Source organism: the organism of the source record quoted next, unplaced genomic scaffold (assembly GCF_019419815.1).
Source record: "Pyrus x bretschneideri cultivar Hongxiangsu unplaced genomic scaffold, Pyrus_bretschneideri_v1 Contig66, whole genome shotgun sequence".
Classification (NCBI taxonomy): Eukaryota; Viridiplantae; Streptophyta; class Magnoliopsida; order Rosales; family Rosaceae; genus Pyrus; species Pyrus x bretschneideri.
In genome coordinates, this window is record NW_025999805.1 from 1271005 (window position 1) to 1331952 (window position 60948).

The 60948-nt window shown below is 37.9% G+C and overlaps 3 protein-coding genes and 1 pseudogene across 5 annotated transcripts; all 4 read left to right on the forward strand.

The window, feature by feature from the left end:
- Nucleotides 1–4012, forward strand: part of LOC103968076 — a 4149-nt pseudogene extending 137 nt beyond the window's left edge.
- Nucleotides 4013–30798: 26786 nt separating this feature from the next.
- LOC103951389 (probable WRKY transcription factor 31) lies at nucleotides 30799–33917 on the forward strand. Its single transcript, XM_048573290.1, has 6 exons — nucleotides 30799–31299; nucleotides 31443–31547; nucleotides 31709–31879; nucleotides 31989–32396; nucleotides 32826–32939; nucleotides 33061–33917. Exons 1-6 carry the CDS (start codon nucleotides 31081–31083, stop codon nucleotides 33658–33660), a joined length of 1617 nt encoding a protein of 538 aa, XP_048429247.1. The 5' UTR covers nucleotides 30799–31080; the 3' UTR covers nucleotides 33661–33917.
- A 14145-nt stretch (nucleotides 33918–48062) lies between these two features.
- LOC125467817 (aspartic proteinase A1-like) lies at nucleotides 48063–52583 on the forward strand. Of its 3 annotated transcripts, none has more exons than XM_048573335.1 (14): nucleotides 48063–48217; nucleotides 48921–49298; nucleotides 49411–49471; nucleotides 49596–49690; nucleotides 49768–49880; nucleotides 50026–50194; nucleotides 50281–50320; nucleotides 50426–50490; nucleotides 50968–51081; nucleotides 51211–51275; nucleotides 51459–51612; nucleotides 51692–51811; nucleotides 51972–52060; nucleotides 52256–52583. In XM_048573335.1, the coding sequence occupies exons 2-14, from the start codon at nucleotides 48927–48929 to the stop codon at nucleotides 52338–52340; spliced, it is 1542 nt and encodes a 513-aa protein (XP_048429292.1). In that variant the 5' UTR covers nucleotides 48063–48217; nucleotides 48921–48926; the 3' UTR covers nucleotides 52341–52583. The 3 variants fall into 3 exon arrangements, with proteins under 3 accessions (XP_048429292.1, XP_048429293.1, XP_048429294.1); XM_048573336.1 differs by having other exon boundaries at nucleotides 48177–48235; XM_048573337.1 differs by lacking the exon at nucleotides 48063–48217 and having other exon boundaries at nucleotides 48902–49298.
- Nucleotides 52584–56383: 3800 nt separating this feature from the next.
- On the forward strand, nucleotides 56384–57832 carry LOC103951455 (mitogen-activated protein kinase kinase kinase 18). The gene has a single exon (XM_009362823.3). The coding sequence runs from the start codon at nucleotides 56420–56422 to the stop codon at nucleotides 57815–57817; it is 1398 nt and encodes a 465-aa protein (XP_009361098.2). The 5' UTR covers nucleotides 56384–56419; the 3' UTR covers nucleotides 57818–57832.
- Nucleotides 57833–60948: the final 3116 nt, after the last annotated feature.

A 60948-nucleotide genomic window follows, 5' to 3' on the forward strand; every position in this document is an offset into this window, starting at 1 on the left:
ACTAGCCAATGTCAACACGTTTGACACTGTCCCCGCGTTGGTCCCTGCTGCAATTCAGCAGCAACCCTTCCATCCACATACATCTCCCTTACCAGCTGGTAGCGTGACACCCATTTTGCCTGCAACATCGTGATTGTAACTCAAAATCTGGAACTACCTACTGTCAACACATTTGCAACTGTCTTTACATCAATTCCTACTACAACTCAGCAACACCAATCACATCCACATGCATCTCAGTTGTCAGCTAGTAGCGTGGTTTATGCTTCTTCCTCAGGACCTCACACACGGTCCAAGTCTGGAATTTTCAAACCCAAAACCAAGGCCTACTTTGCTAGTTGTCATCATATTCCCTCTACGATGACTGCCTTTGTTGAATCTGTTGCGGAGCCCACTTGTTTTACACAAGCCTTACGGTCTCCTAAGTGGTGCTAGGTTATGTTGGTGAGTTCAATGCCTTGATCAAACAAGGTATATGAACTTTAATTCCTTATGTTCCTTATGCTAACACTGTCGGATGTAAATGGGTGCTCAAAATAAAGCATCATTCTGATGGATCGATAGAGCGTTACAAGGCGCATCTTGTCGCTAAAGGTTTTCATCAACAGCTTGGGGTTGATTACATAGAGACCTTTAGTCCCGTTGTGAAGCCTAACATGATTCAAATTGTGCTTAACATTGTCGTGGCCTTTGGTTAGCCAATAGATAAACTTGACGTGAAGAATGCATTTCTCCATGGTTCACTTATGGAAGAGGTTTATATGACCTAACCACCTGGATTGTTGATCCCAATCGTCCCAATTATGTTTGTAAGCTTTGAAAAGCCATCTACAGTCTTAAACAAGCTCCGCGAGCTTGGTTTCAACGTCTAAACATTTTTCTCATTCAGGTAGGCTTTGTTCAAAGTCAGGCCGATAGTTCGATGTTTACATATCATCATGGCTCCATTGTCCTTGGTTTTCTTCTATATATGGATGACATTGTTTTGATGGGTAGTTTCTCTCCTTGATTTAATATTTTATCCAAACTTTGAGCACTGAGTTTGAACTAAAGGATCTTGGTAAGCTACAGTATTTCCTTAGCATAGAGGTATCTTATTTATCCAATGGCATTCACTTGTGTCATAACAAATATACTTTGGAGTTATTACAACGTGGTGATTTATTAGAGTGTAAACCTTGTTCCATACCTATAGCAGCCAAGACTCAACTTTCTGCACACACTGGTGCTTAAGCGAATATTGAGTTATCTTAAGGGCAACTTGGGTATAGGACTTCGCTTAACTCCGTCTTCATAACCGTTTCGTCTCATTGCTTATTCTGATACCAACTAGGCAGGGTGCCCTGACACACGTCGTTCCATTATTGGCTTTTGTATTTTTCTTGGTGACAATTTGATTTCTTGGTGTCCTATGAAACAACGGACGGTTTCTCGATCTAACGCCAAAGCATAGTATCGGGCTCTTGCTTTTGTATGTGCTGATTCTATTTGGATAATGGGTCTTTTGAGTGAGCTTCGTGTACCAGTTTTTTAGCCAATACTGATGCATTGTGACAATTTGTATGCCACATATATGGCTGCTAATCCGGTCTTTCATGCTCGCACGAAACTCATTTCATCCGGGAACATGTTGCTTCAGGAACTTATCATGTTCACTTTTTTCCTTCCGTTTCGCAACTAGTTGATCTTTTTACGAAAGGCTTGTCAAAGATGCGTTTTCAGTCCTTGTGTTCCAAACTTGTCTTCTTTCTAGCGTCAAGTTTGCGGGGGAATGTAGACAAGGGCAGTTAGGATGAGCTATTATCATTTAAATGTAATTTGTATTTAATTGTATTGTATAACTGCTGCAGGACCCCTATATTCTGTAAACCTCTTGGTGTATAAAGCCTTGTAAAGTTTACCTAAAGTTTAATGAAAATCTGAAACTTCACAAGTATAACTGCAACAAAAGTTCCATCCACTAACTTTACACTCAGATCAAACAAAAGTTGCCACTTCATAATTTCCAATTTCAATTCCTTACCTGCCACTGTGGGCATTTCACCAACTTCAATCTCTTCTTGAGTTTCTAATAGGCTCTGATCGGCTACTTCATCATCTAATAGAAAGAAACTTAGAATAATTAAGTTAACAGAAGGAAAGGATTCTATTGTCGACACTTCAAAAACACCCAAGCACTTTCATACAACTTAAGTAAAAGACGATTACCACAGATGATAACGAATTCCAGCTGCACCACAAAAGGAACATGATCTTCCTCTCAACTTGTATTTGCAGTTGTTACTGTAACATCTGCAGATAGCATACATAAGCACTTATTCGATAATTCTCCACACACAAAAAAACACTTACTCGATAATGCGCCAAATCTTCCCAGGGTCTACAAGTAAATACTATGCATATACACATGAATACAGATTCTTCCAATTGCTAGTGTAAATGTTTGAAGTCAAATTTTTATTTATATAAAGGTTGAATCTACATTGTGAAATTTTGAGTCCTTGTAGTCTCTGGTTGAATGATACTCCAATGTTTCACATTATTGATATTTATGCATGTCCTTCCACTGTAGTCCAAGTAATCTAGCAATGGCTTGGTTTTTGAGAAGCACGAGTCAGTAGGGCATGTAATGGACAAGAAAACTGCTAAGGAAGGTGATAATGTCTCCTCAAAATCTGCTGGTTATGATTTATTTTTTGATAATGGCAAGAAGAAAATTTTAAGATGGTAATTGGCACATCAAAGAAGGATAGAAATGATCCACCTATCAAAGATAACGAAGCTTAGTCTAGAGTCAGCCTAGATGCAGTTGCAGCTATTCTTTAAGTAGCCATAATAAGCACTAAGAATCCAGGTTTAAAGATGTTCCCAAAATCATTGAGTGGTATAGATCAAGCTCCTAGTAATGAGGGTGGGCAAAATTTGAGCTCAGGGAGAGTACATACATCTCAACTTCACATTTCTATCCAAAAGGCAAATTGTTCTGGAGAGCCTCACGTTCATGTCCCTGTTGCCAAGGTTATTGCTGAGACGGTTGCCCTTGCAGCTGCAAATAAGCCAGACTCCTCAGAAGCATCCTTGACTAGATAGCAAAAGTTGAAGGCAGAGAGATTGAAATGAGCAATGATGTTTGCAGCTATGATCAAAAGTGAACCTGCTCTTTTGAAAAGTGAATCATTGCTCGGCTTATCGGCTAAACCACCAGAGTCAGGGATTTCCTCATAAAGTAATGAATTATAAATCATTTAGCTAAAGAAAGAGAAAACAGTTTAGCTCCCTTACAAGTTGATATTTTAGATAAGGTTGAGAAGTTATAGAAGAAATTTCTGCTAATGAATGTAATGAGCTGTGTTCAAAGAGGAGCTACCATTCTAAAAGGTATAAAGGAGAAGAAGTTGACAATGATTTGCAACAAGAGGAGAAGGAAGAAAATAAAAAGGTTCACAAGCACTCGAGGAAGAAGCATCAGTCTCATCATTCTTCAGAAAGCGGTAGGGACATACATAAGCATAAAAGACATTCATTTTCTAAGGATAGAGACTCTCGGCGCCGTCACAAGCATGACAACTCTAATGACAAGAAGCATCGGCACTCACAGGGTAGGCATAAGAGCAATAACTTTGATGATGAACATCAGCCTAAAAAAAGGCACAAGCACAAATGCTCTGATGATGCACATCAAAATTCTCGACGTAGAGATAAGCATAGTGACTCTTCTGATGATGAGCACCAGCATTATAAGTGTTGGCACAGGCACATCAACTCCTTTGAAAATGAGCATGAGCACCGTAGCAGATCTGTGAAGCATAGGAAACCCGCGTCTCAAAAAGGAGCAGAACTAGAAGAATGGAAGATCTATACAAAGTCAAATCAATCAAGAGCAAGTGTGGGTGATCATTCTAGTAGGGAAGCTTCCATTGATATTTTGAACTCGCATAAAAATGAAAGAGTTTCATCTCAGACTTCTCAATCAACAGTGGTTTCCAATGATCTTAGAGCTAAAATCCATTGATTGCAACCTTGTAGAAATGGCACCATTGCAGTTTTCCTTTTGTCATAAAAAACAGCTAATTTAATTCCAAAGTTCCAACTCCAGAGTTTTTTGCTTCACGTTTTCTTTTCATAGTTGTATATTAATAAACTTTCTTGGGCTTAGGAATCTAACTTAACAAGTGGAGAAAAAATTATATGGTAAATTGGAGCAATGCTTCATATTTTCATTAGCCTTAAGAAACAATGCTCTGCATCTTTCAAAATCTAGATACCAAATCTCTGATAATTTTAACTAAGAGACACAAACTCCAATTTCATCCAAATTAAGAGGCTCCACTGGTTTAGGGAAATAACTTCCCAAAGTAATGACATTCTAACATATTGTTTTTGGAGCTATATTATAAAAGAAGAAAAACAAAGATTTGAACTTGGGGGCATAAGGGGACACATTGCCTCGACAACTCGATTAACTTTACATCTTAAAAATTAGTTCTAAGAATGGGTGTTTTGCTTTGTGTCATTTTGTCCTTCTGTCGAATCTTACTCAACTATAGATTTTACTTTTTCTCTGCACTTATATAAAGATACAGTAATATGAGGTAGCGAATGAGACAACAAATAGATGGAATTTCTCCACTTAATGGCTGCCGCTTCTAGCTCTTGCATGGTTCGATCCACTAGCAGACAAAGAATTATGTAAGAAAGAGAGGCATCATTTATCGTGCAGTCTCCTAGCATCAATTGCAAGTGATATGTGTGTGCCCCCTGTTGTTTAAGTCTCTTGCCGATATTGTGATGCGAGAATTATACGCACACAAATTAAACCCTCTTTTTGTCAATTGTAGTAAGTATGTAAGTAGGGATCGTTCTGGACCGGGGATTAGGAGGGATTGTTAATCACTTGGATTTGACTTCAAAAACGTAAAAACAAGTTTAAAACACTATTTGATGCGAAGAATGCAAAACTAAAAATAAGAAAGATTAAGACTAAGACTTAAACAGAATATGGGGGGGGGGGTTTAGGTTTGGACGAGATTAAACTAAAATGGATAGATTGCAAAGAAAACAAATTGTAAATACGAAATTGACAGAAATGAATGGATGGGAAGCTAGCTAAGGGGTTTATCTCCACACATGTTATACTTGCATACAAAACGATTTCTAATTGCTTTTCAATAAACCATGAATTCTCAACACCCCGGGTTAATTAGGTCCGCTTAAATTAACCGTCAAGTTTTCCTTAAGTTAATGAATTGGATGATTGCATACGACAACCCAAAGCATTCCCCACAAGTTCCCTACATGAATTGCATAATAGAGATACAAGCAAGAATCATTAAGTTCTTTGAAAACTATAAGTGTTGACGAGGCATTCGTTACTATGATTGCATGAAACTTATGCCAAGAATTTATTTAACGCGATTGTTTATAAGCAACCTCCACTACTTGTGAATATAAGTTCATAACTATTACGTGAAACTCACTTATATTCTAGCATCATATTCATGCATGAAAATTAAGCGTGCACTCTCAATAAACATACATAAATAGGTTATCAATCAAATAGTTAAACAAATTGAATTCACAACTTATGAAACGCAATTAGAAGTAATCAAATCATATTGCAAGCATAAACATGTATTTCGAATCCCCCCTAGCCAAGGGGGGTTTAGTTCCTCATACGTACAAGGCAAAGAGAATTGAAATTAAACATTGGAATCGAGGAAAAGCAACACCTAAAAATTCCAACAACTCAAACTTGAATTGTATGAACGTTTAGGCATTCTTCTCCTCCTCTTCGTTGTAGCATAAGGTCTAAGGGATGTTGTTGGTTTGGTGTTTGTATGGAGGAATGATTGGGAAGTGTTTTGGAGGGATGGGGAGTGGTGGAAATGGAAGGAGGACTCACGGCACAAGGGGAAGTGTTTGTGTTGTGTTGTGGTAATGAGAATGGAGAGTGAATTGAATTACAAATGAATGAGAATGCAAGGGTTTTTATAGGAGGAATGGAGGTGTATATGGCTGTTTGTTTAGGATGCAAGTGGCTAATTAATGATGGAAAAACAGCTAGGAAAGCATGTGAAAGCTGGAATTGCATGTGAAGGTGTTAGCATGTGCTGGAATGGTGTGTGAAGGCACGGCAAGGGTGTTTTCTTGCTTATTTTCTGGCTACATGATGAAAGGTTAATGAATAATGCATGTAGGTGGCTGCAATGATGAAAAGTGAGAGCTGGAAAGGCAATGGGATGCACGGCACAAGGGAGAATGAAAGCTGGAATTGCATGTGAAGACCATGGCAAGGATGTTTTCTTGCTGGAAATGCAAAAAGGAGCTGGAAAGGCAATGGGAGTGCACGGCATTGAGTTGTTGTTGGTGTGTTGATGCATGTGTTGAATGATTAAAGTGCATGTGGGTGAATATGTGGCTGAAATGATGAAGTAGGAAGGTGGAAATGCATGTGAAATGCTGGAAAGGGATTGGGAATGCATGGCACAAAGGTGGAAGGGTTTAGGGTTTAGGTTATGCACGGCAAAGGGTGAATGTTTGGTGCTTGAAATGCATGTGAATGGATGTGAGTGCATGTGTGTGTGAATGATGGTAGCTAGGGTGAATTATGATGAATGCATGTGGAATTGCAAGGAGGAAAGGTGCAGAAAATGGAAGGGGATGCACGGCACAAGGGATAGAAAATGGGTGAATGGCTGCATGTGTTGAATTGGTGGGAGTGCATGTGGATTAAAGGGGTAAGGTATGGTTATGGTTATGATAAGTGATAAGTGAATGGTTATGATAAGTGATAAGTGAATGGTTTGGTCTTCAATTTCGTCCATCTACTTGGCTTTAAGCATATGCAATCCATTCCAATCTCTAATTTGCTCCAAAAGGCTCCAAAATGCATCCTTTTGCATACTTTGCCTTTAGAACCTGAAAACACACAAAAGAAGCATAAATGACTAAAATAACTAAAGAAACATAACGTAAATGCACGAGAACTAGCCATTTAAGTAGCATGAATATGCTCCTATCAAATTCCCCCACATTTAGCTTTTGCTAGTCCTCTAGCAAAACAGAAAAACAAAACAAAACCTAAACCTTCCAACAATGGTCTCAGGGATTTCCAATGCACATGACAAGTTAAAAATCATTATTCCCACAGAATTTAGCCATCTTTACACTTAAGTACATTCTTAATCATAGTCACCACATACTAGTTCACAATTAAGCATTTAAAACCATGTTTTGAATGTAGTAACATGCCTTAGAGAATTTCCTCAATTCCTCACTAGAATGCACTCTATTTTCACACAGATTTTCTAACTTCACACCTTACACTAGGTATATGTGAGAAGATTGATGTAAATATGAATTCTAACACTCACATATGTTATATCAAAGAAAGCATTTCTGGATTTACGACAATGACATGAATATGATCTCATGAATGGAATGCTACTACTTAGAACGAGAACCAGTGATTCCATAAGCTCATACCAAGTTCAAACTCCACAAATTGAAACACATAACACTCAAGATAGAAGTCACGGGTTGTAATGGGGCTTGGGATGTGTGGATAACAAAGAAGGGATATGGAAAACAAAGGTTCTTAAAGAAATAGTGAGCAAAGCACCTGAATCAACTTAGAATTCACTTTTGAATGAAAACTCAACTTTTGAACAAAAAGGGAGAACAAGCTTTTTTTTTTTTCTTTCTTTCTTTTCTTTTCTGTTTTTCTTTTTTTCATATGTTTTTCACAATTTTTTTTTTTCTTTTCTTTTGACTCTCAAAACATACATAAACACTTAAGAACAAAACATTCTCTCCCCCACACTCATTTTCTTGTATAATGTAACTCAAAAGGAATTCATTTAAGTCATGCTCACTATACTTCAAGAACAAAGGTACGAATGGTCCTAGTCTAGGCTAGGTGAGGATGATATGGGTTAACAAAGAACATGGGCTAAACAAGGCTCAACGGGGTTAAAACTTACAACATATACAAAATATGGGAGGTAAGGCTATTTAGCTATGGTGGCAACTACACAACTTCGTCTTGATATATGTTATGCAATTCAATGTCATGCTTTGAATGAAATGGATATAAGTTCTAGCATTTAGTTCTATCATGATACAATTGCATTCTAAGTAGCAACCAAGCAAGGAATAATGAGATCATGCAACAACTTTAGAAAACAAAGAATCACAGATTAAAACTCTCCAAAGAAAGTAATGGCTCGAGTCTCACAGGGTTGTAGCGTTTGTTTGAGTTCCTTCCTTCAAGCATGTTACAAAAACGAATTTTTCTTTTATGATTGCATGTGAAGTCATACATTATAACCATAACCAAGCATATACCAAGAGTAAATCAAACTTTTCTCTATGTTTATAACTCTTTTTAACAGTCATGCAATTACAAACCAAATCCTTATCATTGTGTTGGAAGGTGACCTACGACACAAACACACAAAAACGACTCAAAACACTCTTTTTAGGCTTTTCAAAACATGTTTTTCAAATTTTTATGTGATTTTCGGAGTTATAAAAACAAAACATACTAAAACACTCTAAAACATCTTACAAACACCTTAAAACAACAAAGAACAACATTTGAAGTTATGGGTGATAAAATCCCACGAATTTGCATCAAATATACTTAATTACCCCCCCCCCCCCACACTTAAATCAAACATTGTCCTCAATGTTTCAAGCATAGACTCACACAAATAACAAACAAACAAACAAAACAACATCTAACAACCTAAGATGGCATAAACAAAATCAACAACAAAGAGAAGAGTTTAGGAACGCAAATCTGGAATTGGAGTGCTTTCTCGGCCTTCCTTTGTTGAATGCATGGGCATGATCTTGGTGATTCCATAGGCTTACTCTTGAACTGGGCTGAAGATTCTTTTGGTTTCCTCCAATCGTTGATTTTCCTTTGTGCTACTCTTGAACTGGGCAGCAGGATTCTTTTGGTCTCCCCCGAAGGTCTGAGCTTACTCCTTTTATCTGTTTCTTTGTTCAATCTCTCCAATTCGTATTGAAGAGGGTTAGAGGATAGCTCAGCATATGCAGTTGTTGCTTGTCTCCACATGCTTCAATGTATCATTTTCACTTGCCTTACTTGCTCCCTTTGCAGAAGTGGTCCCTTCTCTGGAAGTGTATCAACCGTTGAAGATGACTACTCGAGAGCAACGCTAGGTAAGCAACCAGGGAATAGAGTCCAGGTAGACTCCAAGTGCCGGCTGATTGCTTCTTTCACTTTGCCATGCAAGTAATATCAAGGACAAAGGAAAAGACATGGAAAGAGCATGATATGAGATACTTTTGCTTTTGACCTTGATGATATGAGATACCTTTGCTTTTGAAGAAGCGGTGAATGAATCAACACATGTATTTGTTGTGCTTGTCTCTATATGCTTCAATCTACCATTTCCTCCTGGCTCAGCTGTGCTCCAGGCATCTGGTACCTTTTTTGGGGGATACATCCATGGTTGAAAATGTGTTCTCAAGAGAAGAAGAAAACTGAATATGTTTGAGAGGGTTGGTTGCAGTTACATTCTCGGCCGAGAAGGGAAGTCATGCGTTTTTGGGTGTATGCCTTGCCATGAATGTTGATGTATATAGGAATTGTAATGGCAAGTGGCAGTGCGAATGCGGCAATGTCCTCCACGCGTCTTCAGCTTTGTCAGAGAGCTTTTGACAAAATGGCACTCGTTTTCTGAAAAGCCGGGAGCTTTTGACAAAGTTGTACTCGTTTTTTGAAAAGCCGGGAGCTTTCGGCTTTGTCACCCACGCTTGTCGGCAAAAGTGTGCAGCTGCTTTCTCGCCTTCCACGCGTCTTCTGAAAAGCCGGGAGCTTTTGACAAAGTTACACGCTTTATCTGAAAAGTCGGGATTGCGTCTGAAGAGCTGGCGATCTTTACGCCGGAAAATCCGGCTTCGAAGAGTGGTGTCTCTTCAATTCTGAATTGGTGATTGTGTCGCCTCTCCTTTAATAGAGGTGATCGATCACCTCTATCATGAACACTTTGAAGATTGCCCAAAAATCGTCTCCGGCCCGTCGAGATTTTACTCCATCCAACCCTTCTCTTTTAACTTCTTGAAAAATGGCTAGCTCATCTAACCCATCGAACATTTGCTTAGATTTGAGTCTAAGCAATGATCCGGTTGCGCCGCGTCAGGATAAGGTATGGTGCCCGTCTTTCTTATCTTCTCATGGCCCTCTTACAGGTGAGGACTCTGTGATGACGGATGCAACAACAGCTACGATAGTAGCTCGGAAACTCCTCACTCCCAAAGACAGTCAGCTGCTTTCAGGACGGTCCGATGAGTTGGCCGTTCAAGAATCCCTGGCTCTCAGTGTTCAGTGCGCTGGCTCTGTGTCCAACATGGGCCAACGCCTACTTGCTCGCTCCCGTCAGGTTGAATCATTGATGGCGGAGGTGGAGAGTCTTAAGCAAGAGATCAAACAGCTTAAGTACGAGAATCGAAGTTTGCACGTGCTTGCCAACAATTATTCGACAGGCATGAAGAGGAAGCTTGATGAGCTGCAAGAATCTGAAGGTCGAATTCAAAATGACCGTCAAAGGCTTGCGGCTTTCTTCCAGAGGCACCTCTTTCCTGCATCATCTAGCGTTCCACCAAGGATTGGGGCCTTGAATGATCTATCTTCGGTGCCTCCCGCTCCTATGCCTTTGGCTCCGATGCCTTCTGCTCCGATGCCTCCCGCTCCGATGCCTCCCGCTCCGATGCCTTCTGCTCCGAGAGTGTTGCCACGTAGTGGGGCTTCACGTACACAACTTTTGTGAAGGCTCCATCTTTCTGCCATGTTTTTTTTTTTTTTTTTTTTTTTTTTGTAATCTCTCGGAAATCAATGAACAAGCTTTGTTTTATTCACTGTATTGGGTTGCCTCCCAAGTAGCGCTTTCTTTTACGTCTTGCAGCCGGACGAGACCTTCTTAGGCTCAATTGGAACCCATGGCATGGAATTGATCGGGTACCTGCACCAAAGAATCAAGAATATCAATAGAGAAACATGAGTGATTATCATTAGGAAATTTCATAGTTTCAGAAATATTGAAATCAATCACTTCCCCATCGAATTCCATCGTTAAAGTGCCTTTAAACACATCTATCTTTGTTCGGGCTGTCTTCATGAATGGCCTCCCAAGAAGAATCGGTAAGGGTGGAGCATGGGTGGTTTCCTCCATTTCAAGGACATAGAAATCCACCGGGAAAATCAAATTATTCACCTGTACTAAGACATCTTCCAATACGCCCTTTGGATAGGCATTAGATCTATCGGCCAACTGAATAATCACACCATCATTTTTCAATTCACCAAGGTTCATTGAAGCATAAATAGAGTATGGCATGACGTTAATTGAAGCACCTAGATCTAACATGCATTGTTCAAACTTAGTATTACCAATAACGCACGGAATTGTAAAACTACCCGGATCTTTGCATTTAGGGGGTAATTTCCTTTGTAACACAGCAGAGACATTTTCACTTACTTGAACCACCCCTTTGTTCGAGATCCTTCTCCTTGTTGTACAAAGTTCTTTTAAAAACTTAGCATACCTCGGGACTTGCTTAATCGCATCAAGGAGCGGGATATTGACTTGAACTTTCCGAAAGGTCTCTAGAATGTCCTTCTCGGCTTCTTCCTTCTTTGATTGCCTAAACCTGCCAGGAAAGGGAACGTTTAGTGGAATAGAACTAGAAAAAGTTGAATTGGGACTTACCTTGGTGGTTTGGGATGGTTTAGGAGGACTAGATGAATTCGGCAAGGTTTGGTCATCCTTGGCCGTGGGCTTTGCTCCCTGTGCTTCTTCTTGCAACAACTTGTCCTCCTCGTCTTGACTTGATTTTGGTGGTTGTGAGGTGGTTCCAACTTCCTTGCCACTTCTTAAGGTGATTGCATTGGCGGTTTCAAAGCCACCCTTTGGATTGACAATTGTTGAGCTTGGAAGCTTGCCTTGATCTCGGAATTGTCCCACAAACTCCGCAATCTGCCCTATTTGCTTCTCTAATTGGTCCACCCTTTGGTCTTGGTTTTGCATCGCCTTGTTTTGATTTTCTTGTCCCTGAGACAAGCTAGTAAGTAACTTAAGAATTATAGCATTATCTAAAGACGTACCTTGATGGTTTTGGCTGGATTGTGGTTGGTTTTGGTCTTGGCTGTGGGTTCTGGTGTAAAACCCCGGGGGTTGTTGTCTAAAGCCTCCTTATTGTTGAGGTTGTTGGGGCTCCCTCCACTTGAAGTTTGGATGGTCTCTCCAACCTGGATTGTACGTGTTGGAATATGGATCATTCCTTGGTTGATTGTGGCTTGGAAATCCAATGGCATTTGCACTCTCCCATCCCCCATTCTCAATCAATTGTGGACACGTGTCTGTAGGGTGTCCTTGCATGGAACATACGCCACAAGGAGCTACGGTTTTGACTTTTGGACCTTCCACCACCTGAGAAAGCAACGTAGTAAGGTTAGCCATTTGATTTTGAAGTTCGGTTATGGCACTTACCTCGTTGACTTGGTGTTGCCGTGGGGGGTCTCTTTGTCCAACACCTTCGTATTGTTGTGCATTATGTGCTCGGTTGGCAATTAGAACTTTTGCAGCCCATGGAGTTTTATCCACCAACGCACCTCCCGCCGAGGCATCAAGCATTTGGCGTTCCATTGGAAGGAGTCCTTCGTAGAAGTATTGAATGAGCAGCTCCTCCTTCATTTGATGCTGTGGACAAGAAGCAACAAGTGATTTAAAACGTTCATAATAAGACGGAAACGATTCACCTTGATTTTGTTGGATACCACTAATCCGTTTCCTCAAGAGAATGATTCTTGAAGTTGGGAAAAACTTCTCCAAGAAAGCTCTTTTCATACTATCCCAAGATGTAACCGTTCCGGGTGCTAATTCGAAAAGCCAATCCTTCGCTTTTTCCAAAAGTGAGAATGGAAAAGCCTTCATCATCAGAATGTTCCCGTCGACATTTATGGGTGTCATGCTCGAACAAACAACCTCGAACTCCTTGAGATGCTTGTTGGGATCTTCCATGGAAAGCCCATGGTATTTCGGAATGTGGTGCAACAAGCTTGACTTCAACTCAAATTCATCGGTCTTGCCTTGGGCAGCCGCGGGGTATTGAATGCATAATGGTGCGGCATTGGCCAATCCCGAAGCAGAAAGCTCCTTGATTGTTCGGTTGTCTGCTGCCATGTCTTCTTCACCCACTGTTGTCTTGGGTTCTTCTTCAGATTCAGAAACGGACTCGGAGCTTTCACTTGATTCGCTAGGTTCTGAGTTCTTTCTCTTTCGTCTCAATTCTCGCTCGAAATCGGCGTTAAAGCTCGAGATATGTTCACGAATCGGATGAGAACTCCGAGTCATAAACTAGTACCTAAAACAAGAAACAAAACAAGATTAAGAATCTGGAATAAAATAAAAACAAAAGAAAATAAAACAATCCAAGAGATTAGCAAAGTTGCTAATCCCCGGCAACGGCGCCAAAATTTGATGCGAGAATTATACGCACACAAATTAAACCCTCTTTTTGTCAATTGTAGTAAGTATGTAAGTAGGGATCGTTCTGGACCGGGGATTAGGAGGGATTGTTAATCACTTGGATTTGACTTCAAAAACGTAAAAACAAGTTTAAAACACTATTTGATGCGAAGAATGCAAAACTAAAAATAAGAAAGATTAAGACTAAGACTTAAACAGAATATGGGGGGGGTTTAGGTTTGGACGAGATTAAACTAAAATGGATAGATTGCAAAGAAAACAAATTGTAAATACGAAATTGACGGAAATGAATGGATGGGAAGCTAGCTAAGGGGTTTATCTCCACACATGTTATACTTGCATACAAAACGATTTCTAATTGCTTTTCAATAAACCATGAATTCTCAACACCCCGGGTTAATTAGGTCCGCTTAAATTAACCGTCAAGTTTTCCTTAAGTTAATGAATTGGATGATTGCATACGACAACCCAAAGCATTCCCCACAAGTTCCCTACATGACTTGCATAATAGAGATACAAGCAAGAATCATTAAGTTCTTTGAAAACTATAAGTGTTGACGAGGCATTCGTTACTATGATTGCATGAAACTTATGCCAAGAATTTATTTAACGCGATTGTTTATAAGCAACCTCCACTACTTGTGAATATAAGTTCATAACTATTACGTGAAACTCACTTATATTCTAGCGTCATATTCATGCATGAAAATTAAGCGTGCACTCTCAATAAACATACATAAATAGGTTATCAATCAAATAGTTAAACAAATTGAATTCATAACTTATGAAACGCAATTAGAAGTAATCAAATCATATTGCAAGCATAAACATGTATTTCGAATCCCCCCCTAGCCAAGGGGGGTTTAGTTCCTCATACGTACAAGGCAAAGAGAATTGAAATTAAACATTGGAATCGAGGAAAAGCAACACCTAAAAATTCCAACAACTCAAACTTGAATTGTATGAACGTTTAGGCACTCTTCTCCTCCTCTTCGTTGTAGCATAAGGTCTAAGGGATGTTGTTGGTTTGGTGTTTGTATGGAGGAATGATTGGGAAGTGTTTTGGAGGGATGGGGAGTGGTGGAAATGGAAAGAGGACTCACGGCACAAGGGGGAGTGTTTGTGTTGTGTTGTGGTAATGAGAATGGAGAGTGAATTGAATTACAAATGAATGAGAATGCAAGGGTTTTTATAGGAGGAATGGAGGTGTATATGGCTGTTTGTTTAGGATGCAAGTGGCTAATTAATGATGGAAAAACAGCTAGGAAAGCATGTGAAAGCTGGAATTGCATGTGAAGGTGTTAGCATGTGCTGGAATGGTGTGTGAAGGCACGGCAAGGGTGTTTTCTTGCTTATTTTCTGGCTACATGATGAAAGGTTAATGAATAATGCATGTAGGTGGCTGCAATGATGAAAAGTGAGAGCTGGAAAGGCAATGGGATGCACGGCACAAGGGAGAATGAAAGCTGGAATTGCATGTGAAGACCATGGCAAGGATGTTTTCTTGCTGGAAATGCAAAAGGGAGCTGGAAAGGCAATGGGAGTGCACGGCATTGAGTTGTTGTTGGTGTGTTGATGCATGTGTTGAATGATTAAAGTGCATGTGGGTGAATATGTGGCTGAAATGATGAAGTAGGAAGGTGGAAATGCATGTGAAATGCTGGAAAGGGATTGGGAATGCACGGCACAAAGGTGGAAGGGTTTAGGGTTTAGGTTATGCACGGCAAAGGGTGAATGTTTGGTGCTTGAAATGCATGTGAATGCATGTGAGTGCATGTGTGTGTGAATGGTGGTAGCTAGGGTGAATTATGATGAATGCATGTGGAATTGCAAGGAGGAAAGGTGCAGAAAATGGAAGGGGATGCACGGCACAAGGGATAGAAAAGGGGTGAATGGCTGCATGTGTTGAATTGGTGGGAGTGCATGTGGATTAAAGGGGGAAGGTATGGTTATGGTTATGATAAGTGATAAGTGAATGGTTTGGTCTTCAATTTCGTCCATCTACTTGGCTTTAAGCATATGCAATCCATTCCAATCTCTAATTTGCTCCAAAAGGCTCCAAAATGCATCCTTTTGCATACTTTGCCTTTAGAACCTGAAAACACACAAAAGAAGCATAAAGGACTAAAATAACTAAAGAAACATAACGTAAATGCACGAGAACTAGCCATTTAAGTAGCATGAATATGCTCCTATCATATTGTTTGACCTTTAGTTGTGACTCCTTAGGTTAAAAGATTAGTGTTAAAATCATTGAAATTCAATTAGTCATGCCATATGATTTTTTTATTTTTGTGAAACTACAATATTTAATAATAAGGAAGGTATACGTTCATAACAAGAGGGTAATGTGCTAACAATGGGTCTCGATAAAAATCTTGTCGAGAATTTCAACCTGGACGAAGGGAAAAAGAGCACATCGCACCAACTAGTAAACTAATATAGCTTTTTTTTGGTCAAAGGATAAAATTCATTACCAACAAAAGACAAGTACAATAGAGGTCCAAAACCAGATAATCACAACAAAAAAAGAAATACCACAACACACAGAAGACAAAGGCCCAAAACTAACCTTGGAGCCCATCACATACAAACAAACCACACAGAAAATCCTAAACAGCTTGATTGCTTGAAGCTACATACGACACCACTGCCGTCAGAGAACCACATCAAGATCGTCACAATCAACCACCCTCCACGACCACTTGAGATCAGGCTATCAAGAAACCGAAAATTGGTGAAGACAAAGGTAACATCATCCTCTAAAAACTAGCACTGGGAGAGCTGTCATGAGATCAAAGAAGCACGCAAGTAGAAAGAATCCATGAACAACATCGCCGACAAAGGAGAACAACGAGAGTGACCAATGAGGGCCAATAAGGGTAGTGGTGTAGACACCCAAGCTAAAGCTCTACAAATCCTCCCAAAGATCCGTGACAAAATGTAGTAAGTAAAGTTGGTACCCAATCAGAAATGAGGAGAGAGATAAAGAAGCTAACTAAGGAAGATGATGGAGAGAAAGGGGTCACAAAGGCTGGAGAAAATGAGGGATTGGGGAACAGGGCCCAAGATGGTGAAATCAAAGGCAAAACGAGAAAAAAGGAGTAGATCGTGCAGATTGCATGGATGGGGAAGGAAAATGTGTAGGCACTAGGAAAATGAAGAAAAAACTAAAAATAAACAAAGCACGAACCACAAGGAAATTCACAAGGTTGTCACCGACCTAGCCAAAGCTAGGGCCGGCATCGAAGCAAAGTGGAGTGAACAAAAACTAGTCACATGGTGGTGAGAAAGCATCTCACAGAGGAGAGAAAATCTCTCACAGGGGAGAGAAAAAGTTTATTTTGGAATTTAGTTAGCTACTATAGCTATCGTTGAATAGTAGATCATAAATTACATTAGGGGATCCTCACGCTAAATGCCTGGGTTAGCTGAAACTATACCCATTCTCGTCAATCAATGAGCCACTTTATTCGACTCTCTTGGACCATATTCAAACTTCCAGTGGGGAAATGGTTGCAGATGAAATCATGCAAAAGGTGCCCAAATGGGCCATTATTGGCAACCACATCCCTCTACAAAGCCTTAATAACCAACAAAACATCACCTTCAAAAATAAAATGTGTTGCCTCCAATTGTCTACCTACTTCCACAGCTACACAAGCTACAAGAATCTCTGCCAACATAGGTGAGCAAACCCCAGAAAACTGCTCTGATTTGACCGCCACATACTTCCCATTCTCGTCACGAACCACCACCCCACTTCCTCCAAGAGCTCCGTTTTCATCCCAAGCACCATCAAAGTTGCATTTAAACGAACCAAGTCATGCCATATGATTAAACACTAACCAAAGTTGATTAATTAATTCGCATTGAAGTTGAAGCACGTATGTTGTGAACTGTAAATTCAAAGTTAAATTTCACTTTCTAAACCAAACCTATCACGTCATAAAATAAACGCTCACTTGATCATAGGACTACTAAAAAGTAGCCATATAATTTTACCAAAATTCATGCAATATCTTACATATATTACCGAAGAAAACTTAAGGATCTGTGTTGAACAAAAAATTAAGTGCAAATAAGAACACTGCTGTTGCACGAAATATACCGAAACCTATCCCATCTTTCTAGTCTGCAGAATAGAACAGCATATACAGCCGATAAAAATATTTTTTTATTAATTTGTCAACAGATCAGGCGATGACCGAGAGTAGGAGGGGATGAGTAGTCTGTACTCTAGCTACTAGTAAACTTAGTTATTAGTCTCAATCTCTTCGTTTTACTTGGCCTAATGGTGAAGAAAACTCAGGGGCAAGGGAAACCTTTTCTTTTTTTGATATAACAATATATTTACACCAAGGGATGGAAGTATAAATTGTATTGAACCGGTCATCCACAAGAGAGTTTATCTTTAACACTTCAAGGGCTTGTGCGAAGTTTGATCTTTTGGACAATGTATTCATGCTAAATTCAACACATAATCAAAATTTCAACTTAATCGGAATCAGCACACCTCACTCCAACTAATTGAATAGTATAACTCGTTTGAGATTTTTTTTTTTTCCTTTTTTTCCCTTCATTTTCTAGAAATTAAGCTTTAGGATTCATTTGTGAAAAAATGAGCCGGGTGAACAGAGAGATGGAGAAGGCATTTTTGTGTGTTGGCAAAAGAATACACGAATTACATTTTTATTATTTTATTGTTAGATAAACGTAAAGGGAATTGCTATTGGTACTTTAAAATTTTCATTTTGCACTCAAAACTTTTTACAGATATAAAGAAAAATACACTTGTGAGGAGTGTACAGTGAAATTTTTGAAGTATTAATGACAGTTCCCAAAGTGAAAAGTTAATATAATAATTGTCAGCTCCACTTATCCCATCGTAATATGTATTGATCGAAAAAGAAAAATTATTGTCATATGTAAATTGAAAAGTGTTTGGTTTTTATTTTAATTAGGAAATTTAATATGTGCATGAACATATAAGAGGATGATAAATTTGAGGTCCCTATGTCATGTCGTTGAACTTTTTGAACAATCCGCCTCTAAAAAGAAGTATCAGTATACCATATTACTAAGCAGGGGGCACGCAGAAACTTAATTGCAAGCAAAAGATGATAATGCATTCTACTAATCTGATCTACTAAACTGTTATTAAGGAGGCATAATGAGGGGCTAAACTGCTACCTTTAACTACTATTTATAGCCTAATGGGGACTAAGCTATCATGGCCTAAAATTTAGTCCCCCCTTATAGGCAAAAATATGATTCAAATCTAACTGTTATTTCCATATTTGGTAACTGGGAGTAGTCAGTGGCCTGGCTTATATGTGTAGCTGCTGGTTCATTTTTCGCCGGAATCTTGAAGCGTAGGGATTAGGGTTAGGGTTTGGAGAATCCTTGATTTAATGTTAATAGTTTGAAGCGGCGGTGGGCTAGGGCTGACGCCTCACCTACGTACAGAAAACCAAAACTTGTGTTTTAGGGTGATGATGAAGCGTCAAATAGTTAATTTTGAAAAGATTTAATGCAAGGTTTTCACGCTAATTCGGGTTTAATGCATTATGTCTTTTTAAGCTTCCATTCTTTTTCGAGTAAATATTGACAGAACCGTTTACCAAATCATGTGGGAATCTTAGCGCTCTTAAAATATAATGTCCTAATGAGGACCAAGCCTTTGACAATCCTAGTTACTGAATCTGTAGCCACAGTTATATGTAGTTGTGATATTTGACTAATTAGTTGGTCAACAACAAAAAGTTTGAAGTGCTAAAATATATATATATATATATATATATATATGTACTCATCAATTTACCCCCTGAGGACCAAGCCTTTGACAATCCTAGTTACTGAATCTGTAGCCACAGTTATATGTAGTTGTGATATTTGACTAATTAGTTGGTCAACAACAAAAAGTTTGAAGTGCTAAAAAAAAAAAAATATATATATATATATATATATATATATATATGTACTCATCAATTTACCCCCTGAACTTATAAGGATTGACCAATTTCCCTCCTCAACTTTAATTTTGGCCACTTTCCCCCTCAACTCTCATAATTAGTCAATTTGCACCCTACTGTTAATTTTTTTATTTTTCCATCTATTATTCTGTTAAGTAGGTATCTGCATAACTACCTTTAAAGGGCAAGAAAGTCATTTTCCCTACACCTTCGATCTTCTTCCTTTTCTTCGAACTTTCTCTTCTTTTTCCTTGTCTCCATGGTGAGCCGGTGACTACCGCCAATGCCTCCCTCCTCCGCTGTTTGTAGCCCAGTCCATTTGATATGCTGTTTTTGTAGTTTGCAGCTACCCACACCCCGTCGCCTCCTCCCTTGGCCTCGTCTACCTCTAGTAAGATGTAGGGAAACCAACTTAACAGAAAATGACAGTAGGGTGCAAATTGACTTTTTTTCCCTTAAAAGGCAATCATGCGAATACCTATTTGATGGAAGAATGGATGGAAAATTAAAAAAATTAACAGTAGGGTGTAAATTGACTAATTATGAGAGTTGAGGGGAGAAATTAGCCAATAGTCACAAGTTCAAGGGGTAAATTGATGAATACCTCAATATATATAGGTTTTGGTAGAAATTATAGCCCTCCTATATTTATCAAAGAGTACAGTAGCAACCTTGAAAATAATGTCGCAACCGCGCGCTAAGAGCCTACCTAGGAATTTAACGGGCGGCTGGAAAGTTGAAATCAGGAATGACATGACTAATCTTGACGTGGATCCTATTCGGTGATTATTTACTTTTCCGTTCTTCGATTATTAGTATCAACGCATGATATGCTAGGAAAGAGAATATTGTACTATTTTTTGTACTGAAAAAATCGAAGTCGCACGCATGGGTGGTTGAACGAGAAGACGGGAAGTATCAGACAAGCGATAGGGAGGGGAGTTTTTCTCATTGCAATAAGAAAAAAAACATGAAATTAAAGCCAGTGATCGAGTTAGTCGTAGTCTAATCCTTCATTGTGTGCTAACTTTCTTTTGACAGAATTCTACCTCTCCTTAATTAATCAGGTGATAATCCAATTCAAACCCACACAGCCACGCTAAGCCTTCTAATTTGGCCACCAGAGCTTGGTCCAAATAGCCTTTGCTTTTCCTTGATCTTATTCCCTATCTAACATTTAGTCTTTTGCTTCTTTGGTTTTCGGTTCTCTCCATGCCATCTTATTAAATTCCACCTTCCTACCTCATGGTTTTCAAACTCTATCAAGTTTTTCTTTAATATTCGACCAAACATTGAAACCCATTTCCATTTTTTTGTTACTATGCAATGCCATGTTGAATCTTATTTCGACACGGTCTCATGCTAGTTGTGGAGCTAAAAATAAACAAGAGGCGACATGTGGATTTTTAGGTGAAAATAACAAAATTACCCTCGAGGCACACCACGTTTCCTACGTGCGAGCAGCGGGTAAGCATCCCTCAACCAAGCCAAAAGTGCCCAAAATAGGTAACAAATTCAAAATTATTTCATCCATCCTCATCTTATATTCCCTACAAGGTATTTACTCCATAACCTTCAAAACATTCCATATAAATTGAGTTAATTGGCCAATTAATGGATTTATTACCTAATTAATCCATTAATTGTCAAATAACTCACCTATTACACCCCAAAAAACACCCAAAGGCCGGCCACTCTCTCTCCCAAAGAGGGCCGGCCATGCTCTATAAATTGGACCCCATTTTCTCTAAGAAGGGAGGTTACACTCTTGCAAAACTCCCAAAAACTCTCCAAACCCTTTTCTCTCTAAATTCTAACTTTGGCATCAGAGGTTCTTCAGCCAAAGCGGCGCCCCCCCCCCCAAATTCATCATGGGCACATGAGGCTCTTGGCCTTGACCAAAGGTGTTGATTGTTTTGTAGGTGCAATTTTGTCAAAGAAGGAGAAGGCGAAAATTTGCATCCACAAAGTGGTGCTTTCATTGAGAGCTGAGTCCCACACTCGTAGAAGACTCTCGCATCCAAGATTTTCTATTTTCTTGTCCATTTGTAGATTCTTATTATTAGAATTTTTTATTTGTAAAAATTCTTTGATAAAACGTAAAAGAGAAATACAATAGCTAGAAATTTAGAAAATTCAACAAATGAAAATTTCAACATTCAAGAGATGAGACCACGATGATCCACGAGGCTAAATGTGACAATAGGTGGAACAACACCACCACCACGAGTTTCCACCACGGGAACCACCGCGGTGGCTACCACGATAGCTACCCGAGGCGAGGTCCATAGTGTCACCACCACGACCCGAGCCGTGCCATCCAAGGCGGCTAACGGCACTAAAGCCACAACCTAAGCCATGTCACTCCACGCCCAACACATTGTCAAGTAGAGCCTAAGCCTTGCACCCGTGTGCATCACATGCTAAGTAGCCCATTCTCGTGGCCCAACCTGCTCCCGCCGAGCAGCCCACTCTCGTGGCCCCACCTGCTTCCGCCGAGCAACCCATTCTAGTGGCCTAGCCTGCTTCCGCCGAGCACCCTACTCTCGTGGCCCAATCTGCTCTCGTGGTCCAGCCTACTCCCGCGTCATTCCAAGCAGCCTATATCAACCCAAGACTATCTCATCCATCTGGACCAACATCGAGCCGGGGGCATTTTCACCACGTTTCTCCGCGAATTTGATATTTTCCAATTCAAATCTCATGCCCAGAGCCTACCACGCTTCTACTGCTTAAGAAAGCATATTCCTTCCAAGCTCTTCCAATCCAAATGGCGAACAACACTTGTCTCGATAAGTCATAGAGTTGACGAGCGTCCTTGCACAACAAACAACCTTGGTGAATCAACTCTTGTAACGCACCAAGATCCAACGTGCCCCAGATGAGGTGTCCCAAAGAAGGACAAGGGCAGACGATCCTCTCCACTAGCGTCCCGGCAAGCAGCCATTTGGCCAGTCACGAACCGAGCATTCTAACAGAGTACACTCCCGATTGGACTCCCGAGATAGCGTATACTCCCGTCTTAGTGCGTAGAGGAGCGTGCAATCTCAGTTAGGCCCATGGATAAACATACACTTCACGGTTAGGGCCACATTTCGATAATCAACATGAGCAACCTTCCAAGCGAAATGTTCATTTGCGGCAAGGCTCGCAAGGAATATCCTTCACCTCACATCGGAGTAGGCAGCACAGCGGATGGAAAGAAGAAGTCGCTCAATCCAGCTCAAGTTCAACCAGCAGCCTGCTAGTTACTCGTTCGCCTGCTAGGAACATACCACACTCATCACAGCTGCAGCATAGATGAGCCGAACACATGAAAGAATAGCCTAGACCAGCAGGTCACGACTGGGAGCACGCAAGAGCTCTGCCACCCCCAACAAAGGCAAATTCAGGAAGAAGTAGAAAGGCTCTTGACCGAGCAATTGCGCAATTTCCCACGCAACGAAGATATTGACAAGGCGCTCCAATGAGACATGACCAACTTAAGCGAGTCATTTTTCAATGACAAGATAGAGCAGACAAGACTACCCCACATAAATTGCTAGATATAAAAACTACTTTTGTTCCAACAAATGTAGCAGCTCAACCTAATGGCATGCCGGGGGCAGACGAGTACCAGAAGGACACATTAGCCCAACTACCCAGAATCGAGGGCGGGCTAAGGATTATTTCGGTTGTCCTAGCAGTCCAGTTTTCCTTAGCTATACTCACGACAATGATTTCCATGCTCTCCAGTGTGAGAGGGTAAACCAATTCCCCGACACTCAAAAGGGTATGCTCTCTAGCGCAAGAGGATAAACTAATTGCTCTCTAGTGTGAGAGGGTAAACCAATTCCCCGACACCGAAAAGGGTCTGCTCTCCAGCGTAAGAGGATAAACTAATTGACCTAATTCCCCACCCAAAAGGGTTTGCTATCCAGCATGAGAGGATAAACTAATTACTCTCCAGTGTGAGAGGGTAAACCAATTCCCCGACACCCAAAAGGGTCTGCTCTCCAACGCGAAAGGATAAACTAATTGCTCTTCAGTGCGAGAGGGTAAACCAATTCCTCGACACCCATATGGGTCTACTCTCCAGTGCGAGAGGATAAACTAATTGCTCTCTAGTGCGAGAGGGTAAACTAATTCCCCAACACCCATATGGGTCTGCTCTCCAGTGCGATAGGGTAAACTAATTGCTCTCCAGTGCGAGAGGGTAAACTAATTCCCCGACACCCATCTGGGTAAGCTCTCCAGTGCAAGAAAGCCACATGGCTTAAAGGATCGAATGCTTGAAGATCGAGTAGGAAGCAAAATGGTCAAGGGGCAACAACCACTTTTTGCACTCAACAATTCGTTTATCCAACACTTCATCTTCAGCAGCTTCGATCTTGGCAGTTCCATCCTTGACTGCTCCATCTATGACAACTGAGAAATCAAATTTAAGCAGTTTCCTCATTTCCAGTAGGCAGCCCAAACCATAACCCATGCTACGCCATTTCCTCAGCCCATGCCGAGCCAATCCTTGGCTTTAATCAAGCTGAGTAACACAAGCAATGGCTTTTACCACACCACATCTTTGGCCCATGCCAAGTCGACTCTTGGCCCCTGCCAGCCGACGTGCCGCACCATCCCAACGACTGCACCGCGACAACACTATCTAAGAAGAAGACAAGGAAAATTAAATTTTTTACATCAGTGTGGCATGGAGACGAAGCAAGCAATGAAAGACGATCTTTTGCACGGGCAAGATGTAGAAGATTGCTAAAGGAGGGGGAACAAATATCCTCTAAGCTTTCTCTCTCTTGTAGGGTAGAATAAATCGCACTCCAAAGTTAATTTAACAACCCACTTAAAGTGGACTTGAATAGACTTTGAGAGGAATTTATTTCCCTTTCTTAGAAAGATCTAATTTCATATTAAAGAGGGAATCTACATCAAAATAGGAAGCAATCCTAAGTTTCCTAGAGCAAGATCTTTACACCTGCTGCCCTTTCCTACAAGCAACCCAGCAGGTGTGGGGGCATTTGCGGAGTCAAAAATAATCAAGAGGCGACATGTGGATTTTTGGGTAAAAATGACAAATTACCCTTGAGGCACACTAGGTTTCCTACGCGCGAGCAGTGGGCAAGCATCCCTCAACCAAGCCAAAAGTGCCCAAAATAGGTAACAAATTCAAAATTATTTCATCCATCCTCATCTTATATTCCTTACAAGGTATTTACTCCATAACCTTCAAAACATTCCATATAAATTGAGTTAATTAGCCAATTAATGGATTTATTACCTAATTAATCCATTAATTGTCAAATAACTCACCTATTACACCCCAAAAAACACCCAAAGGCTGGCCACTCTCTCTCCCAAAGAGGGCCGGCCATGCTCTATAAATTGGATCCCATTTTCTCTAAGAAGGGAGGTTACACACTCTTGCAAAACTCCCAAAAACTCTCCAAACACTTTTCTCTCTAAATTCTAACTTTGGCATCAGAGGTTCTTCGGCCAAAGCACCCCTCCCCATTCATCATGGGCACGTGAGGCCCTTGGCCTTGACCAAAGATGTTGATTGTTTTGTAGGTGCAATTTTGTCAAAGAAGGAGAAGGCGAAAATCTGCATCCACACTAGTATATCTATTTAAATTTTTCTTTTCACTTGAGAAGCAAGATTCAAGTAGGTCATCTCAATTAAAACTGCTCAACATAAATAATTCATAGATTCGTCAAGTTTCAATCCTTTCTTGAAAATTTATGCGATTCAAGTTTAGTTTTTATTGGAACTAGACGTTTGTGGTAGGGAGTTTGTTTTGTGAAAATAATAAACACATTTAGTGACTTTTCAAAGTTGTGATAAGTACTAATTAAGAGCTCGTCCGGAAGTGCTTTTAAAATAGTTGAAATCGTTTTTTGTGAAATATTTTTTAAACCAATCTTTAGGAAGATACAAGTTAATCTTGGTTTGGAACCTAAAAATATTTTCTATAAAAACACTTTCCGTCATTTTAAAATTACTTCCAAATGAGTTTTTTAAAAGACATTGATATATAAAAAGTAGGGTTAAATTGATTATTACACATTTAGCATGGATAAATTTTATAATTTTAGAACAGAGGATCTTGTGTACCAGCTAGGGATTAGAAAACTCCGGTTTCCCAAAGACTATACCTTCGAGTAAAATCCCCCCGCACCAGAAAATATAGAAAGATACATAATCCTTTCTTCTTCTTCTTCTTCTTCTTCTTCTCTTTTTTTTTTTTTTTTTTTTTTTTTTTTTTTTTTTTAAACAACTAAACGGAGAATAGTAACTCTATTGCTAAGAAAACAGACAACTTTTTTTAATCAAGTTCCAAGACCATCATACTTACATAAAGCAAATAAAACTACAAAATTGGGAAAAATTGTAACTCTTTATAATTAAACACTAAACTATAAATTTTGTAGATTCTTTAGTCATTCTTAACTATGGTTTTAGTAACATATCATTCTTATAATGAACTGCGCGTCTATTTGATACATGTAAAGAGATAAACAATCTCCAATCCAATTGTTTTTTTCTAAATATAATTTATAAAAAAATGCATAAGAAAATGAATTATTTTATTATGACAAACGGTAGAAATACGTGAATCATAGTTACGTGAACAAGAAAATGCACCAATTAATTTGGTAGATGTAAGTATTGTCCAATATAATAGATATATGTCTAACTCAAAGCCACCATTTAAGACTTTTTAAACAAGCTTCGCCAACCAATCCCTTAGACTCAGGTTCATCCAATTGAACTCTAGATTGACTTGAAGTATATTGCGAGAGTCAAGTACTTCAAGTCTACGTGCAACTAGTAGAGGTATGAATTCGCATCTTCGTCTTCATGTATACATGGATAATTGATAAATAAATTCATCTACACTTGTCTTTCCTTTACAGGGACAAAGCCACGTTTGACGAACCCATTAAAACGGTGCCTAAAACTAGTTATCATCACAGAGGTGCCAAAGCCATGCAGATAGAGAGATCCACGTCTTGAGTTTAGACGCATGAAGTGATACGTCACAATACAATATGTCATTTTATTGATTATCGAGAGAAAAAAAGTAACGTTACAATTGGGTTTTTAGCTATGATTCTACATGTTATTATTAATTTATGTGTTGTAATATAAATAATTAATTATTTAATATTTTAGGGTATAGTACTAGTAAATAATACGGTACTTGTTTATAAAGTTCTTGAGAGTCTGTCCACGTGAAGTAGTGGTGAGGAATGAAAGGGTAATATTATAAGAGAATTTTAACGAAAAGCTCATGCTACTGTTTATTTTAATGAAAAATCATATTTTTATATTAAAATGTCAATTCTAGTACTATTCACTTTACCTTTTATTTTGTCCTTATCGTTAAAACTCAAAATTTTTAAGCTTTTTTCATTAGTTTTTTTATATTATAAATGTAGAGTTCGTAATTTACAGAGTTGATATATTTATAATAAAATTCATGTCTAAGTCCGCCGCTTTGTTGCATGGTCTCAGATTCCTTCCAGATTCAGAGAAAGTCAGAGACAACATGAAAGAAGGTGTGATCTCCAACTCTCACAGGATGACTTTAATTTTTACTTTTCCGTGATATTTGAACGTTCATACAAAATTTGTTATGGGGACGAGGCAAGATGTAGAAAAAAATAGACGGCCGTGACTACGTAGAGATAAGATATATATATACCAATTTAATTACGTCTTTCAATGGTTTTGACTTCATTTGGATGATGCCATGCACGTTGTTATCAATATGTAGAGGAGGTGAGAAAGTTAACTAGGATCGATATTCATCATTTTTCTTCATCCAACATATTACGTACTGAAGAAACTTTTGGATCATAGAGTCGTATAATGCTTCATGACTTTTTTCTCTTTTGGAAAATTATTTCATAGAATACATTGTTGCTAAATTGATATATATCCTATTAAGTAAATGCTAAAGGCCAATTAAGGAAATTTGGACTAAGCCACAACCAACATGTCATTTTATAGTTTATACTATAATTAAGATAATCTCCTTGATTAAAAAAAAAGAAAAAAGAGAATATTGTTGGTAATAATACTCCAAAAACTATATCATAAGAGTATTCTATGTATTTACTTTTTGATTTGGCCCAATAAAAATGTCGCACATTTCTTGTTTTTTAAAGCCAAGAAAAATTAATAGCAATGCTAGGTAAACCAAGTTTTTAAATCAAACTTGGAAACCAAATGATGTGTCGCCAATAGGATTTAAGCACATTTATCAACACTTACGTAATAATTCAATCTTCAACAACCAGGTCATATGGTTACAAAATTTCGTTTAAAATTTTGGTCTCCCTATCATGTTCATTATTTTTTTAAACAATAAAACATGTGTTAGTTTGTCATTGGACAAAATCAAAAGGTGAGTACTCACTAGTGAGTACCCTAATATTATCCCCAAAAATTTGATTGTGCACTCTTAATTTATTATATTAGAAAGGAAAAAAAAAACACTCCTTAACCAGAGCATAACAGGGTTATACATTTTTAAAATAAAATATAAAAAAAAAAAAAGGTAATTCTCAATTTTCTCTTTTTTGTTAAATGATGAATTTTGTCAAATTAACTACCAACGAAGTTTGAACTCATACCATCGTGATATTCGAATTTTGCAACGTTTAGTTTTCTGCATCTCACTTTCTTACATAAAGTTACAATTTGCTCACAAAATCTTACTTCCATTAGTCCAGTCATTAAGTTCCCCATTCAACGAAGACATGTTAGGCCTTTAGCCCCACCACAAAAAATTTAAATTAATCAAAAATTGAAATTTTTTTATTACTAAAATTAAAATACAAAAGAAAAGAAAAACACTCGCTACCACTCTCATCCTCATTCTTGCAACCTCATGCACATGATCCCCAGTACCACTGGACTCTCCCCCACCCTATGCCAACCCGACCCACTCCAAATCCACACCAATGTAGCCCCCTCTATCTTTATACTAGCGAGTACTCCTCTCATCTGCATCCATCTGCGCGTTGAACATGTTCTTGTAGTACATGTTCATCTCGAACGCTTTTCAAATATAAGGAAATGACGCAGTCGATGGTTAGGAGGAGTAAGTCTGTGTGGGGGACGGACGAGTTTAATCGCTTGGAAACAGCACAACAACAGATGAGCATCTTGATGTCGGAGACCGATCGAGTCAATGATCTGGAAGGTCGGCACGTTGTTCTAGTTGGGCGATGAAGTTGACCACATGCCTGTCATATTAGCAGTTAACAGACAAATTGACATACAAGAAGATGAAGGTCTGACATTGTAACAAATTCGGAAATTGATATATGACATTGCAATGTTCAAAAGATGAGGTGTGAGTTTGTCATCCGACCTAAAGTTGAGGTACTAAAAAGTAATTTACCCTAAAAATAATATTAGAAAAATGTAAGTTTTCAAGTATTAAGTTTGTAGTTCAAGTTGTTAAGAACGTTTATATTACATTAAGGTCTTATATTAATTTGAGTGCCCTCTCTTCCACTATCACTAGTGTCTTCGTGTATATATAAACCCTAGTTTCCAAAGGGTCGTATAAAAAACCCCATTATCTCACTTTGAGTTAGTTGGTAACTTGGTATGAACAAGTGTGTGGCGGTAAACTACATGGGTTGCCTTATAAGTTAACACACATTAACACGTGTATTATGTTTATGGTTTACTAAGCAGGACTTAAGCATTGTTAAGCGTGTTTAAGGCCTAATGTTATGATTTGAGTAAATTCATAATATCATGTCAAGCATTTGTATCCTATTTTTAGGTTCTATCACATTGTCGAGTGACTATACATATCCAATATTTGAATATTGGAACACCAAAACTACTAAGACACCTCTTCTCTTCTGTCTTTGGAGATGGGAAAATGATTCGATATACTACATTTCATAATCCAAGTGTTTGAATAATTGAAAAAAAATTATACTTATATTCACTTAATGTACCGAACTATGTATACTAAAAAATTTATACAATATTTGATCCAAAACGTGAGCAGTCTAACAAAACATTTCTGGGACCCAGAATAGTTCGCAAGGGAAGCTTGGCCGTCTATATCGTTGACTACCTCCTCCTCGGATCCCCTTCTCTTCACATGAATTACGCCGGACCAATAGCAACAATGCATTGCATACATGGGAATCAATCAAACTCTTTTCTTTGACAAACAACACTTATATTTAATAGACTAAATTTGTGGATCAATTATAAATTAAATGATATGAAAATTTGAATTATTATTTAAGTATTAATTAATATGCTTATTTTATTTATTGATGATGCATCATTTAGTTTGTAAATTTAGTCTTCCTCCTTCAAGAAAATTATAAAATTTCAAAAACCTTTTTTAATTCTTTTCTTGGAAATTTTCTATGAGTTTTACCATTAATTGTAGTAATTTCAGTAGGTATTAGTGCTACTAATTATCATTAATTTTGTGCTAGCAAAGTTTTGTTGAGTTGTAGTTAAGGTCAAATCAAAGTTGCATGTGAATGATTCAGTAATTATCTTACAATCCCATGTTACAATTCCTTTTAACTTGCAATCGCTGGATAAAATATGATATTGTTTCTTGGTATTTTGATGAACGACATTTGAAAATTAAAAATGATATATTAATATGAAAACCAATTTTTTTATTTTGCATAAATTCAATTGAGCGTATATACTTGTATTACAACAAAAAGGAAAGGCATATATAAGCTCTTCTGTTGTCAGCTGGCACATGCATGCCGCTTTTAATCCTCTCAATTTCTTTTCTTTTTTTTTTTTTTTTTTTTTTTTTTGGTTTACGTATATATAATATTTTGATGAGATGATTCTAACAGATGAAAGGAAAATTTGCATTAATTAAGAGTAATATTATTCATACCATATTTTCATACCACCTTAAGTGACATTTGATATGGATAGTCACATCATTTGAATTAATCAGATTTTTAAATTTAGTTCATTATTTAATAAACTAATAATTAAGAAAAACTAGTTAATTAAATAATGATTGTGATATACAAGGAGTCTTTCTCCTTCCTTTCCTTAGGTTTTGCAAATTTTTCAAATGATGTGACTGTTCACATTAGAGTCACCTAAGATGTATAAAAAAAAGGTATAAAAACATAGTATAAATAACATTATTCGAAAATCCTTTCTTTTAACACCCCTCTCTCTCGAGAGAGAGAGAATGTAAAGCCACGTGGTCCCTTGACGCACCACCTGACCTCACTCCTCTATTCTCTACCATACTATTTCTTGATCTTCTTGTATATAAGATCTCACTCATTTTCTCATGGTCTTAGTCCAAACTCTTTTAAAGCCGAGTTTGCTGCATCTCCTATGACTTCAAACTTCACTACTCCCTCTCTCTCTTGTGCTTAATTATTCCTCTTTCCAAACCCTTCAAATATTTATATGGACAAAGGAGGACGGCTACATGCCCGTCCAGAGCTCGCTCTTGTTGTTCTTCCTACCACAGTCATCGTCTTGATCACCAACATCATCACTCCCAGCAGACCAAACCTATAATTAATCGAAACGTTACACGTATACGATATCCGTCATGGAATCTTCAGCTAGTGATCATTCTATTCACAACTGCAGATTCGTACTTTCTTCTGAGACGACAAATGATCACGATCATGGGAAACGAGTGGTTGATGAATTGGACTTCTTTGCTGATAAGGGCCATTTGAAAGAAGATAGAGATCACACGGCTGAAGTTAAAGAAGAATGCGAACGTCACGGGGTTGGTCAAGAAAAGCAACTACCCGACGTAAATGTATGAAAACTACCATATAGCTGGTTACCTTTTATTGACTGCTTCTATATTTTGATTTCTTTTTTCTTTTTTCTTTTTCTTACACTATCTGAATTTTAGTGCTATTGGGTTTGTTGTTTTTTCGCTAATTTTTATAATATTAGATTGGGTTGAATCTTCTTACAACAAACACCAGTAGCGAAAAATCATCCATGGATGATGGAACTTCGTCTTCCCATACTACGGAAAACAAGCATAGAACAAATCAGGTACATGTACATGGAATATGTAGTCAGTGTTTTTGCTTTTAGTTTTGAAAAATCGGTACGATATTCTCTGAATTCTTTTTCCGCAAGTGTTTTGAAATAATAAACTAAAATCTTAATTTGAATTGATATTTAAGTGAAAGTATATAATATTTTGGCTGCAGCTGGCAGTTCTTCGAGCTGAATTAGGCCGTATGAACGTAGAAAACCAACAGTTGAGAGGTGCGATTCATCAGTTAAACACTCATTACCAGGCGTTACAGGTGCACCTTGTGACACTGATGCAACGCCAGAAAAATCAAAAGATTGATTATCAAACTGCAGAACAACACAAGGTACATATATATGTATATATATAAACTATTGAACCACACATGATATATATTGACTAATTATGTCTTTAACTAGTTTTATTAATATCATCACGTTCATGGGTTTGGTTAGATGAACATAAATGGATCAGTGGTACTAGAAGAGAAGCAGATGATGAACGGGATTAATAATCTTGCTCCAAGACAATTTATGGATATGGGAAGGGCTGAGAAAGATGAGCTTTCACAGTGTTCTCATGAAGGCTGCAGATCCCAAGATTGTTCCGGGTCGCCCCCTCGAAACGACATCGTCGAGTCAATGGAGTGCTGCAAGAGTACTAGTCATGTTCACAGGGATATTAGTGGAAGAAGTCGTACTGCAGGGGGGGAAGATAGCCCTGACCAAGAACTTCAAGGGTGGATTCCTAAGAAGGTTCCCAAGTTGATGAGCCGTAGGGAAGTGGATCAACCCTCATCTGAAGCCATGTCCATGATTAAAAAAGCTCGTGTTTCAGTTCGAGCACGATCTGAAGCTTCCATGGTATGAACCTAGCTACCTTGACATCTGCTTGACTAATATGATCTGAAATTTACAATCTAAAACCTAAGTATCTATATGACAACATTAATCTTAAAAGAATATTAAGAGATTACCTTCCCACCATGATCCACTCTCGTTGAAATGTTTTTTCCTGATGAGATGCGCGGAGAAATTATATACCTGTATAGGAACATGTTCATTTTTTATCATTTCAAAAGGACCTTGATTGCTTAAAACATGCAGAAAATAGGAACCGTTGGAATATAATTCAAAGATAGAGAAACTAACAAGACCAATAGAAGTGTATGGCACGTTTAAAAACTTCAAAATCTTTTCTGTCTAGCTCTACCTTATTCTTGATTGTCTTAGCTATTTGAAGAAAGTCAAATACACAGCCTAGCAGTCATAATATTAAATTTGATCCTGCAGATATCTGATGGATGCCAATGGAGAAAGTACGGCCAGAAAATGGCTAAAGGAAACCCATGCCCTCGAGCTTATTATCGTTGCACCATGAGAACTGGTTGCCCGGTTCGCAAACAGGTATACATTGTTTTCTCTTTATAGATTAACAATCTGATAGCATAACAAGTCAAATTGTTAATTTGACATGAGAAGTCAGCTCTTCTAACAAAGTGGACTGGATTGGGTTCCTAACTAACAGGTACAGAGATGTGCGGAAGATCAAACAATACTTATAACAACATACGAAGGCCACCACAACCATCCACTCCCTCCTGCTGCAATGGCCATGGCATCTACTACATCAGCAGCAGCATCAATGCTTCTATCAGGTTCAATGCCTAGTGCTGATGGCCTAATAAGCTCAAACAGCTTCCTAGCAAGAACTGGATTGCCTAACTGTCCACCAAGCTTGGCAACACTTTCGGCCTCAGCCCCATTTCCTACTGTCACCTTGGACCTCACTCGCACTCCCACTTCCTCAGAGATGCCACTTGGCCAACCAAACCAGCTCCCTCCAAATTTTCCTCACAACAATCTTATGTCTGTGCCACAAGTTCTAGGTCAAGCCCTTTGCAACCAATCCAATTTCTCGGTTCTCGATAGCCTTCAGGGGTTGGATAGTACTACACACTCACTGGCTGACAAAATCAGTGCAGCAACAGCGGCCATCACAGCGGACCCTAATTTCACAGCGGCTCTGGTGGCAGCCATCACCTCTATTGTTGGCAATGGTCATTCAAACAATAACACCTACAACAATGTTGCTACAAGAAACAATAGTGACGACAATACAAAATAAGTCATGGGGTAACTTGAAATAGGTCCAATTTTATGGCCCAACATTAGGATTAGTCCAATTTTAGTTATTTTTTATTTAGGTCCGAAGACTAGGACACCATATCAGCACTTTTTGTTATTAGTTGACTTTTTTACATTGTGATCACTATTTTACCCTTTTATAGCTTTTAAACGTTGTCCATAGATTTCCCACGTTTTAGATTTATATCATCATCAGTTATCCATCATAAAAAAAGAGTAATTCTTCAGTTTCTTTCATCTTCTGCTTTCCGATTTCTTGATAATATTTTTTTGAATTTAAAATACTTATCAATCTATTTTAGGGAGGCTTTTAATTATTTATGTCAGGTTCCTTATTTATCGGCATTACCCAAATTTCTGTTGATCTTTTACAATCTAAGCTACCTCTCATATAAGTGTTTTACAATCTAAACTACCTGTCATATAAATACTTATACAAGTTAAACTACCTATCGTATTATAACTACCTATCCTGGTGGAACATGTAATTTTACATTTTTTTATTTTTTTTATCAGAAACATGTAATTTTACATGATTCTCGTTTTCAACAATATAAGGTGCAATCCTCCATCTTGGTAATGTCAAGAGCTCATGAACACACAATCAATGTCAAAAGCCAGTGAAGTAATACTTTTATAACACAATGACATATAAAGCTCGCGAATCATGTATTTGAAATCTCGTGGGGATGTGCCATACCTGTTATCCAGGTAACAAATACCAGAAAAACCCAAACCAGATATTTGTCATGTTTGCCTTCATCATCTACAGAGATGTTCCTTATAGTTCTAATAGCTTCATACGAATTCGAAATTCAAATTTGGATGCTAATTCGCAAGAATCGCAAGGAGTATTCAAAACAGGAATGGGTTAGGGTTGTTGAAACCGTGATTTGTAATTTAAAGTTCAAGTGAATTTCTGGAAGAGTCCTAATAACACATTCAATGGCAATTGATGTAATTTGATTTCAAAGTATAAACACTTTAATTGCTGATGTGGATGATTGCTCTACTTATTAGACCTCACCTATGACTGTGTAATACATTGGACCCATATCAGAACAAGCTTATAAAATTGGACCCATATCAAAAGACCCTATAAGTCATTTTCGTTGTTAATAATAAATATAGATATGTAGTCAATTTTGTTGCAGTCATATTTAGAATAAGAATGTGATTATGTAAATCCTAGTAGATATGGGGATGTATCTTATATTCCTATTAGGAGTAGATTATCTATTAAATGTTATAATCCTAAAGGGAAAGGTTTTCACATATCCTACTACTATAAATAAAGGTACAATCGAGTGAATCAAACACACCTTACAATTAAATCACTCTCTCTTCTCCCTCAATATTGTCGGCCCCCCTCTCTCTCTCTCTAAACCCTAGATCGTTCAATCAAATAGGCCTACAACACGTTATCAACACGCTCTTGCCAGAAGCTGAGGAATTGACGCATCGTAAGAGGAGGCTATCTTCCACCAAATTCAAAAGCTTATTCGTTTTCTGCTAATTATGTACGCTTAACATAAAAGAAGATATTTCAAACGTCCATGAAGCGTGAAAACATTCCCCATGATGCATGAACCCATCTATGTTTATATTTTCCCTTCGATATATATATATATTGTATATGTTCATATATTTGTCAATATATATATTTGTTTCATGCATCGCACAATTAAATTGTTATGTGGAATATGTGAGTCAAATTATATAAAATAAATTAGAAGCAAATTTGTGTTTCCTCAACCCTAATTATGTCGAAAAAATATATAAGCACTTGTGGCACCACCACCGCGGACACCTTGGACCCTTTCACGACAGCAGCCCTAGGGCCTTGCTGTGCTGACGTAGACTACTAGGCCTTTCGGCCTACCTCTGTTTATAGGGCCTGCAGTCTCTAAGCCCCAGTCTCGGCCCGCTTGCCAACATCTTTGGCTGTTGAGCTTAGGTTGCCTTGGACCCAAAAGATAGAAACCCAACGTTGGCTGGGTTTCTCGGACCCACCCAGGCCAGCTTGCAGCTGGGCCTGCACCCGTGCCTCTCCCTCGACCCATTTAACCTAGCAGCTTGTTGCTGAGGCCTTTGTCCCTCTTGACCCATGGCCTGCAGCCACCGTGGGCTGCACTCATGCACCCAACCCGAGCCCAAATATTTTTTGGAGCTATATTTTTCAATCCAATAATATTATTTTAATATTATTTAGCTTTTACAATCGACCCCGCATGGCCCGATTTATTGAATAAATTAAAAGTGACCTGCAGTCCATTAATCTGATAATGAATAAAAAATTATTGACCTAAATGTCACTTTTGGACATTAACGATTCAATCATTTATTTTTATATTTTGAACCGTGACATACTTTTGTAGTAACGAAGCTCTCACACTTGAGTTCCCGAAGAACCTCAAATCCACTATATTTAAATTAGTATATTGCATTTTGTGTTTCTTGTAGGAACCTCTCATTATGAACTAATTGTTCATTAAAACTAAATTGAACCTGTAGTTTCAAGTTTAGTGCCTTTGAAACCTGAAATTTTCATTCAAAACATGCCACATGAAACACGTAGTTTTCATGCATTAAACCATTACATGTTTGTTGAACCTGCATGTTCTACGATATATGTCTATGGCGTACCATATGACTAATCACATTTTTCCCTCTATTTTAGGGACATGTCGAACTTGAGCAAGCTTGATTTCTCTGCTCTAAAAGTCTCTGGAAGAAACTGTTTAAAGTGGGTTCAAGACGTGAAGCTCCATCTGACCGCAAAGGGTATTAGAGCCATAATCGAGACACCTATCATCGACAAACATGTTGACAAAGCTTAGAATGCTATTGCAATGATCTTTATTCGAAGACACATCCATGATGCACTGCAGACTGAGTATCTCGCTGAGAATGACCCACACACCATCTGGTTTGCTATGGCTGATCGTTTCGATCACTAGAAAGACATATACTTGCCTGAAGCAAGACACGACTGGCAACATCTTCACTTCCAGGACTTTAAGTCCATGAATGAATACAACTCTGAAGTTTGTATAATTCGTTCACTATTGAAATTCTGCAAAGTGGAACTAACCAAATCAGATCTCCTATAGAAACCTATTCAACTTTCCATGCCACCAATATTGTCCTACAACAACAATATAGGGCACATAAATTCACCAAGTTTTCAGATTTGATCTCTGTTTTACTTCTCGCTAAAAAGCAAAACCAGCTTTTGATGAAGAATCATCAATCGCGACCCACTAGCTTGAACGCCGTGCCTGAAGCGCATGCGATTAATTCTAGCAGCCATAAACGAAAAAAATTTGTCATAGCCTTGGCAATGAGTGACAAGCCTAACCATGGGTCCAAGGTCAACAAAGTGTTGCACCTACGGGAAGAAATGTGACCCAGCAACATCCACCACTTACCCCTAAGGCCCCAAACTTCAAGAACAATGGAAAAGCTCCTGTTCAGCTTGTTTCTACTAAACTGGACATATGCTATCCCTGTGGATCAAGGGATCATTGGTCACGCATATGCCGAGCTTCCCCTGAGGCTATTGCCAAGTATCATTCCTGTCATGAGTCTAACTTCGCACATGTGGATCATCCGGAAGATTCAACTACATTAATGGAGATATCGGATTTCCAGGATGTGTCAGCGCCTATGGATGAATAAATTAGACATGTTTTTAGGGTGTTTACCCCTAGTGGCCGAACGCACTAGGAGTAGCCAGCCCTACCCCCCTATTTTTCTAGGTTTACGGTTTAATTTTGAACAATTTTTCCAAGTATTTGGAATAATTTGTTTAGTTTTGGTTTGTTTTGAATTATGGATTGTTATTTGAATGGATATTATCTTCTCGAATTGCTTAATTAAATGAATGGGATTATATTTATACATGTGAACAATTCAATCAATTTATTTCTAGGTATGTCTAATGGGGAAGTTAGTTGTTTGACAGATAGTGCAACCACGAACACCATCTTGCATGAACGACACTATTTTACTAACTTAATACCCAAGAAAGCTCATTTGACAACTCTCTTAGGCTCATCCAACCTGATTGAAGGATATGGAAAGGCACATATCATGTTGTCCAATGGTACTATCTTGACTATTAAGGAGGCACTCTATTCTCCACGTTCCGGAAGAACGTTGCTGAGTTTTAGAAATATTCGAGATAATCAATATCATATTGAAACCACTCAAGATAATGGTTCTGAATTTCTTTGTATCACTTCATACGAATATGGCCAGAAACGTATTCATGAGAAGTTGAAACGTTTGCCAAGTGGGTTGTACATCACAACCATTCGCGGCATAGAAGCCCACAGTGTGGCCAGCCTTATGCCTGAGTTCCAGGACACTTTGTTGCTTTGGCATGACCATTTGGGACATCCTGGACGTGGTATGATGCGTCGTATCCTCAAATTTTCACACTGGCATAAGTTACATCCCTATGTTTGACTCCCGCCATGCAAAGCGTGTTTTTCAGGGAAGTTGAATACTCAACCTTCATATACAAAGATTATTCATGACCCCTTTAAATTTCTTCAGAGGATTCAATGGGACATTTGTGGACCTATCCAACCAACATGCGGACCATTTAGATACTTTATGGTGTTGGTTGATGCATCGACACGATGGTCACATGTTTGCCTGTTGTTCACACGTAATGCCGCATTTGCTAAACTTTTAGCTCAAATCATTAAGCTTAGGGCTCACCACCCTGATTATCCGATTAAGTCGATTCGATTGGATAACACTAGAAAGTTTACGTCACAAACTTTTGACGATTATTGCATGTCAGTAGGGATTGATGTTTAACATCCTGTACCCTATGTTCACACCCAAAATGGACTGGCAGAAGCTTTCATAAAGCGCCTTCAATTGATAGCTCGGACTTTGGTCATGAAAACTAAACCGCTGATATCTACCTAGGGCTATGCAATATTGCACGCAGCTATGTTGGTCCGCCTGAGGCCCACCGCTACTCAACCACATTCACCGTTACAGTTAATCACTGGATACGAGCCTGATGTCTCGCATTTATGGGTGTTTGGATGTGCCATTTATCTGCAAATAGCACCGCCGCTACGTACCAAAATGGGTCCTCGGAGAAAAATGGGAATCTATGTCGGTTATGATTCCTTATCAATTGCTCGCTACTTAGAACCCTTGACAGGAGATCTCTTTACTGCACGTTTTGCGAACATTTTGATGAGACAGTTTTCCCATCGTTAGGGGGAGATAAGCATGTTAACGTTCCTGTAAAACACCGCGAATTGTCGTGGTATGCTTCCACTATGTCTCATTTAGATCCCCGCACTGCTCAGTCTAAAACTGAGGTGCGACGAATTATAGATCTTTAGAGCATTGCTCAAAGCATCCCGGATGCTTTTAATGATCTAGCAAAGGTGACAAGATCACATATACCCGCCGCAAACGCACCTGCAAGGATAAATGTACCCCGCGTACGTCCACAACCCGCTTGGGAAGGCCAGACCATCCCCGAATGTGGGAAGGTTGCACCTTCGACGCGGCAAGGTACATTGGCAGCTAACCAATCATCTGTTCCGACCCTGAAGCATGACAGACCCTTTGGTTCAAAGGATTCACAACCCCTAAAGAGGAAGATGGCACCAACTGGTGACCCTAGTTTGAATCCGACCATCGTTCACTCATCCGTTCTAATGCATGAGTTTATTCTAGATTACGGTGATGCTTCAGAAGAAACATGCTAGCCTTCCGAGAATCATGAAATTTCGGTCCACTACGCAGTATTGGATGAGGTTCAAAATACGAATAAGATGATCGTTGACGATGCATTCGGGTACTCAGTAGCTACTGACATCATGCTTAGCGATAACATTGAACCATGTTCCATCAATAAATGCCGAACCGATTAGTCAACTAGAAACAAGCAATCCAGGTTGAACTCGATTCGCTTGCGAAACGTAAGGTATTTGGACCTATCGTTCCTACACCACCACGCATGAAGCCCGTTGGCTACAAGTGGGTTTTTGTGAGGAAGCATAATAAAAAGAATGAAATAGTGTGATACAAAGCACGCCTCGTAGCGCAAGGCTTCTCTCAGCGCCTTGGGATTAATTACGAGGAGACGTATTCCCCCGTAATGGACGTTATAATGTTCTGTTACCTAATCAGTTTGGTAGTTTCCGAAAAACTGAATATGCAGCTTATGAATATGGTAACCGCGTATCTCATCTAGATACGGAAATTTATATGAAAGTTTTAGAAAGACTTCCATTAACCGATTCAAATAGTTCTAGACCACGGAACACTCTCTCAATTAAGTTGAGGAGGTCACTTTACAGATTGAAACAATCCGGGCAGATATGGTATTACCGTCTGAGTGAATATTTGACAAGTCAGGGTTATGTGAACAACGAATTATGCCCATGCATGTTCATAAAGAAGTCACATTCCGGATTTGCAATCGTTGCAGTTTATGTCGATGACATGAACCTTATTGGGACTCCTGCAAATCTTGAGGAATTTGCTACACACTTGAAATCGAAATTTAAGATGAATGATCTTGGGAAAACTCGATACTGTCTCAGCCTGGAGATCGAGCATTGTTTGGATGAAATCCTAGTACATCAATCGAACTACACCTAAAAGGTGTTAACACGTTTTAATGAGGATTGAGTGAAGCCTACGAGTACACCCATGGTCATTCGGACTCTAGATGCTAAACAAGATCCCTTTCGTCCAAAAGAAGATGAGGAAGAGATTTGGGAACCTGAAGTTCCTTACCTAAGTGGAATTAGGGCTTTATTATACTTGACTCAATGCACTAGACCTGACATCTTCTTCGTTATTAATCTTTTGGCAAGATACAGCAATGCGCCCACACGCAAGCACTGGAATGGTGTTAAAGACATTTTCTGCTACCTCAAAGGTACACTGGATTTGAACTTGTTATATACCCATGAATCTTCGAGTGTTGCCGCCCCCTATAGTCCTCGGATTGATTCTCGCCTTGTCAATTAGGTAGATGTTGGATATCTATCTGACCCATATAGGGCACGTTCTCAAACGGGCTATGTCTTTACCATTGGACACACCACTATATCTTGGAGGTCTACCAAGCAAACGATAATTGCAACTTCGTCAAACTATGCTAAGATTCTCGCCTTGCATGAAGCATCGTGTGAGTACTATTGGTTGGGAGAAGTTGTGGAACATATTCGAAGTACTAGTGGTCTTACATCAATCGTTGACCTTCCTACGACGATCTTTGAAGACAATGCAGCATGTATCGAGCAGTTGAAGAAAGAATACATCAAGGGAGACAACACTAAGCACATAGCGTCGACGTTTTTTTTTACTCACACCAGCGGCAGCAACATCAGAACATTGAAGCCAAGCAAATTTGTTTCTAGGACAACCTAACCGATCTTTTCACCAAGTCATTGCCTAAGTCTACATTTCAGAAGTTCGTCCAAGGAATCGCTATGCGTAAATTATCTGAGTTGAATCGTTTGTAGTTTTCTTATTTAGAAGTTATGTCTAACTCAAGGGGAGTATCTAGAAGCATACTCACATGATCTTAATGTACTCTTTTTCCTAAGATTATGAGCATTTTTCCCACTGGGTTTTTGCTACCTAACGAGGTTTTAATGAGGCACCCATCCTAGGATGATCATACTCCATTGAGTTCACTACTTTCATCTTGTTTAACATTTGTTTTAAGACATTATGCATACTTCTCGCTTTTCTTCTTAGTCTATGGGTTTTTCCCCATGCCTTGGGTTTTACCATAGCGAGATTTTGTGAGTTTTACTACAAATGCATACTTCAAATAAATTTGAGACTCGCGATCGCTGGTTGTGCCGATGACTTCATCAATTATTCTACCTTATCTGCTGAAGATCTGATGCAATGGTTTGTTGAGTATTTACACACTCAAGTAGGAGTGTTGTAGTTATATTTAGAATAGAAATGTGATTGTGTAAATTCTAGTAGATATGAGAATATATCTTATATTCCTATTAGGAGTAGATTACCTATTAAATGTTGTAATCCTAAAGGGAAAGGTTTTCACCTATCCTACTACTATAAATAAAGGCACAATGGGGTGAATCAAACACACCTCACAATTAAATCACTCTCTCTTCTCCCTCAATATTGACAGCCCCCTCTCTTTTTCTAAACTCAAGATTGTTCAATCAAATAGGCCTACAACAAATTCTTCAATATTTAACTTGAGTGAAAAGAAAATTCTCATTGATTCAATATCTCATTTTATTTATTTTTAATTTAGCGCGATTTAGAAACGCGTGGGATTATATAGACTTTCTAATATAAGGATGAAATTATTTGGGAAATTTGGAAAACTAGCCAAATTTTAGACCATGAATTGAATTTTAGCCCCTTTATAACTTTTCATAATTCTAACCAAAACTTGAAATGAAAATACTACAATACCCTTTTTAACTAAAATAATTACAAAACTATATCTTCTCCATCCATTCTTTGCGCAGTCTTTTCAGCTCTTTCCTGTAAAATAGTCGTATTGCTCCCGTATTAATTTTGTTTTTTCAAAATAACTACACATAACCCTAAAACACCACAACATCAATTCCCATTGTCAGCAATCAAAACCCTAACCAATTTCCCACAGAGATCTACTCCAAATTCTGCATATTTTCTCGAGAAAGTCTGTACACCTTATGTTTGGTGGATGACTATTGAAGGTTTAATTCTAGAGCTTTACAAAATCTTGTTAAATATATCGTCCTTCAATTTTAGCTTCAGAAATATTTTTTAAATTCTATTTTTTTATGATGATATTGATTCAAATTGTGAATATTTTTTACATTTGAGGTCAAGCAATAGGTGATCCCACGAAGGAGGCAGTGGTTCCTAGAAATTAACAACTGACGGTGCTCTTTTGTTTCTCAAAAAGGTGAAGGACAGGTTTTGTGACAATAATGGAAAACATGATATATTTTGGGATTTAATCACTTTGTACTTAATTTTAGGATACAAAAACTTCGTGCCGAAGGGTTATCAAATAACCTTGGAAGTTGCTGGTACTGTAAACTTGACAAACATGAACATATTTTGTAATTATTTTAATTAAAAAGGGTATTGAAGTATTTTCATGTTAAATTTTGGTTAGAATTATAAAATGTTATAACAGTTGGCTAAAATTATATTCATGGTCCAAATTTAAGCTATTTTTCCAAATTTAAGCCTAATTTTAAGATGGGAATCATTTATAGAGCAACTCTAGCCCTTAGGGCGATAATTGTCTGGGCTATTAAGCAATTGGCAATTATTGTCTTAGTGAATAGCCTGAGGCATCTTCAGTCCGTACATAAATTGTCTAGTGAATTCACTTTAAAAAAAAATTATTTTTTAAAATAATAATTAAAATAAATAAATAAATAAAATTATTTTATAATAAAAATATCATTTTTTCTGGAACCATCCCACTCTCTCTCCTTGTCTCCCTCAATTCCTTTATTCGTCCGTCCATTATTTTCGGGAACCATCCTTCCCTCCCCCTTCGACTTCACGATCGCTGACAACAGGTCCTAGTACATTGGATCGTGATGCAGATTCTGGTACACTGTACCTCTCGATCGTCCAATTCCATCACTTTGTCTCTCTGTCCATTCATCTCTCTTCGTCTGTTCCTTCATTTCGCCTCTCTCCGTCTCTTGCACTCTCGCCTGCAATTTTTTTTTTGTCATGTGACATCAGCATGACGTCATATCGCCCCAAGCACAGAAGCAGGCGAGAATTGCCTGATTGTTGAGTCTAGGGGAGTCGGCCCCACTAAATAGCAAGGACGATTTAGGTTGGCTAAAGCAATTTTTATTGGTATAATACTTGGGTCCTCACTGGTCAAAACCCAACATACTGAATTTTTTAGGTGGATCAATAATATTGAAACAGATGGCACTTTAAGCAATTTTTCATTATTAACCAAACACCCGCTATTTCCCTAACCAAACACTCCAAATTTCCTCTTCATCATTATCCAAGCACTCATCTTCTCTCTCAACAAGAAGACAGACAACCCCATCCATAATTGTCAACCAACCATTGTGGCCTCGTCGGATCACCCATCATCAAAGGATTTGATCTCTCTTTTGTTCTTTCTCTTCGAATCAACATCAAAAGGAAGTCGCTGAATACAATCGACGTCGATGATGACATGGTTTCCGGTGAAGGGCAGAGAAGTGGTTATGGGTACCTTCTGTAGTTTGATAGTCAACGCCAATGTTGACGTGGTCTCCGGCGAATGAAGGGGAGGGAAGTGGTGCTGACATGGCTACGATAAAGAAGAGGGTTTAGGGGTGGGACAATAGAGAGATTGGAGGAAAATATGCGGGTGGGTTCAATGGAGGAGATGAGGTTACCAGCACTGAAACTGGCAGAAGCAAGAAAGAGATAGAGGTTGGGAAGTGGAGGGGAAAGGCGTTGGGGAAGAAAGCAGTTGTTTGGATGTGTGGTATTGTGTTTGGTTTCATGTTTATAGAACTTATATTGAAACAGGTGTTTTGTTCTCATTGGGCCACTTCATTTAGTCAGTCTTTTGGGTATTCCCCATTGAGTACCCAAGTAGTATTGGGGTAGGGGGATTAAATCACCCAATTGCAAGAGGACTTGCTCTTAGATCCTCATTTAAGGGTCATACTTGCATAATATATCCAAATTTAAAATTATTTATCATCTAAAATGTGCAAAATATACAAGATTAGTTAGACTGAAATGAAATACAAATAATCAAATGGCTTAACAATTATTGATTAAGAAAGAGGGCTATTAAGAAAGGTTTGGGTTTGATAATTAATTATTGGATTGATCTAGTTATTCAGTTCTGTTATTTTCCCCTCCTTGTTAATCAAAAGGCTAGCTAATATATAGTAATTGATGTATTGGTAAAGGTGTTAGACATAGAGATCCCTTATCTCCTTACATTTTCATTTTATGCATAGAGTCACTTATCAAAAATGTTATTTACCATGTCTGTAATAGAGATGAAATCCACATGTGTTGGTGAACCCTACCTCTATTTGAAATATGGGACAAATAATAGTACAACTAGATAGTTAAACGAGATAACAAACACCATTAAGAATCAAGTAGGAATTCTTTTATCACCTGTTGGTTATAGAATTACTAACCTTATGCCTACAAATAATTGTTTGATTTTTGCTAAAGCCATTGCCAAAGCTGCAAGAAATTTTCTAAATACTCTCAACTCTTTTGCTAAAGTTTCTGGGCAAAAAATAAACTTCAATAAGTCTTCTATGTATTTTTCTAATAATTTTAGTAATGTGTGTTGAAATAATACAAGGAAATTTTTTTGAAATGTCATATGAACTTGTACGCATTTTTTAATTTGTTATATAAACTAAAATTTTAAGCAATTTGTCATCCAACTTTTTGAAATCATTAATTTGTCATCTTTCTCTAATTCCGTTAGGTTTTCTATTCAATATAAGTCATGTGCCTTGCACATGACTTGTGTTTAGGATTATTTTGGTTGTTCTAATATCTTACTTCCCTTCGACAAAAAACTGTAGGTTTCTCAGGCAATTGAACAATATTTTTTATATGATAGCAATGAAATGATCATGCAATTTACTGTCTTTTGGTTATTCCAAATATGTAATGATACATAAGTGGGAGTTTGCATTTTAGCATAACACAAATACATAATTTCATATGGGTTTTGCAAATGAGAAATAGGTTGACGTTTCATGCCATAAATGGAGTTGTAAATGCATATGCTCTAAAGAAATGTAAAGAATTTAAGTGTTTATACTAAAGAAAGTAAAAAGCTTGTGAAAAGATGTTAAAATGACCTAAGTAACCCTAAACACAACTCGCACATAACTTATATTGGATGGAAAACTTAATGGAGTTAGGGTGAGATGAAAAATTAATGATTTTGTAAAGTTGGTATGATAAATTGCTTAAAATTTTAGTTTATATGACACGTTGAAAAATGTGAATAAGTGCATATGATATTTCAAAAAATTTCTCATAATACAAATACAACACAAAGCTACAATGAGTGAGAAAGTATATAGGGACACACGTTATAATCTTTTGGAAAGACCCTACAAATTCTACATAGTTAATTTTAGGGTAAATTACATAAAACTATCTCAACTATTGAGTCAGTCAGAGTTTCATAACCTATCTTTAAAAAATTTCAATGTCATACCTTATCTTCGAATTTGTTGCAATGTCATACCTTCCGTCAGTTGTCTGTTAATTCCTCTGTTAAATGCTGACGTGGCTTGAGGCGGGGCCCATTTTCTATTAAAAAAAATTAATAAAATATTAAAAAATAATAATTTACCCTTAAAAAATAAAAAAACCAAACACCCATCTTCCCCAACCCCTTCCTCTTCCCTGCAACCCAAATCCAAAACCACTCCCACCCATGCCAACATCTTCCCCCTAGACCCACCTCGTCATTCTCTGCTGCTGCCACATCATCCTCATCCTCCTTCTATCCAACCCCCAAGCCTTTGAGCTTGGCCACCGAGCATCCGCATCACGCCCGAAACAGTAACACAACACGGGGGAGAAGAGGACGTGAATGAGGATGGGGAGGTCGATGAGGAGTTGAAGATGTAGGAAAAGTAGGAGGTGATGAGGAAGGTCTCGAAGAAGAGGACGAGAATGAGGATGATGAGGATGAGAAGGTTGAGGGTGGTCGACGACAAGTGCTTGCAGAGGAGGGTGCAATTAGGGTTTGAGGATTTGGGTTTGAGGGTTGAATAGGAGGAGGATGAGGAGGATGACGTGGCAGTGGTAGAGAAAGAAGAGGTGGGTATGAGGGGAGATGTTGGTGTGGGTGGGATCTGGGTTTGAGGTGGTTTTGGATTTAGGTTGTAGGGAAGGGGAAGGGGTCGGGGAAGATGGGTGTTTGGGTTTTTATTTTTTATTTTTTTTTTTAAGGGTAAATTATTTAGGGTTTAGGGTTTGGCTTGGGTGGGAGTGGTTTTGAATTTGGGTTGTAGGGAAAGGGAAGGGGTCGGGGAAGATGTGTGTTTGTGTTTTCTTTTTTAAGTGTAAATTATTATTTTTTAATATTTTATTAAATTTTTAATAGAAAGTGGGCCCTGCCTCAAGCCACGTCAGCATTTAATAAGGGAATTGATAGACAACTGACGGAAGGTATGACATTGCAACAAATTCAAAGATAAGGTATGACATTGAAATTTTTTAAAGATAGAGTATGAAACTGTGACTGACCCAATAGTTGAGGTAGTTTTATGTAATTTACCCTTAATTTTAAGAGTTCAAAAGAAACTAGATAGGTGGAAAGTCAATTCTCTTTGAAGAGCTAGTAATCTAAGTTTAATTAAACCTAATTTACAAGTATTCGGTTAAGATGTTCGAGCCGCTCTGTATTGTAACGGGTCAATTTCAACTCGACTTTAATGTTTCAATCGTCTGATTTTTTTTTTTTTTTGAACAAACGATATTATTTATACTAAGAGGGAAACGGGTAGGCTATGTCTCACAATGAACTAGCAATAATGTGGTTCAAATTTACCTTTAACATTTATCGAATCTAAAATCTCTCTTACAACACCTATAACCCTCACAAAACCCTCTAATTGTAGAAACTCTCTCCATGATAAGCTCAGTACTTGGGAGTGGGCCAATTTGCTAGGCTTGAGACTTAGCATTCAGTTGTGGGCCGACAGAATCATTGAAGTTGAGATGGGTTTGTTCCATTTGGACCCAAAAAGAGAGAGAGAGAGAAAAAACCCAAAAAAAAAAAAAAAAAAGGCAATTAGCCATTTTAGACATATTTTGACAATTCGCTGCACTTTTGATTAGACTTATAAAAGTTGCTCATCAGATCAATTTTGGCTGAGAAAAATTAAAATTATCATTCACTGATAAAAACTACTAAAAACGCAACAACACCTAACGGCATTCTCAGATCCATTCTTCGATCCTCCATCTTTACTAATCAAATTTAGGACGGAAAAGAACATATGAAACGCCATAGAAGTAGCTTAGTTATGTTGTTATTGTTTGAGTGATAGTTCAACTTCGAAAAGCGGAGGTATCGTTGGGCGTTGCTATGTTTTTTCCTCTTTGTGATTAACGAAGGACAGTATTGACTTTTCACAACTAAAATTGATAAAAGAGCAAATTTTCAAAAAGTGTGATCAAAGTGCAATGAATTGTCAAAATATGTTTAAAGCGGGTCATTGCCCTGAAAAATGAAAATCAGTTGATGACATTTGGATTCTTAATGAAAGGGTGAAATTGAAAGTTAATCATCAGACTCCATAGTCTTCACCGCATAGGAGCACAGCTCATCGTTCGTTTTCGTACGCAAAGAATAAAAACGAACTTGTCCAACCGTAATGATCAGCATCAAGCAGACGTGTACGTGTGAGATTAAAAGTTTCCGCTATGGAAACCAAACCGAAGTATAAATATGTAGTCCAGCGGAAGTTGGTTGGGGAAACGCCCATTCCTTTCTCATCGTCTTCCTGCAACGTACTGTGAGTCATTTTCTTCCTGTAATTTTCTTAGTCATTATCGCTTTCAATTTCTTTTGGGGATTTCGATTCGAAACCCTAGATTTTGTATCACTGCTATCAACGGCTACTTTGATTTTTGTTTTTTGGGAATTTTGTTTTTAATTTTGTTTTAGAGAAATGTTCTTCTCTCTGTTTGCGTTATAATTTGTTCTGGTAAGCTTTGAGTTCGTGCATAATTGATCGGTCATCATTGTTTATGTGTTTTATTTTATATGGTTGATTACGAAATTGGGGTTTATTTAGTTGAGCTGGCCTGAATATTTTGATATTTGAATTATGAACTATGAATTTGCCCCTTTTTATCTGAATTTTATGCATTTCCATGGAAAGGAAACAGTGAGCAAAGGAAAATTTGAGTAAAAGAATGCAGTGTTACACACTGATGACATGTCTCTGTCCGCGAATCGTTGTTGTTCACTTTTTTGATTGATTGTTGTATCCAATCTTATACCTACTAGAAGATGGAGTCTATGTTTGTGTGTACATGTGATTGCAATTTCTGGTGTATTGTGTGCAAGGAAACTCGACTGTGACTCCGGTGGAGTATTGTTGTGATTACGATTACACTAGTTTAAGGGTTTAGAATGAATATGATTTTGGTGATTGATGAGTGTTTTTTTTTTGGGGGGGGTCAATTAAGAATGGGTTTCTTCTCTGCGTGCAGTTAAACATGGAAACCAAACTCAAGTCTGTAACAGCGACGCTCTTTCTGTGCTTCCTCTTGTTTCCGTTGGTTTTTTGCGAGTCCAACGATGGATTGCTCCGGATTGGGCTCAAAAAGAGGAAATTGGATCAAAATAACAGGGTTGCTGCCCAAATTGATTCCAAGGAAGGAGAGTCTCTGAGAGCTGTGCTCCAAAAGTATCGTCTGGGTGGAAACTTGGCTGATTCTCAGGACATTGATATTGTGTCTCTCAAGAATTACATGGATGCTCAATACTTTGGTGAGATTGGTATTGGCACTCCCCCTCAGAAGTTCACTGTGATATTTGATACTGGTAGTGCAAATTTGTGGGTGCCTTCGTCTAAGTGTTATTTCTCGGTGAGTTTCGTTGCTTTAGTTTCTATATCTTTTGTATGGTATTTATAGTATAATTTCCTCTCTTTGTGCTGCTACGTAGGAGACAATGTAATTATTTTGAGTATGAGTGCAGATTGCATGCTATTTACATCCAAAATACAAGTCAAGCAGTTCCAGCACCTACAACAAAAATGGTTTGTTTCTTCAGCATGATTGTTATTTTTATTTTATTGTTGTTAGTCCATGCGTCATATTCCCATTGGTGGAATATTCCCATTGATTAACAGAGAGATCATTCTGGTGTCTTCCATTATGCAGGTAAGCCTGCAGCCATCCAGTATGGAACTGGAGCTATTTCTGGGTTCTTCAGTGAAGATCATGTAACAGTTGGTGATCTTGTGGTTAAAGATCAGGTTAGTTTAGCATTAATCATACATATTCAACTTCGTGTTGGTGGTTTGTCCTTACTAACAAAGGCAGTATGTGTCAGGAATTTATTGAGGCAACCAAGGAACCCGGCGTCACATTCGTGGTAGCCAAATTTGATGGCATACTTGGACTTGGATTTCAAGAGATTTCAGTTGGAAATGCTGTACCTGTGTGGTATGTTGTGTCTCCTATGCTGTTATTCTGCGTTTCTGCTTTGTTTAGTTCTGAAGGTTGTGTGTCATTGACTCCCAAGGAAAGTTAATGGCACAGGAATTTCAGGCTTCATTTTCCAAGAATTCTAACTTTAGGATTTCTGCAGGTATAACATGGTCAATCAGGGTCTTCTGAAGGAACCAGTTTTCTCATTCTGGTTTAATCGTAATGCTGACGAAGAAGAAGGAGGTGAAATTGTTTTTGGTGGAGTGGATCCCAATCACTACAAGGGAGAGCACACATATGTTCCTGTTACACAGAAAGGCTATTGGCAGGTTGGTGTCTGATTGTTCATTGTGTGATAAATATCAAGTTCGTGAAAAAGTTCTAATATTATCCACTTTATTGCTCTTGTTGACAGTTTGACATGGGTGATGTTATGATTGATGGTCAAACTACTGGTAAATGAAAAATATTTTATGTTTGCTTTCTTCTTTCTTACACATGATATTTTGTTTAGTATGATGTTCTTGACTTCTAGTCTGATGTAATCATAACTACGGCAGGATTTTGTGCTAGTGGCTGTTCGGCTATTGCTGATTCTGGAACTTCTTTGTTGGTTGGCCCAACGGTGTGTATTTGTGTATTCTTATGTGTTTTTTTTAGTTCTGAAGTCAAACATTCTCTGTTTACTTCTCTTAATTAGATGGTTCAGAATTTATCAAGGGTGGCCTTGATGCATGTCCTATAAGAGAAATTCTGTTCATTTTTTCTACTCTTATTCTTTTGCACATCATAATATGGAGATGCATTCCTCTTCTTTCTTCTTTTTCTAACGATATTGTCAATTGTGGTTTTCTCATCAATCCACGCAAATTTTATTTTCTAATTATTCTCTTTTATTGTGGAAAATACGGGGTCCTTGGATTTTGAGCTGGTACTTCAGCAGTTATTGCTTTCCTATTGATTGATTATTCTTTAGACAAGGAAAATGAATTATTTTCATTAACATTTGGTTGTAACTTTGAGTTCAAAGTATTTGCATGTGGAATGTTTATGTGTTTATTGTTTGTTTTTATTATTTGTTGTTCCTTGTTTTCATTTACAGACTATTATTACCGAACTCAATCATGCCATTGGAGCCTCTGGCATTGTAAGTCAAGAATGCAAGACTGTAGTTGCAGAATATGGGGAAACCATAATTGAGAGAATTTTAGCAAAGGTACAATTTTCATGCTCCCATGGTTACGTAAAGTTGATCAACCACTTGGTTTTGCGAACTCTAAGAGATTTTTAAACCTACTACTTGTTGATTTCTATGTAACTGTATTTACTACTTTTATTTTGGCAGGATCAACCAGCGAAAATCTGCTCTCAGATTGGTTTGTGCTCATTTGATGGGACTCATGGTGTTAGGTTAGACTCAATTTGCTTTCTGAGGCACATGGTAGAAATATGTTTGCTTTGAACTACAATAACATGGCTAACTTATTAATTATTATACATGTATATGTTTCTGCAATCATATTTTCTATATGTTTATTTATTGTATTTTCAATGCACTCTATTTATATATGTTTTGCAAATGTGACTGGTCAGTATCGGAATCAAGAGTGTTGTGGAGAACACTCACAAGGTATCTGGTGACTTATCTGATGCAACGTGTTCTGCTTGTGAGATGACGGTTGTTTGGATGCAAAACCAGCTCAAGCAGAATCAGACACAGGAGAGAATTCTTGACTATGTGAATCAGGTGAAGTTACCCTTTCATCTGATATGTTTCTGTAGGTTGCTGTTTTTTGGCTTGCTTGTGATCTGGTTTGTAATTGCAGCTCTGTGATCGGTTGCCTAGCCCAATGGGAGAATCTGCAGTTGATTGTGCCGGTTTGTCATCCATGCCCAATGTTTCCTTCACTATCGGTGGAAGAACATTTGATCTCACCCCTGAACAGGTGCCGTATAATGCTTAGTTGACAATTTTGGTTTTTGTTAGACTGCATATCTTGTGTTATCTCTTCCAGCCATTGGCCTGTCTTTACATGCAAAGCGTCAACAGTGGCTTAGTTGAGCATTACTAATGTATTTCTTTTTCTTTTTTTTGATGGAAACCAGTACGTGCTCAAAGTAGGTGAGGGAGATGCAGCACAATGCATTAGTGGATTTACTGCTTTGGATGTCCCACCTCCCCGCGGACCTCTCTGGTACAATCTATATTCTATTTAGATTTTACGATCATCTTTTTTTGTTTTCATCGGTGCTTGAAGATCGTTGTGGTTGTAGATCCTTTTGTTTCTCCAGTCAGATTTGTGAAGTTTGTGGGTTAATTGGTGATCCTTTTGTCTTGTTGGCTAGAGAGCAACTCGAAAGCCCTGACTAATGTTTTGTTTTTGCAACAGGATCTTGGGTGATGTATTCATGGGTCGCTACCATACCGTGTTTGACTATGGCAATGAGAGAATTGGGTTTGCAGAAGCTGCATAGATAAATATTAGTTTCTCATGTTCAGTTTGTGCTCGTCTCTTATTCCTACTTTAACATTGCGGATTTTCACAATATCCTATCCAGTACTGGTAGTAATCTCTGGATCATAACCTGCATGTAAATATTTCAGCGTCGGGCCTTTATCCGATGTATTTTCGACGCTGAACTTAAAACTGAGGAAATGGATGGTTTCCGACGGTGTTTTCGAATGCTAAACATTTGATCGACGGTTGTGTATGCTTACGTTTGTGATGTCTTATTGTTAGTCGAATGGGGAACTCAATTTCCAGCCCTTTAATTTACTGATTGCTCAAGATTATATAGATGAACGCAGTTAGACCGGAAATATTTGTTATCCCTGGAATTAATCCGGTGGTAGAGCGGGGCTTGGTTAAGTTCCTCGGGAAGCATAGGTCTTATGTTCGACTCCTGACGCAACAGATTATATTTAATAAGGTATGCATCTACTAGCCAAGTTATGAAGGATTGAGATCCGTCATAATTAAAAAATTGTAAAAAATTAATTAAAAAGATAAAAATTATAAAAATGAATTAAAAATACAAAATATATAAATAATTTTTAATTTTTTTTTTTGCTATAAATATCTAACCATGTTCTTCCACCTTACTCTACATCTCAATATTTTCAAATACTTTCAACCAATCTTATATTATTATCCAAAATTAAAAATAAATTTATCTTTTATTATTTTATAAATAATAATACTAATAATAATAATTTAATACAAATAGCATGGGCCATTCAGCTTAGACCATCTTTAACTCTTGGGTTAAAACCTAAAATTTTTAACTCAAAAAATTTAAGTTTTAACTCAGAAATATTTTTTTTCCTCCAACCCTTACGGGTTAAATTTTTTGCCCGATATTGTTAAATAATAAATTTCGAATACTTTTTTTCTTAAAGTAACTTTAAAAAAAAAAATTATGTAGACTATCATAATTTAATTTTATGAACATTTTAACCTAAAAATATTTAGATTCCGCTAACTATTGAAAAATCACTAAACCGACACCATGAAACTCATGGAACACTACAAAAGAATATGAAACACATAATTTTTTTTTTTAATAATTACTTTAGCTATTGGATTTAAATTTGGACCGTTAAATTTTTTTTTTTTACCATTGAATTTGATAAAATTAGATCTTAACCATTGGATTCAATGAATTTATAAATATAAAACTAAAAAAAAAATATACATATATGGTGGGCCAGCCCCACTAACCCAGGAGGGAATTCTAGGCCAAATTTGCCCCAAGTTTTGAGTTTTAACTCATATTTGCCCCAATGATTGGATCAAGTTGGGGTAAGTTTAGAACCTAAAATTTGAGTTTTACTCCAAGGGTTGGAGTAGGTCTTAGGGGTCTAGACACACTTGGCCAGTTACTGTTCACTAAAGGCAGTTACTGTTCACTTGAGGCAGTTACTGTTCACTTGAGGCAGTTACTGTTCACTTAGGGGATTGAAGTGCCTATTGCCTACGGACTCTCTAGAGGTGGAAGTGCTCTAAGAGACAAGATCGCTTGTGGAGTCCATTTTGTTATGTAGTTTAATTTAGGGGACTTCTAACTGCAATTTGGATCGTTTTATCTCATATGCAGGTTCCAGACACACTATGTCTAATATTAATTATTGAAATACATCACGATATGAACTTCTCAAGAAATTCACATTTCTTGCTAAAAAAATGGGAATAGTTCATTATAATCTATGGGTTGCGAATGTGACTAAAATTCGAATGGAGATTGAATGGGAGTAGAATTTCACATGGGATGTCTGAATTTCGAGGAGTATGTAGTGAAGGCAATACAACAAGGCCAAAGCCTCATAGCATTCATTTCATTTGTAGTTGTAAATGTGACATCATCACATGGTAACCTTTGTTCATACAGCTATCTAGCAAACGTCATTGCTAAAGTAGTGAATATTTGGTTGCTTCCAGACCACGCAAATAAGTGACAAAGATGCACTCTCTTATTATATGGTTGATCATGTAAAAGCAACTTTAATTTGGATTGATTTAAAAGAATGAGGCTCTTTCTACTATACATCAGCGTCCAGTATATTGCAGTTTAGAAGTTTGGATGCACTTGTTATTTAAAATTTTTAGCGCATATTCAGTCGTTAAATTCAACAATGTATGTCATTGCTGTAGTTCAGAATTTTCAAAAAATGAGACGTGATTGATATGTTGAATTATAGAGTTAGAGCTTATGAGGAATTTTTTGTTATGTGAAGGTGCATATTTTTTTTAACGAATGATATTATTTATATTAAAAGGAAAGAGGGTGGCTTAGCCTCACAATGGGCTAATAATAGAGTGGTTCAAATTCACATTTGACGAGAATTGAACCTAAGACCTCTCACTTACACACGAAGACGAATATCATTAAACTGTAGTATTAAGTGGCACGTGAAGGTGCATATTAAATGTAAATTTTGAAGGAATAGGGATGTACCCATTAAATTTCATTGATTCTTCAATACACATTCAACCATTAAATTCAACAATATAAGTCATCGATGTATTGTGCATGCAGCTTAAAGCATGTACGTTAATTTTGCCTAACATCGAGGTGTAGTCAAGATTCAAATGAGCAAAAAGCCAGAGATATCCAATGTGGGTTTGGGCGGTTGATCCCTTTCTTCACAAGCTGACTGGTACAGAAAAAAGGTAAAAAGAAGACAGGTAAAGTTGGGAAGACATAGTCTGGTAATGTGGGTCTCTCTCTCTCTCTCTCTCTCTCTCTCTCTCTCTCTCTCTCTCTCTCTCTCTGTGTGTCTGCCATTGCTGTAAAGGAGATAAGGTTTCAATGCTTTGGCCCTCAGTCTTGTCTATGCACCGACAGAATGGATCAATTCTTTGATTTCCGTTCTTCGCGATGTGATACCAATTTATGCCACTTTGTTGCACCAAGAATAATTAGGAGGAGGATGGAATCATCCAACATTGAAATTTGACTAGTCCAACGGTTAAACAATTTCTGATTTTGATATTTTTTGCATAAATGATTCTTAAGAAGTGATCGAGAAAGTAGAAAGTTTCAATAATTAAGAAACATTGCAAGATGAGAATATGAGTTGAGAAGGTAAAACTAAAAGGTTGTTAACATTTCCTATAATGAAATACGAGATTTCAAATGCATAAGCAAATGCTGCTTGAGCTACGAGTTGTTCGGATTAAAAATTTATAATTCAGTTGAGGATTCATATTAATGCACCTAGACTATGAACAAGAGATTTCACTCTGAAGTATGGTGCTGGTTTCACTCTCAAGTCTCCAAAACCTCCAAAGGGAAATCTGTTAGCGTTGAACTTTAATAACAAAAATTAAGAACAAGCCACCATTTAAGAATACACTTTCTCATGAGGTTGTCAACTTACATATTTCTCACTGTTACTGCAATTGAACACTTTGTCTATTTAACTTTAACATCAGTCGTGCACGTAAATAAATATAAGTCAATTAATTGATATCAATTTCGTGGTAAACTCGACACCAGTTGAGAATTCTTCACATGCATGGACAACGGGACAAAACTCGTAGATTCGATTAACTTAATCACAAACCTAAACAACGTTATCTCATTAATCCATTTTACTTAGATTCCGGAGGCAGGAGTGAGAACTCATTCACAAAAAGAAAAATATTCAAAAACCGCGTCGAAAGAGAAGGACAATGCATCCAGATATTTGGTAAGTGCTTTTTGGCGCCGCAAAAAAAAAGAATTCTGACTTGTCCAAACGCAATAAGCAAAAGCAAAAGCATATTCGCTTCTCCTCCCTCCATAATCTCCTCTTAATCCCGCAATCTTGGCATGTGGCTTCATGTGTCGCCATGTGGGTGGCTTTATTACAACCCTAAGTAACTGCGCTCCAAGACGGCCCTGTTAAAACACCCCCTCTCCTTTTGCCACGTGGATCCATTACAAAAATCTGTAACAGTTAATTGGGTGGATTTTACTCTGTGGATCCCCCAAGGGCCAATGTCACGTATAAAAATGTGCATTTAGCCATTTAGGCAAGCATTTCAAAAACCCTACCAATCTCTTCTGCCATGGAGCACTGGACCCGTGGACCGACCGTCGGCCGCGGCTCCACAGCCACAGTCTCCCTCGCCACCAGCTCCGATGGCGAACGATTCGCAGTAAAGTCGGCCGAGCTCTCCAGCTCGGCTCTTTTGCAGAAGGAGCAATGTTTTTTGTCCAAGCTTAGTTCCCCCCATATAGTCAAGTACTTGGGGTATAATGTCAGCATTGAAAACAAGAAGCCTATGTACAACCTCTGCATGGAGTACATACCCGGCGGCACGCTTTTCAACGCGATTAGGAGACGGGGAGGGCGGCTAGAGGAGGCCGTCATTCAATTGTACACGCATCAGATTGTGCAAGGATTGGAGTATTTGCATGTCAATAAATTGGTACACTGTGACATCAAGAGCCAAAACATTTTGGTGACCGGAGAGACCGCCAAAATTGCCGATTTGGGTTGCGCTAAATTGGTACAAGGGGTTGAGGCAAGTACTACTATTTCGGGTACGCCGGTGTTTATGGCGCCGGAGGTTGCCCGCTGCGAAGAGCAGGGGTTTGAGGCTGACATATGGGCTCTTGGGTGCACGATTATTGAAATGGCAACCGGTAGCGGGCCTTGGCCGGAGATTAATGATCCGGTTTCAGCTCTCTACAGGATTGGATTCTCCGGTGAGCTACCGGAGATTCCAAGCCAGCTTTCAAGCAAGGGTAAGGATTTCTTAAGCAAGTGTTTGATGAAGGATCCAAGAGAGAGGTGGACAGCTAAGCAGCTCCTTGAGCATCCATTTCTTGAACAGCATTTGGGGTCCAAGTTTAATACAGAGCAAGTAATGGGGTCTCCAATTAGTGTGTTGGATCAAGGACCTTGGGATTCTTTTGAAGCGTCTGAAAGTCCAATGGAATTGCTATCTGTTGAAGGTGTTTGTTTGAATTCCCCAACAGAAAGGATCAAGAAACTGATTGGGTTTTCGACATTTTCGAATGTACCCAACTGGGAATTTGATGAAAATTGGTGCACTGTTAGAAGCAACAGCGATGAAGAAATCGAAAACTTTGTGGTTTCAAACAACAATGCCGTCTCAGATGAAGAAGTGTTTGCTGCAAATTCTTCAACTGTGGCTTCAATTGTTCTTGAAGAGATTGAGAGTATAAACTGTGATGAGGATTTAGATTTTGAATTTATGATTAGTAATAGTGCGACAGAAGATTCTTTTGTATCAAACAATCTTGAAATTGAATCAGATCATCAGAATTTTGATTTTATTCACTCCCACTGTTATCATTTGCGTCTATGTAGTTTTAGTTTTAGTAGTTTTAAGGGCTACAAGCCTACGACATTGACAAGTCAATCACTGACTAGCTACTCGTTTAGTGATATTGCTACTCCCAATACTAGAAGAGGTCTCAAACTCGAATTGTCATAGGTGCAGAGGTGATTGAGCGATCTACCACTAATCAGCATTCATATTGTTTCTAACTTAACCGTTATTAAGTATGGTATTATACAAAAGACTTCGATACGATTAGCAATGAAACCATTCAATATAAATACGATTTAATATTAGCTCCCTCTACTTAGGGACCGTAGTTAGGGTACTTAACTGTGATTACTGAGTAATTGCCACTCTAATTATATATAATCCCAAGGTTAGTTAAGTATACACATAATATGGATATGCATGTGTACATTCACCCCTTTTGGCCTCTTATGCCGTCTCTGTACACAAACCAAGAGGAGCTGTCTCTTGTGTTTGTCAGAAGGAGAAACAAGGCCAGCTTGCTCTTTTAATTTTTTTTTTATTTCTTTTAATTTTTTTTTAATTTATCCCAATCATTAATCTCAGGAAGATTGCATTATTTTTTTATACACCTGAGTTTTGCAAGCTAGGCCAGCCTTTTTGTTTGCGTATCATTACCCACGTATGTGCTTAATTCAATTAAATTAATAAAATAAATTGTTTTGCATTTTTTTTTTCAAATATTTTGCTCATGACAACAATATACCAACATATGTGATGTTCCATTTCTTCCTTTTTGCCACTGCAACAGCGGTCGGCTTTGAATGGGCTGTTAAAAAGAAGACTTTCATAGTACGAATACACTAATGTTGTAAAACTCACTCTTGCACGCTAGAGGAGATTATTCAAGTCTCATATTTGGACTTGACACAGAAGTCAAATTTAATTTATTGAGAGGTTGATGAAGCTTCCCGCGTGAACATTAGAGACTTTTGTTAGGCCATTGAGAGGAGTCAACAAGTTTGTTCCCACTACCGATTCTCTATCATTGCTATGTAGGCGAATAATATTCAAATTCAAAGTTCAGTTTCTTTTGGGTACTCATTAATTTGGCAAATAAATAGTACATCCACAAACTCTCTCTCTCTCTCTCTCTCTCTCTCTCTCTCTCTCAACTACCAAATTTTTCTATCAGCTCTTATAATTTCATTTTGCTCTTAACTACCAACTTTAAATATTCACGATTGTGACATATGTTAAATTATTGACAGAGCTAGCAGCGCAAAGAAATGAATACATTTTGAGAATGAAACTTGGAAATCCTCGTTCTCTTCACTCAAAAAAGAATTTTCGAGAACAAAAATTTCATTGCATGTAGCGACATATCTAAAGCCAATTACGATATGTGTTATCATTCATATATATTGGGTCACACTACACTCGGTTTGTATTTAGCAAATTAGATATTATTATCATGCCACTCAACATACCATTCATTCGTCCTATTAAGTAGGTACTACCTAACCTTTGGCAATTAGCATCTAGTGGAACAAGTGAAGCGAATGTGGTCCATGGCTCCACAACTAGGCATAGAGTATAAAAGAAGAGAGACTTTAAACAAAGTCAACTAATTTTAAAACGTCAAATTGTTAACCGATCCATCCAATCCCATGATGAAACTAGACTTCTCGAAGAGTCAAACACGTTGGCTGTTCATTTTGTCCCATTGTTTTCTCTTTGGGGTATTGAAAGGTCAACTCAAAACTCAAAAGACCGGTTTTTGACAAACAAAAAAACTATGCGATCATCCATACATAATTGTGAAGTGTCAAATATCTACCCAAGGGCAATGCTTTCAGGTCGGCACCATCTATTTGAACTCCCCATCGAAAGAGAAGATATTTTGTTATTTGACCTAATATTGGTTTTCACTCATACTTGTATGTAAGTATGTGGCTCGTTTGATGATTAGGATTCAATTATACTAAATAACTCGATAGTAAGTCTTTTATTTGGATAACGAAATTGTCATGTCTCATCGAATTGTAGACTTAAAATTAGTCTTATTTAGAGGTTTTGCATCTTCATTCTTTACACCTACCAAAGTTTATAGCCGATATGTGAGATTTCATGAGCCCATTTTACTCCCTAACTTAATTATGTTCTTGTTGGGGTTTGAATAGGGAAATAAAAGTCAGATTATTGAAACTTACTTGACTTCTCACAACACTTTGTAATTAAGGTTTGTGTTTTGGACTTTAGCAATTAGGGTCGGGTTTCTAAGTAGACAATAAGCCGACGAACTCTACCGACACTACTACAATATTAGCTTTAGGTGTCAGATGATGGTGACGGTTTAATAAGATATTATGTCGGATAACAATGAAATCATGTCGGTTATATCAGCCAATATTTTTGAATTAAAAAAAATATATTTTTAACATATTCCGGCGGTTTTTAAGTTAATGGTGGCAGTTATAACTGATAGAAATTGACTATTTTATTATTTTAGTTTCCGGCGGTTATTAATTTAGCATTTTGAAGGTTATAACCGATAGAAATTACTATTTTATTATTTTAAAATATTATATTGATTAAAAATAAATAAATAAATAAACACGTGGTTTAAATATATATTTTGGGGGGGGGGGGGGAATTTAAAATTGTAACAAAATTTTGGGGGAGAATTTAAAATTTTGGGAGGGAATTTTGGAGGGAATTTTGCCGCCATTTTTTTTTTCTTGTCGGTTATAGTCGACAGTAATAAAAATTTTATCTCGGTTTTTATTTTAAAAAATGTTACTATCTGTTTTAACCAATAGTAATAAAAATTTTCCAAAATAAAACCCCTCCATCTCTTCCTTGTGCCGGTACCTTCTCCATTCCCCCTTCCTTCAATGAAATCGTTTCATCTTTTTACATTTTCTCTCTCTCATTTCACTCTCTCTCTCTCTCTCTCTCTCTCTAAACCTTTCTCTCAATCTTTCTCTATGAGTTCATAGTGTTCACCAACGGTAATTTTTCAGTTCTTTTAATATGTTATCGATAGCCATCGATTCTTCATGGGTTTTCTATTACTGAATCTTTCGGTTGATTTTTCTTTTGGGGGAGCTTTTCGTTGGAATCTTCATCTGGGGTTTCATCTGGGTTGCATTCTTAGTTGTGTTCATCATGTTCATCGCGGTATGTGCTGCTCTTTCATCTGTTTCCGCTACTCTGATGGTTATGATGGTGTATGCTATAAGGTTGAATCTGATGAAATCCCATGCTCTATGTTCGAAACCTTGAAACATATTATCTTTGATTCTTGATTTCTT

Excerpts from the sequence above, each read along its gene's own strand:
- LOC103951389 (XM_048573290.1), top strand. The coding sequence starts at position 31,081 with ATGGAATCTTCAGCTAGTGATCATTCTATTCACAACTGCAGATTCGTA. Across the intron at positions 31,548-31,708 it reads ACAAGCATAGAACAAATCAG|CTGGCAGTTCTTCGAGCTGA; the intron begins GTACATGTACAT and ends TTTTGGCTGCAG. Across the intron at positions 31,880-31,988 it reads AAACTGCAGAACAACACAAG|ATGAACATAAATGGATCAGT; the intron begins GTACATATATAT and ends GGGTTTGGTTAG.
- LOC103951455 (XM_009362823.3), top strand. The coding sequence starts at position 56,420 with ATGGAGCACTGGACCCGTGGACCGACCGTCGGCCGCGGCTCCACAGCC.
- LOC125467817 (XM_048573335.1), top strand. The coding sequence starts at position 48,927 with ATGGAAACCAAACTCAAGTCTGTAACAGCGACGCTCTTTCTGTGCTTC. Across the intron at positions 49,691-49,767 it reads ATCTTGTGGTTAAAGATCAG|GAATTTATTGAGGCAACCAA; the intron begins GTTAGTTTAGCA and ends AGTATGTGTCAG. Across the intron at positions 49,881-50,025 it reads GGAAATGCTGTACCTGTGTG|GTATAACATGGTCAATCAGG; the intron begins GTATGTTGTGTC and ends GGATTTCTGCAG.